This window comes from Aedes aegypti, chromosome 1 (genome assembly GCF_002204515.2).
Source record: "Aedes aegypti strain LVP_AGWG chromosome 1, AaegL5.0 Primary Assembly, whole genome shotgun sequence".
In the NCBI taxonomy this organism is placed as follows: Eukaryota; Metazoa; Arthropoda; class Insecta; order Diptera; family Culicidae; genus Aedes; species Aedes aegypti.
Genome location: NC_035107.1, coordinates 86253996 through 86326084, shown reverse-complemented (window position 1 = coordinate 86326084; position 72089 = coordinate 86253996). Strand labels below are relative to the sequence as shown.

Below are 72089 nucleotides of genomic sequence, written 5' to 3'. Positions count from 1 at the left end.
TTCGATCAAAAAAAAACAAGTGTGTGGAAGCAGATGTAATCATTAGTACAATCATCTTTTTATGCGATTTTATTCTAGAACGATAATTATGAAATTATTGAGTATTATTAGTCCTCTCATTGTATAACTTGCTCTTGCGGAGGCGATCGATGGAAATGAGTTCGAGCTTGTTCGGTGTGCAATTAGGTGGTCGACTTATATCGTGAATCCAATTAGGCCAGAATGTATCTTGGATTGCATCCCCAACAGCAGATGACTTATTTATCCTTACCCTATCCGGCTAACCCAATATACATCCAATGACTACTGCGGAGATGCAGAGGTTTACTCGGTCGCGAGTAGCAATGATTGTCTAACTAACATTCCTTCCGTAACCCGATGACCGTGGCCTTCAAGCTATCTATTTGAGTACAGCTCTTACAGGAAGCCATTTCGACTTAGAGTTCTGATAATTAACCTGAAGTGTGCGATTTGACAGATAAGTTTTGATGATTCTTACAAGGTATGATGGAAAATTAGAGTTTTTTTTTTATTTTAAATCAACCCTTAATGCCAAACACTTTTGAATGCTTTTTCTATGTCTAGAAGAGCAATACCAGTAAAATAGCCTACAGATTTGCTAGAAAACAGCTTGCTCTAATTTTTAAAACTCAACTGCTCTACAACACTTATTCGTATCGCAAATTACAACATCCCAAAACGCTGCTGCTTCCTATTTCAAACTCTCATCGTTTACCGATTGCCTCCGGCCCATAGCCTTTTAAATAGATAATGACCCACCCAATCGCCGTTCAACAGGTATAACTGCAATCCACGCTGTTCTCGTTCTTGTGTATGTAACGACACTGCAAAAGAGCTATCATCCTTCCTTGAGAAACGGGATCCTTCCTCTACTAGCAACCTGTCCATCGAGGAAAGGAAAGATACAGTGTTGGCCAATACGTATGCTTTCATTTTACATATAAAATGACATAATTTAAGTTTAAACATAGATTTTTTTCCAATCACTAGTTCAAAAGTAATAACAATTTGACTAAAGTTATAATTATTTATTTGGTTCAACATTAAATAACATGATAAAACCTCGCCAACAATATCCTCGACTGCGACCGACGCTCTCCATGGTCTAGTACACCTGGTCAATCCACCTAGCTCACTGTGCCACACGTCTTCTTGTTCCGATAGAATTCGAAGCGAACACAATCTTTACAGGGCTGTTGTCCAGCATTCTTGCAACATGTCCCGCCCAACGTATCCTTCCATCGTGGAGTTGGCCGAGCACGTAATTCATTCTTCGCCACCACACATCGTTTGCCTACACGTCTCCGAAGATCGTGCTTTATCGGATCTCGTGAAAAGCGTGCCTTGATTGTTAAGTCCGGCTCTCCGATTGAAACCTTCAAGCGCAATATCGAACAGCAGTCATGAAAGTCGATCACCAAGTCATAGTATATAGGGGGTCTGTAGCCTTGAGGTTACGCTTTCGCTTCATAAGCGGAAGGTCATGGGTTCGATTCCCAGCCCCTCCACAAAAAACCCGTCCAACCACCAGAAGACGCTTCACGGAGGACCGTGCTTTGGGGAGCACACCCCGTCAGTATCAGATGGTGACTGAGACAAACTGACCCTGGCACTGAGTCCGGCACAGCAGTGGCCACGAGCACGGAGTGCCTTAAAAAAAAAAAGTCATAGTATTCGGCGAAATTCAAACGAACTGGAGTGTTCGTCCTAGAATTTCTAGCAGCTTTAAAACACCATCCATCGTTGCTCAAATCAATCTGGTGAGCTTCCCGGGAATGCTTCTACGGTCAACACTGTCGTATGTCGTCTTGAAATCCGCGAACAGGTGTTATTGTTTTTGAACTCCGAATTGATTAAAAAAATCACTCTAAACTGTATGATAAAAATTGATCAAATCGGCCCGTAAATAACTCAGATGTAATCCTTTTAAGCTGACCATTTCGTATGATAAATTAAAAAAAGTTGCAAATATACTGTAATACACTGTAGGCACCTACCGGTGCAGTGACGCCCAAGAGCGTGCTTCTGTTCAAAGCGGGTGGCGATGTCCTTTGCCCCGTTCAGCTTCTTCCCTTTTTCGTTCGCGCGCCAAGGACTTTCCAGAACCGTGTGAAAGGACAACCTCTTGTGATGAAAGACAGGATAATAAGATTGTTATCATTTAGCCTAGATTTTTGAAGGGTTTATTTTTCATTATTGCTTCGCTTTGTTTTCTGTCGTCGTCGTCGTCGTCGTCATCTTCGTTCGTTGGGCTGAGGGGATATTGATTTTCCACTGCTCAACGACGTTGCAGCATCATTCTAGCTACGTAATGGGATACCGGAGTTGCTTCTTTGTATATCATCTGCTCGACAGCAAGAAACGTCTTATCTGATAACGAATCTTGTGTTCTCGTTGAAGGGAGCTTGTTTTTAATCTCGAGTGTTGTGTTTTTTGAAGGATGGATGAACCTTGCATTGATTTCGAGTAAATAGGGGACCAAACTGGGTCAAACGCTCTTCAGAGTTTGGTAGGTCAGAACAGTGTTCAAGCGGCCACTTCAAATTGTGTAGCATTTTTTCTGACGACGTGTAAACAAATTTGAAGCTAATCTTTAAAGTCGTTTTAAGCCTTCGGGAAATTCTTGACTGCTTGCCAGCGGGAAAAAGAATCAGACCAGTAAGAATGGAGCTCTCTACTTCTACTAACTAATTAACGGCCATTTCGCCCCAAATGTTCTTAAGATTCTATACCCAGGCGAGAGGTCTGGTTCTATGAATGAATTAATTTATCTCTTTCACTGGGGCACATGTTCCCACTTCTTCAAACTGGATGGCGGCGAACATCATCGGAAGACAAAGAATCGCACCGCCCAAGCACTTTCCGTTAATAGGGCGAGACTTCGTTAAACTGTAGATGTGGCTTCCCGTCTTCAACGAACGCATGCCCTAAAGACAGAAGACGAAACAGCAACTCCTAAATGTCATGAGATCAAATTGAGTGATGCGCTAAAGCTTTTAATTCGGGAAATTTTTCACCGAGCCGTAAATTTGTAGCACCAGTGTTGGACATTAATTTTCCAATTTTCGCGTCTTACAGCGACAGCGCTTCGCTGGTTCGGCATACAGTTGCCAGTTCAGTTTTCTCAATGGGTGTTTGAGAAGGGCGAATGAATTTATAAATATGTCACCATGAGTCGCACTCACTGTGATTCATGCTTTCCGTGTGGGAATGCAGAACATGGTCGGAACACGTTTCTATTAATATGCAATGTGATTTCAGGGGACTTCAGTTGGGCATTCTTATGTACGTTTAATTAACTATAAATCAGATTTTTGCAATTATATGTTGCCACATATATCCTACTCACCATTTTTACTGAGCTGATGTTCAGTCATCAGCCTTCAGTCTTCAGCTTTCAGTATTCAGTTTTTTGTCTTCAGTTTTCAATCATCATTGTTCAGTCTCTTCAGTCTTCAGTCTCTAGCCTTCAGTCTGCAGTCTTCAGTCTGCAGCCTATATTCTTCAGCTTTCAGTCTTCGGCCATAAATCCTCAGTCTTCAGTCAACAGTATTCTGTCTTCAGTTTTCAGTCATTACTCTTCAGTCTGCATTCTTCAGCCTCTTCTGTCTGACGACTTAAGTCTTCAGTCTTCAGATTTCACTAGATGTGACTTCTTTGGTGGGGAACTGTGCATCTGCATTTCTACTATGTTCATGACGTTTTCCCGTTCTGTGCTCTTGTACGCTGCGCAATCTGCCAGTGGTTTGCTCTTGCATGTTGAGCAGAGTGCCTTCTCATCTTCCTCCGCTTCTCTGTCTTCTCTGTCCCTCCAGCGTTGGAGGTTGTCACCAGTACCGGTCGGGGGCATGTCCGCACTGCTTTCTGTTTATCGGTTCGCTGCACTCCTCGCCAGTTTCTCTGCAAGATAGACGTTATCTCCACCACCATATTGTTCGCCAGATTCCAAAGGTTAAGATCGCTTACCGTTTTGCTCACCATTCTGACTGCATTGAAGTCCAGTCCTAAAGCAGTCGCCACCGCGCTTCGTTCCATGCTGAATCTCGGGCAATCGAAGACAACATGTTCCGACGTTTCCTTATCTCATTACACGTGGGACAGAACGGTGACAGCACGTGGCCGAACCAATGCAAATACTGTTTGAAGCAATCGTGACCTGACAGAAACTGTGTCAGGTGGAAATTCTCTTCGCCATGCATGCTAATTTTCTCAGAGGCATCCCACTCTTGCTGCCACTTGACCATTTCCTCGCCAATTTCCTCACCTGCCCAGTGCATCTTCGCTGATAGCACTCGATGTCGTCTCCCAGAGTGATGCAAATTGGAATCATCCCGGTGATCACACATACTTCCTCCGAAGATATTGTTCTGTATGCACTTGCTACTGTCATGGCCATGAGCCGGAACGTTCTGATAAGCTTGTCCCGATTGCGCTTGGTTTGCAGTGTTGCACCCTAGGCTGGAACTCCGTATCTCAGTATCGATGATGATACGCTGGCCAGAAGACGCCTCCTACTGTTTCTCGAGCCATAAGTGTTCGACATGATCCTTGTAAGTGCGTTGGTCGCCTTTGCCGTCTTCTCACATGCATAGTCGACGTGGTTGGTAAAATGTAGCCGATCTTCTATCATCACGCCCAGGTGGCTGAGTGCCCGCTGTGATGCTATGACATATTCCCCGACGGTAATCTCAGCGTATTGAACCGCTTTGCGATTGCTGACTACTAGCACCTCCGTTTTGTGGTGGACTATCTTCAGCATGACTCCAGTTCTCGACCGTGCCCATTGCCTCCGAGGCAAGCACTTTCATTTCCTCCTGCCTTTCGCCTATTACTGTTAGGACGATGTCATCAGTAAAGCATTCCATAGCGTCGGACCCAGTATGGATCCATGCGGAACTCCCGCTGTTACTCTTAACTCTTTTCGGATGGCGTGGTTTGCATACATCAACACCCGAGCTCTGCAAAATCCTGCACAGATAGTCAGGAACCCACATTCTATGCAACGCTTTGGCGAAGGCCTCTCTATTAGTGCTATTGAACGCGTTTTCAACGTCTGTCGTAATTACGGCGCAGTAACGATTTCCTCTCCGTTTTTGCTTTGATGCCTTCTCGTTGACTTTCCCTTCCGCAATCCGTACTGCCTGTTTGATAATCCGTTCTCGCTCTGTTTAGGATAACCCGTTGCAAGAGTTTGCCCAGTGTATCCGGTAAGCATATAGGTCTGTAGAATAATGGATGACCGAGTGGTTTTCCTGCCTTCGATAGCAAGACCAGCTTCTGGATCTTCCATATATCTGGGAAGTGACCAGGCATTTCTGCATCACCTTTCAGAACATATCCGGGTACGCTAGGATTGCCGCTTTAAGGTTCACATTCGGTATTTCATCCGGTCCGGGGGCCTTTTTCACCTTCAATGCTTTCGCCGCTGCTACAAGCTCATCATTGGAGACCTGGCGATCTTCGGCATTTGATTATTCCTCGTCGAAATACGAGATCATGCGTTGGGAAAAGGCCCTCGACAATAACCCTCAGCTTTTCAGCACACGTTTCAACCGGTATTGATGGACCCTTGACTTTCGCCATGACCACTCGATAAGCATCCCCCAGGGGTTGGCGTCAGCTGCTCGGCACAGCTTCTTGCAGCACTCAGACTTGTTCAGCGTTATCTCGCGTTTGAAAGCCGAAATCTCCAATTAGCATCATCAAAGTCCAGTCAATCCTCTTTAACGAAAGCAGCTCGGGCTGCCTGGAATACGAACTTTTGCACCTCTTTGATTGCTACATTCCTTGCTCTCTGGTAACGCCTCCTGGCTTTAAGGCAGGCAGCGCGGAGGGCGTTGAGTGCCTCGTTCCACCAGCACTGGTCCTCTAACATCCGACTGAATTCTTCGAGCGTCCATCTTGGAGGTGCGTAGCAGCTGCAAAAGTAAATTCCGTTGATTTTGGCGATCACGAACCCCCCGTTCGAGCTGGCAACCACTTCCTGGATAGGGAACCTATCCGTCATTCGTATCGCTGCTGCGCTATTTGACGTTATTGAGTGGTACTCGATGCGGTTCAACAATTACCGTAACGTCGCACTTAGTTTCTGTTTTCGACTGCCACAATAGTTGCTGTGCGGTGTCGCAGTGATTCAGGTTGATTTGCGTTACCTCCGTTACTGTTGGGCTGCGATTGCCTTTTGGTACGTTCGGCAATTGAAGCTACCCGTCGAATGGGTATTTCCGTCCTCCGGTGATCAGAGAAAGCACCTAGGTCGATTCTTGCAGTCTTTCCAAAAGTGACATCTTTGTCCACATTTCCTGCAAAGTTCGATTCTGTCCGGACCTTTACAGCTCGCCGCCGGGTGTCCGAAGTACATGCACTTTAAGCATCGCATCGGTGGTCTATCTGCTCGTGTAGCGAGTCTCAGTGGGCATATCAACCAGTCAATTCTCATTTTGCCTTTCTCCATCAGTTTGTTCGCCGTGTCAACTGGTAGCCGAATCGCCGCTGACAGTGTGCTGTCGTACAACTTCCTCAGACGAATTGATATGGCCTGCATTGCTAACTCATCTCGTTCACGGTTGTTATTTCGTCTGCACTCAACAACTGCTTCCTCAGTAAGTGCTCTTACATCCACCTCGTTCGCCAAAGATTTCGCGACTAGTTTTTTGATCGCTGGGTGCGCCGTGTTCTAACCACGTTTTCTCCGAGGTCCGTCAGGTTCGGATCGTCCTTAACTTTCCGAAGGATATCTGCGTACGTTGCTTGATTGTTTGCCTTAACAAGTATGGCATCCCCTTTCGACCACTCACGCTGCAGGCGTCTCTTCGCTTCCTTCGTCCCGGCGTTTTTCTTCACCACCTACTCTTTCTGATTCTTTTTTATCAAATCAAATGCCTTCGACGACGGTTTTTAATCCGTTATTGTTCCCGTCCTTTTCCGACACACCTTTTCGTTGTTCGTTACGCTGCTTTTTTGGGACTTCCTCTTCTCCTGGTGTCTCTCTGTCTCGCTTCTTAGTAAGTTTGTCACTTCGCACCTTCGGGGTTCTAAGCTTATCAGCCGCTGCTCGCTCCGTAACCTTTTTCAGTGCTTGTTCGGCAAGCTCTGCTCTCATCCTCAGCGCATTCTGCTCGTTCATGGCAGCGTTGGCAGAGGATTTGATGCTAGTCAGCTTGCTCTTGATCGCAGTATGCACATTATGCCGGTCCTTGACGAACTGGATGAGTTCATCGACCTAATTCTTCACCTACGTCAACCTCAAGTTGGTTCGAGTGGTCTCTGAATCCCCAATCCTCCTTGTAGTCCTTGTATCTCACATTGCTTCGAGCTACTGCTATGTGTCTGTAGATTCTCCGTAATATGCAACGGCGATCATGACACCTTACCGCTTGTACGGAGATGTGCTTGCAGACCAGTGGGTTTTTGTGAAAATTCAACAGAGCCCTGCATTGAACCCTTGCCATTTTCTAAGCAACCTCCCTTTGGGCTGACTGTAAACCTGGGGAGCAAGCCCCTAGCTCCCACCCTGATGCACAGTCTTCAGTCTTCAGGTCTTCAGTCTTCAGTCTTCAGTCTGCAGTCTTCAGTCTTCAGTCTTCAGTCTACGGTCTTCAGTCTTAAATCTTCAGTCTCCAGTCTTCAGTCTTCAGTCTTCAAACTTCAGTCTCCAGTCCCCAATCTTCAGTCTATAGTCTTCAGTCTTCAGTCTACAGTCTTCAATCTTCAACCTTCAGTGTTCGGTCTCCAGTCTTCAGTCTTTAGTCTTCAGTATTCAATCTTCAGTCTTCAACCTTCAGTCTGCAGTCTTCAGGCTGTATTCTGCATTCTTCAGCCTTTAGTATTCAGTTTTCAGTCTTCATTCATCATTCTTCAGACTTTGGTCTTCAGTTTTCAGTCTTCAGTTTTCAGTCTTCAGTATTCAGTTTTCTGTATTCAGTCTTCAGTCTCCAGTCTTCAATCTTCAGTTCCCAGTCTTCAGTCTGCATTCTTCAGCCTTCAGTCTTCAGCTTTCAGTCTTCAGTATTCAGTCTTCAATCTTCAGTCTCCAGTCTTCAGTCTTCAGTCTTCAGTCTGCATTCTTCAGCCTTCAGTCTTCAGCTTTCAGTCTTCAGTATTCAGTGTTCAATCTTCAGTCTCTAGTCTTCAGTCTTCAGTCTTCAATCTTCAGTTCCCAGTCTTCAGTCTTCAGTCTGCATTTTTCAGTCTTCAGCCTTCAGGTCTTTAGTCTTCAGTCTGCATTCTTCAGCCTTCAGTCTTCAGCTTTCAGTCTTCAGTCTTCAGTGTTCAATTTTCAGTCTCCAGTCTTCAGTCTTCAGTCTGCATTCTTCAGTGTTCAATCTTCAGTATTCAACCTTCAGTCTGCAGTCTTCAGCCATTTTTCTTCAATCTGTAGTCTGCATTCTTCAACCTTAAGTATTCACTCTTCAATTTTCAGTCTTCAACCTTCAGTCTTCAGTCTTCAGTCTGCATTCTTCAGCCTTCAGTCTTCAGCATTCAGTCTTCAGTCTTCAGTCTTCAGCTTTCAGTTTTCAGTCTTCAGTGTTCAATCTTCATTAATCAGTTTTCAGTATTCAGTCTTTAGTCTTCAGTGTTCAATCTTCAGTATTCAACCTTCAGTCTGCAGTCTACAGCCATCAGTCTTCAGTCTGTAGTCTGCATTCGTCAACCTTAAGTATTCAGTCTTTAATTTTCAGTCTTCAACCTTCAGTCTTCAGCCTTCAGTCTTCAGCCTCCAGTTTTCAGCCTTCTGGCTTCTGTCTTAATACTGTGAACATCAGAATACGACCAAATCATCATATATTATTTGTCCCAGCACATTTTTCTTAACCCACTCCGTGTCCAAAGTAAGTGCTCCTCTGCACATGATTGCAGAGGAAAAATGTGCGAAAGATGAAACTCAGACCGAAGTTGATTGGAAATTTATTAGCGGCATATTCGCCGCCACTTTTTCTATTATCTGCCACAGCAGTGTCCACCACCAGAAATGTCATGAAGGAAGCCAAAGACGGCACACCGATATCGTTTTGATTGTCATCATGATCATCATTTCGTTCTCTGCAACCATTGTGCCTGTGAGATGAAGAACGGAACAAGTGGTTTGCCTCTCATTGGTCATTTTCGGTATATCTTCCCATGAGGCGTCGATTCATTATGTGCTTTCGCTGCCTCACGATGAAGACCACAAACGGCAAAGACGGTGATGATGAAGAATCATCTCTGTCTGACCTCTCGCCACGAGTTGGAACCAGCAGGAATGGCCCGGAAACAGAGAATGGGTAAGGAGTGTATCGAAAAGAAGTGCCAAACTTTCAAAATAGTATATTTCAGAGCATAGTTGATATTCTGGAAACCTTTTTTCAAACAAATCTCGCACAACTAAGCGCTCTTCATAATGATTACGACTCCTTTTTGATACACTCCTTATCACGCTTTCCGCAGTGACAGCGAACAAGTGTGTGCAGAAAAGAGTCACGCAAATTTATGGTTTCCCTTGGTAGAGGTCGCACTCTTCCTTACATTACCATTCGGTGTCTTGTAGAACGAAATGCCAAAGGAAGTCGTGCGGAGAACTTTTTTCCGAAAATTAGTTCCGAAATTTGTCACTCCTTTCGGGACGCAGTCTATTATATGAGAAACGATGCCGGAGCACTAAAAGAATGTACAAATGGTTAGGTTTGGACGTAAAACAAAATAAAATGCTGCAGCATACAAGCATGTGCCTGTAGAGTGTATTTTGGGTGCGTGTGATCGGAATTAATTACCGTCAGCAATGTGGCAATGTTTTCTGCTATGAAAGACCTAGGCAAAGTCAGCTTGAAATAAGTAAATGTACGAAATAGGACCGAAACAATGGTTACCTTAAATTTTAACATAACATGTAAGTCATCAAAGAATGTTATATCAAATGGTAGATTTATATTCCAACCACAATTTTCATTGGTAATTGAATTCCAACTAGAACGTATCGAACAATGGTTTCAACACCGCCTACCGTTATGCACACTTCGTAAATTTCCGTGAACAGCTTGAAGCATACTCACCAGGCGCAACTAAGCTCGTTCTAGGGTATTTGTACGTACAATGCTGCTTTGCAGCAACCAATCTTTTGTCCTATCCAAATGCTAACAAGAAACATAAGTAAAATCAAAAGAACAGAACCGAAACGTGCTCTGCCATACATAATACGGAAACTCGACATTAAATGTGTACAGAATGCACACACAAATGAAACTTCTCGCTTGAGTATGCATGAAACGGGATCAATGACAATAATACCTCTCAAGAAACGATGTTTGCACACAACTCTTCGCTCTCAAGTGGATATCAGCATTGTCTGTCATCCATCAAAACGTGCAGCAGAAAACAAAGCCTGTGTGCAAAATGAGCACCGAATGTTTGCAGCGATTTCTTGCGAAAGGGATTATTGAAATTTCCAAAACGTTAGGGTATTAAAATCAACAACCATTTCAATGGAACATCACTTCTATGTTTCTGTAATTCAAATGAAATGGCTAATGAAAACTGCAAGGCACAATCTTTGTGATTTTTTGTAATTTTATCACTGATATGTGTTTTACGGTTAGGGTAAGTGTTCTCTTAGTTGAAGGTGTTCCTATAGTTGCGGTATAGTGCCGTTTTCACTGATTTTATAACGTTAGCCACAGAGCCGACACTGACATCCGACGTATTAGCTTGTTGATACACGGAATAGTTGAAAAGAGCGTTCAAATTGCTTTAAAACTGATGAAATATCACTAAAATTGCGAAAACTTTTCTTATTTGTACCGATAGTTGCGGTAAAGTGTTCCTATAGTGGAGGATTCCATAAGAAAACAACATATACCGCAACTATAGGAACACAAATTAAAAATATATCGCAACTAAAGGAACAGTGTACCAGTAGAAGAGGTAGGGGAAGGGGTGGTAAAATGAACACCTTTAGGAAATCATCTTGTTTCTGATAGAAAAACGAGGAATTTGTAAAGTTCAACCGCACAACATAAAAAATAGGGATGTAATCTATAGCAGCTACATGGATTCAGACCAAAATAGCTAAATTTTCACATATTTTCATCGCTATCAAAAAGCGATCCAAATGTTAATTTTACCTGCACTATGTGGGTAAAATGAACAGCGGATGGTGGTAAAATGAACACCATTCAAAATACGTGAGCAAAACAAATATTTCTGAAAATTTTCATTGCGCCACCCAAAATACATCCAATAATGATTGTAATCCATTCAAAAAGAATTCTAAAGGTATCAGATTTGACATCATATCATAACAATATTCACCTCACTGAAAAAGCTCAAGTCTTCCGAGCTAAAAGTTACGTCAGTTCTAATTTTCAAACGTGGTTTTCTAAAATCTTAGTTTTTGTTGATATTTTCACTTCATTTGACCTCCGTATCATCTCAAACACTCAGATTTATGCTCTAAATCGTTCGTGCGTGATAAAAATTCATCGAAATTTGTTATTTTCTCGGTAAAGGCACGGTGTTCATTTTACCACCCCTGTTCATTTTACCACCACTTCCCCTAATATTTTTCTCTGACATGCCGTGGATTACTGCGATGAAATCTTTTTTCTCATTAAGTCAATGGTCGTTACTTCCCGTTACAACATTAACATGTACATTAATTGCGCTTCTTGAATTAAGGCGGTTAAATGAAGTTCATTCGTGCTTAGTACCTCCACTATTGGCACATCTACCCTATCGAACTATTTTTGAAATTAAAAATAGAAAACGGATCTTTGTAATTTATCCAAAATGCATTTCGTAAAATAATATATCGTACATATAACGCTATTTTCATTCATCGTACAAATCATTTGTACTTGCCAAATTTCGTGATTCAGTAACTTTATGAAATATTCGTGAGATGCTCGATTCACAATTCGTAGATTAGGGTCGAACTTCTTAGGGCGATCAAGGAACGTATTATATAAGGTCTTATTCTTACTATCACCTTTTCAGCACTAAAGATGGTGTATCTCCGTGTAAAAAAACGTTAAAAGTACGAATTATCGATTATCAAATACAAATGATGGTGAATATTAAGTTTTCTGGACAACTGGGTTTCAGGATATTGAAGCATTTAAAGGTGCTTCAATTATGGTACAAAAATTGATATAAATTGTTCGGACTAATTCTTGAATTACGAGTCTCTCAAGTTAAAAGCGAAATATTTATTAACACTTCACGATGCATGGACGAAACTTTGAGCAACTTCCGGATAGGCCCAGAAAACTGTTGTCTGAAAATTTTGTTACAGAAATACGCACACGAATGGCAGTTAAACATTGAACTTGGAACAAGCTATGCATTTTTAAATCAAACTTTTTGAATGAAAGGCACAGTGATAACATGAAAATCGTCTATAAACCATTGATTATGCACGATTTTTCGACCCACATAAAATATTACACATGACATCCGCAAATTTTTCGAATATCCTATAAAACGAACAACTGTGGATGGTTAAAGGATAGATTTGAATGAATGTGGTCCACCATACCAGACAAAACTTGTAATTAAACTCATATATTAGTTTATTTCATGAGTTAGAACGGTCTACTCGTTACTATATTAGGACCATTTTATGTCAGTGTTTTAATGTACCTACAAAAAAGAATAATAAGAGCTTCAACAAACTTGTATTAATTGACGACCTAGAAAAAAATGTGATTTATTGTCTTATACTGTATGCTTTATATTTATTGCAAAGAAAATCTTCCAGTACCGGTATTTTAGCGGTACTACCGGTACTGAGAGTTAGAGTACCGTAAAACCGGTACTGGTCAAAAGGGGTCGGTACTAGCAACCCTATCGTAGATGGGAGATTTCGTTTTTTTTTTACTCGATTTTCACTTTTATAGCGTTTAAGTTTTGGAATCATAACTTAGCCACGAATCAAAACAAAATAATACTTGAGTCAGTATCACTGCATTGTGGTCCAGAAAGTAGATTTACGCTGAGAGATGCATTTGAAACTTTGGAATGAAAACTGACCTCTACAAAGTTTTTGGTTGGCCTTAGTTTGGTGTTATTCAAAATAAGGATGATCCACATACCAATAAAATTAATAATAGCCAACTATCTTATTTGTAGGATTTATGGTAGCCTGCTTCTCAGCTCAATGTTCTATGAACACTTTCACAGTTACTAACTGAACGCTTTTTGGCCAAAGTTGCGATTTTTGCATTCGTTTTTGTATTGCAAGTAAGATGATATGCTCAGGGAAGTCAAGAAAATTAACATTACGGGAAGGTTCTGGGCCGATCGGGAATCAAGCCCGGAACTAAAAGTGTATCAATCACCAGTATGCAAAATTGCCATTTTCTAATCCAACATGTTCTAGGCAGAGCGTTAATGAATAATCATGGTTAATGATCAATGATTATGATTGAACAAAAATGTCAATCATTAATCACAATAATTAAAGTTAATCATTAATCACTAGTCATAATCATTGCAATATTATATTTTGATCAATAATCATTAATCATAAAGATCGCTAATTTAATTGAGTAATCATAATCTTAATCACATTCAAACTCTCAATCAATTATTGAACAAAAAATCAACAATTCATTCAAATTAACTAATTATTAATGCATAACTAAAGGTGCCGTTTAGAGCCACATAGGAAACTTTTAACCATTTGTCTGTTTTCTGGAGTCAATATGACTCAAGAGCATTTTGAAGATGTAACTTTTCTGTTGATAAATCGATTTGTGATGTCGTTCACACATTGGTGCGTTTCCGCGAGGATTTGTTTTGTTTCGCACAAGGATTTTTTTTTTCAAATACCATGACCCCACAGTTATGGATTAAATTGGAACTTCGGTTAGTAAACAGTTTTGAGTGCAATACTTACATAGGATTGCATAAAAATAAAAAATTGTATCGGTTTCTGAAAACCATATTATGGATCAATTTTCATATTATGGATCAAATTGTGACATATTACGGATCAGTGCGCAAAATCAAGAGATTTTCAACTCAATGCATCTGTATTGCATGATCTGGCGAAAGTTAACAATGTGTCACATATAACTGCAAAAAAAGCAGTGTTAGAGCTAGAAACAATGGTAAAATGCAATTTTTTGGTGATACTGCATTATACTAACTGAGACATGTACTGTTTTCGCTGCACACCAAGTTTTCCACCAATATTTGTCTGATAAAAATAAAATTTACAAACCTTGATGTTTTATTAGTTTTATCCTTAGTGCTATTGTTTGAAAAAGTCGATTCCAATGCTTAAAATAGCAGAAATCTACATTCTATGGAAGTGATCCATAACCGTGGTAAACAATCATTTCCTGGACCATATTATGGATCACTAGTTAGAAGTGCTAATATTCGGTATTTAGAATCAACAACCAAGAAAAATGTTTTCCAAAGATGAATTCATACTAAATCGAAGCAAACGAGTATGTTTTATGCTATAACATTTGAATTTTACCACCTGTGGGAGCTTATGAATGCTGACGGCACTTCTTACAGAAAACGACCATATAATGATAGCTGTGTGGTACCAACTAAATATTTGTCAAATATATCGTTATTTAGCGGTTGAATGTTGTGCTTAACATTGCAAATGGTAGAAGACAAATAATATAACATGGGAAAAATATGTTTTACGTCAACGTTTATGTTTTGAGCGAGTTATCCGATGTTGAACGCCAAAGTGATCCGTTACTGTGGGTGATCCGTAACTGTGTGGGCATGGTATCTCCAAGAAGATTCTACTAGAATTATAGAATTCAGGGGATCATAAAATAATTTTTTCAGAGATAGTGCCATCATGCGGTGAATTTCCCAAATCTCTAATGTGCAACATAATAGCCCTTCCCCTGTTGCAAATCTTTACCGAAGACAGTATAGCTTCCTGTAACCCCTGTTTGAAACGTTAATTTAATCATAATTAAGAAGAAATATGTAAACGATAAATCATGCTGAAAGCTTTTCATTTTGATTTTTTTTTTTTTCTCCAAAACTGAGTAGGTAAATCCAATCATTTTCAAGTTTATGGTACATTCATTGCATACTTCAATCCGTTTAGGGAATCTAAAGCAATGTTATCATCGTTGTTATGATTACTCATAGATTGAAGATAAATCATTAATTGGCTAATGATTGAAAGCCCAGAAGTATGTGCTAAACGCCATGAAGTATGCAACAAATGGGTTAAAGACTTGATAATGAAGAATGAATAATGGGCATGGCGTACCATTGGTACCTCGCGTACCTGAAGGAATAAAATAGACCCCTCTGTGCGGTCCTTAGCCTCTTGCCCTGCAACTCCTATCCCTACCTCCTCGTGGTACTGGCCGGGGTACGAGTAACCTTAGGGAAGATCAGGTAACCAACCCACGGTGGGAACTTTGGTCGTATGCTGACAGGGAAGGGGGGGTTTGCTTTTGCTCTTGCTTCGGCAAACCTGGAGCGTCTGTACTCCATGTTAGGAGCGGCTCACAACAGCGTCTGTTCCCCATATCAGAGGCGGATGATCATCGTCCGAATGCCAGAGAAGGACTCTAAGCTAAACTGCGCACTATGGTCCTCCGAACATTTAGGGGGAATGGTCCTCCGGAAATCTAGGTTGTTGGTGTTAGGCCCTGCAAGCCAGCCGTTAAAACATCAAGCAAAGAATAATCAACGAGAGAATACTAACCGGGACAATCGGCGAAGACCACAGCGACGTAAAGGGACTAGCGATTGGAAGCTCGGTACGTGGAACTGTAAATCTCACAACTTCATCGGGAGCACACGCATACTCTCCGATGTACTGAAGATCCGCGGTTTCGACATCGTAGCGCTGCAGGAGGTGTGCTGGACAGGTTCGATGGTGCGAACGTTTAGAGGTAATCATACCATGTACAAGAGCTGCGGCAACACACGTGAGCTGGGATCAGCTTTTATAGTGATGGGTATTATGCAAATGCGCGTGATCGGGTGGTTGTCGATCAACGAAAGAATGTGCAAGTTGAGGCTCAAAGCCCGGTTCTTCAACTTCAGCATCATAAACGTGCATTGCCCTCACCCGGAAGCACTGATAATGACAAGGCCGCATTTTACGCGCAGCTCGAACGCGAGTACGACCGCTGCCCAAGCCACGACGTCAAGATCATCATAGGAGATTTGAACGCTCAGGTTGGCCAGGAGGAGGAGTTCAGATCGACGATTGAAAAGTTCAGCGCCCACCGGCTGACGAACGAGAACGGCTTACGACTGATAGAATTTGCCGCCTCCAAGAACATGGCCATTCGCAGCACCTACTTCCAGCACAGCCTCCCGTATCGATACTGTAACAGAATGACTTGATCATCGCAAGTAGGATGGACCGCACGATCATTGGCTCAACAACGATGGAGTGTGGGTCTGAACCGTCGCTTGTCCGGTCAGCTTTTTATAAGCACTGTTAGATAAAAATCAAATATAATTTGTACTCTTTTTCTAAATAAACAAATATTAAGTAACTCAGTTTGTTACAACGTAGGGGCTCAACCGGGATTAGCCGATCCTTTTATATTCGGAATGGACTATTCAACCATAGAACGTCGTTTACTTGACATCGAAAGTAGCATCAAGAGATTTGAACGCATTTTCACCGCTATCTTCAACAGCAACCTAATGGAGGAAACAAAAGAGCAAAAAACAATACCGACTGCAGCTAATATTGCTCAGACTAGCAACGAGCAGAAAAAAACAATTGGAGGCAAAAGCATGCAATGAAAACAACCAAGCAACAGAGATGAACGTTGTGCTACCTATCACACAGCCCATGGTGGTCGAGATTAATCCAACTGGTCCTCAAACAAATAACGTCACAAAACCACGGTTCGATGGTCGTTGTGTGTATTTCACTGCTGCTGAATTTTTGAAACGCTTCGATCAATACCTGCACAGCGAGAAACGAGAGCTGAAATATGATGAACGAATTGAAGCAGTATATGAATGCTTACAAGGAGAGCCAAAGCTATGGTTTCGGGCCTTCAAATATCGCTTTAGCAGTTGGAAGGAATTTAAACGTTTATTCCTAATGAGATTTTGGGAATGCATTGAGCAGAGAAGTTTCATGGCAAAGATGGTACCGTAATCCGGGGTATCATTGATCAGCGGGGTAACATTGATCGGAATGACTCATCTCGTAAAAAGTTCGTATCATCCTATATTGATGGAGCATTTCCAAATTACGAATGGCGCTTCTCTTTCTTATATGCATAAGCTAATGTAAGTGAGGATTTTTGCGAAAATTCCATTTACATTATCCGTAAATTTGTCAAGTTTTCGAAACAATGATTTCAATGGGTAAGGATGACACTACCGAAGATTCATATCTCACATAAGTTCTGCAAACGATATGAGCAAGGAAAATGCGGTTCTTACTAAAAATGGCATCGCTGAAAACGATTCCGCTGTCAAAACTTTCATAAATATGCTCAATTGAGCAATATTAACGAATTACTGTAAAGAATATAGAATTCCCTTAGGAAATTGCCTACCTTTAGGCGTATTCGTTCGAGTTGTTTTTAATTTTAAAATAACTCAAAAAGTAAATGACTTGTAAGCGTTTGGCTTTCATATTCGGCTGCGGGGGCCATGATTTAAGTAAGTAACTATATTTTCAATATTACCGAACGTTATTTACATAGGTGATCAATGTTACCCCATATCAGCTAAATCAAAAAGTCACTTAATACATTTTTTTAAACATACTTAAATCTTTCAAAAAACAAAATGCAGTATATAGTCACGAGCTATGGGTGCCAGTACTTATTTTAAAAATATAAAACTTGCAACATTTTCATTTTCAAACAAAATATTTAAGAAATATTCAAAAAAAATGATCAATGTTACCCCGGATTACGGTACACGCTAAATATGTGCAGCAAGGAAGAAAATCATGCATGGCTTCGTATTTCACCCGATTTTTGATCAATGTTCAGTTTTTGGAAGTACCCCCCACGGAACTCAAAGTTATACGAATGCTGGCAAATCACTTTCCAGTGCATGTTCAGGAGCTGATGGAACACAACCAGGACATTGCTTCGGCTTACAACACACTGGTAATAATGGATCAAGCATATAACGAATAATCAGTGTCTTCACGCAATGATCGTTCTGGAGGGGGGAGCTGTAACAGAATGACTTGATCATCGCAAGTAGGATGGACCGCACGATCATTGGCTCAACAACGATGGAGTGTGGGTCTGAACCGTCGCTTGTCCGGTCACCTTTTTATAAGCACTGTTAGATAAAAATCAAATATAATTTGTACTCTTTTGCTAAATAAACAAATATTAAGTAACTCAGTTTGTTACAATACACCTGGAGATCACCACAGCAGACGGAATCACAAATCGACCACGTTTCGATCGATGGACGGCACTTCTCCGATATAATCGACGTCAGAACCTATCGTGGCGCTAACATTGACTCTGCCCAGACAACTAAAATGTACGTATAACGAAATCACTTGGAGGCTCTATATGTACAAAATTTCACTTATAAGATGTTGCGAAACAGCCTTCTACATATAAAAGTGGAGGCGATATGCGTGCATATATTATGTGATGAATAATAACATACAATGCGAGAGTATAAATATTCTACCGAACTAACCTGCAATATTATGCGACTTAACTTATGATAACAAATGATGATTTGACAGCTGCTACGAATTGATCCGACTTACTTTATACGTGTGTACGGGACGAAACAAAATGTACAAATGAACTCAGAAAAGAAGTGTTTTATGCGAGGAAACTCATCAATCTGACGAGTTTATCCACGGTGTTTAGCGAGTTTGATGTAATTAGTATGAATAAACGAGTTGTAACGTGAACTTTCATGCGATTTCTGGTTGTCTGGGTGATCACTATCTAGTGATGGTAAAACTGCACCCAAAATTATCCGTCATCAACAATGTACGGTATCGACGCCCGCCTCGGTATAACCTAGCGCGACTAGCGTTGCCAGATGAGGGCGAGCTTGACGACTGCTGGAGCAACATAAAAGCAGTCATCAACAACGCAGCCGAGAGCATCGTTAGGTACATGGAAAGGAGGACATGTAACGATTGGTTCGACGAAGAATGCAGGCAGGTTTTGGAGGAGAAGGATGCAGCGCGCAACGCGACAAAACGTGAAGCGATATAAAAGAAAACAACAGCAGCAATCCCGCTTATTCCGGGACAAAAAGCGCCGCCTGGAAGAAGCGGAATGTGAAGAAATGGAACAACTACAACGTTCACAAGAAACGCGAGTTCTACGAGAAGCTTAACGCATCCCCCGAAAAGGCTTTGTGCCGCGAGCCCAAATGTGTAGCGATAAGGACGGAAGCATCTTGACGGACGGACGTGAGGTGATTGAAAGGTGGAAGCAGCACTACGATGAACACCTGAATGGCACGGAGAACACAGCTGCAGAGGAGGAAGTGACTACATCAGCACGGCGGATGAAGGAAACCAACCTGCCCCCACATTGAGGGAAGTTAAGGATGCCATCAACCAGCTCAAGAATAACAAAGCCGCTGGTAAGGATGGTATTGGAGCTAAGTAAACTCATCAAAATGGGCCCAAAGAGGTTGGCCGCCTGTCTGCACCGACTGATTGTCAGAATCTGGGAAACGGAACAGCTGCCGGAGGAGTGGAAGCAAGGGGTCATATGCCCCATCTACAAGAAGGGTGACAAACTGGAATGTGAAAACTATCGTGCGATCACTATCCTGAATGCCACTTACAAAGTGCTATCCCAGATTATCTACCGCCGTCTAGCACCAATACTAAATGAGTTTGTGGGAAGTTTTGAAGCTGGTTTCATCAACGGCCGCTCGACGACGGACCGAATCTTCACTGTACGGCAAATCCTCCAGAAATGCCGTGAATAACAAGTCCCAACGCATCACCTGTTCATCGATTTTAAAGCGGCTTATGATAGCATCGACCGCGAAGAGCTATGGAAATCATGGACGAGTACAACTTTCCCGGGAAGCTCACAAGACTAATAAGAGCAACGATGGACGGTGTGCAGAATACGTGAAGATTTCGGGCGAACATTCCAGTTCGTTCGAATCCCGCCGGGGACTTCGACAGGGTGATGGACTTTCGTGCCTGCTGTTCAACATCGCGCTAGAAGAAGTCATCCGGAGAGCCGGGTTTAATAACCGAGGTACGATTTTCACAAGATCCAATTTGTTTGCTTCGCGGATGACATGGATATTGTCAGCAGAACATTTGGAACGGCGGCAGACCTGTACACCCGCCTGAAACGTGAAGCGACAAAGTCGGCCTGGTGGTGAATGCTTCAAAAACAAAGTACATGCTGATAGGCGGAACCGAGTGCGACAGATCCCGCCTAGGAAGCAGTGTTACCTAGGGGACGGACCTGGTGTAGTGGTTAGAACACACGCCTCTCACGCCAAGGACCTGGGATCGAATCCCATCCCCGAGATAGTCACAAAAAATTTCAGTGACGACTTCCTTCGGAAGGGAAGTAAAGCCGTTGGTCCCGAGATGAGCTAGCCCAGGGCTAAAAATCTCGTTAATAAAAAGAAAAAAAAGGCAACGATAGGAGGGGATACCTTTGAGGTGGTTGATGAGTTCGTCTACCTCGGATCCTTGTTAACGGCTGATAACAACGTTAGTCGTGAAATACGGAGACGCATCATCAGTGGAAGTCGCGCCTACTATGGGCTCCAGAAGAAGCTGCGGTCGAGAAAGATTCTTGGAGTGTTCGAGCGAAGAGTGCTTAGGACGATCTTTGGCGGAGTGCAGGAGAACGGTGTGTGGCGGCGGAGAATGAACCACGAGCTCGCTAGGCGCTACGGCGAACCCAGTATCCAGAAGGTTTCGAAATCCGGAAGGGTGCGTTGGGTAGGGCATGTTGCAAGACTTCCGGACAACAACCCTGCAAATATTTGTTATATTTGAGCAAAGAGGGGCAAGAAAAACTATTGCACATTAGAAAGTATGGATGATTTGCTGCTTCATATAAATGTTTCAAAACATTGACGAAAGATTACAAAAAACATTTTTTGCTACAAATACCAACTTAAGGTGTTATGTTATTATGTTATTATAGCTCAAATCAAAAGCTCAAATGAAGCCTATTGAGCTTAAATCGATTATGATTTCGATGAGATACAGCTGTTTGAATTTTGCTAGGTGAACCATAGTTGATGAATTTTAATCAGTCCAATTTTGCTACCTTTTCCGCACTTATGATGCTGAGTGATTCCAAGCAACAGCACCAAAATTTGGTAAATTTTTTAATTCATTTTTTTCTATTGAGCTGAAACTTTGCACAGTTTTCCAGTTCCATCTAAATCGTCATTTTCCGATATCAAATCTTCAAGTTGAGTCACGACTAACTTTTCAAAAGGGTGTATGTGAACATGGTTCAAAAATATTCAAAAAGCTGGACAGCAAAAACGGTTCGTTCGATTGTTAGACAACTAAACAAAGAAAGTTAGACAACTAAATAAAGATTCCAAAAAAAAATACACACAGTAAAAAAAATTTTTTTTTTTGCATTAAAAAACATAATTTTTGACACAAAAACTCAAATATCTCAAAACCCTATCGGAATACCAACGTAATTTTTTGAGGAAAAACGGTCCATTATATTAGCTATCTACCATAAAAATTTGGTGATGGTAAACCAATAAACAAAAAAGTTATGACATTTCAAACATGTCACAATTTTCACATTTAGTAGAAAAAAAAAAAATTTTCGGTGTAAATTATTACGGGAACCGCAGTTTGTTGCTGATTGTATTGTTAAGGGCCTTGCGTGAATTAAACAAGTCGTTTTCATGTATTCATTAGTATTATGTATATTATATGTATAAATATTATGTATATGTATAAATATTATATGTATATGTATATATGTATAAATTAAAATGAATTAACAGATTACACGAAAATAAAAAATTTTTTAACCAGGATATTTTTTTTTAGAGTATGATTGATGAGTTTCTAAATGTTATATATAAACTTTAAAAGTTTTGGATTTGGGTATGCGTTGTGAGATCATGAAAACCTTTTATTAATACTTATTTATTTATTTATTGTTATTCAATTTTTTTACAATATCGAACACTTTTGCATCATTATCAGTACAGTTCGAGTATAGTTTTTCTTTAATTTTATTTTCTGACAATGGAATGAAACAGTGAAATTTTTGGGTTCCTTGGATCGTTTTCGCGTTATTATATTGCTCGCTGAGCTCTGATGCCGTTAATTCGTACTCTTCAGTAGTAGTAAAACAAAATGATAATTTTGTTAAATCTTCTTCTTTTCTGCGATTCGCCCAATCAAATAGTTCTTTTGCAGTTTTAATTGGATGCTCACGTTCTTTGGCTAAACTTGCTCTTGTGGCCATGCGCTTTATGGTTCCTCCAATAGCATCACAAGGACCTTTGCCATGTGACGTAGCAAAGAAATGCTATTCTGCATCAATTCCGTACTTTGATTTAAATTGACATGAGCTCGAAAAATTCTTACGGTTTTTGTACTGCGATGCTGCTCCATCAGACATGAAATATATCTTTCTGATTTCTTTATCCTTATCAACGCGTAAAAAGTTAATCATTTTGGCAATGAACAAATTTACAGATACTGAGTCGTGTCTTAAATCTTCGGAAATTACAATAAAACTAAAATGTTCAATTTGCGTACTTCCATTGAAATAAATAACGAATGGATGAATTGTAGCTTGTTGTACGTTCCAGTGATGGGACTGCACTTCATCTTGCAATACAAAGCTATAGTTTTCAGAAAAATCACAAATGACTAAAAATTCACCATCTTGTAATGTATTTTTCGTATTTTTTAAAAAGCGGGATTGCTCTGTTTTAATAAAGTCGTGAGGAATTAAACTTTCTAATTTCAAGCAAAAAACTGACACAAACTCATCTACAGGTTTTACAATAGTTTCTAGGTCACACCTATCCGTGGTCACCCATTGCTCAAATGATAACTGATCAATATAATTTTCTTCAAACTCAGCGAATAAAGTATTTTCCAATGATGAAGAATCTGGACAATCCGAACAAGATCGTAGATAGCAATTTGATGTTGTATTTTCACACAAAAGACTACCAGTTAACATTTTAATATCCTTTGATAAATTGATTCTTTTCAAACTATGTAAGATTAGGTTGATATTTTCGTGTGTTGTGCACACACAAACATTATGTGTTCCTGAATTGGATAGAAGCTTGCATTGCCTTGGACGAAGGCTTGCAAATGAGGAAAAACCTACCTTAATATTTTCGTTAATTTCCTTGAAGCGTGTATACGCTTCTTTCAAAGTAGTCATCATTTATCGTTTTTGAATTGCTTGACGCTTTCCATCTTTTTTTACAGATACATAATCTTTTTGGCCAGGCATAGCTCTACTTACTGCATCGTCTTCAAAATATTGAATTATTTTTTCTTTTGTCTCATCTGTTAATGAAGTACTCGACCTAGCATTTTTGGTTGCAAGACAGTTATTTTTGAATTGTTTTGCCTCTTTTGCTGTATTTCTATTGGTTTTGAACTCATCAATGGCGTCTTGAATAGACCACGAGCTTGGCAGCATCGACAAAATCAATAATTTTTCTTTCCTTGTCGTGGCTAGATTCGAGAACCTTTCCTTCATATTCATAATTACCTCATCGTAGTCTGTATTTTCCACACTGATAAAAATCCACACGCTCGATCTGTGTGTTTAAAATTATGGATTGATTCATGAACGTCCATATCGATTTGCTATGATTTTCTTGCAAACTTCGTGTGTGTTACACATTAAATTCCTGTGTTTTGCTTCATGGATTGATTCATCAACCGACAACAGGGATTCCATATATTTTCCACATAAGTTCCCGAAGCTTTCTCTTCAGATTCGTATGTGTCAACCTATGGACGCATAGATCATCATTCCAACACGGATTCAGTGTGTTTTGCTTATGGTTATCTTGTGTCATAATCATCATGTTCAAGTTGGTCGATTCATTGATTTGCGCAATGAGATTGTTATGATGAAATCCATGAGCTATGCTATCGATTTCCATGTTCAAAGCTTCTAAATTGTTTGTGATCAACCCATGGGATGCATAGTGAACTGAATTGCGGTTGGACCTCGTGTCGAACGACAGTCATCATCATGCTTCCAAAGAGAAGAAGCAAATTTTGAAGCTGAAAGTGTTAGATGAAAATTTGTGAATCCGATTTTTCTTTTATTAGTGAAGTTGACCGATATACGAGAATTCTACCTTTCTATAAGAAAACATTGATTATAATGTATAGTTTAGTAAAAAAATCGGATTCCACTAACAGATTTTCCTGGCTTTCAGTTTCGAAAAAAATGGAATATGCTTATCCCTGGCTTCCCAAATTATGGATTTGCGGCGCCCCGCTTGTTGCTGGCTCACGGGTTTGAAAAAAAAATCAAGAGAGCTTGCGAAAAGCAGAGGAGCCTCGGATCCATATTTTGGTGAGCAAAAGTTTTTCTACCAAATTTCTTCTTTCAGTCCCATGACATTTATGTTCTATCACACATGACTATCTAAAGGTACTACATTTCGAAGTCAATAAGCAAATCAGTTGGTTTTCATGATTTAATATTTGGAAATTCATGTTTGATTCACATGACAACCTAATGTTGATACACATGTTATTATACCGTGAAATCAATGATGAAATCCATATGGCTACCACACTCAAATCATGTGGGTTTCCTCATTGCGCAAATCTATAAGTAAAACACACGACCTTGACGTGTAGATTTTTCTCAGTGCACATCCTCAGGTCCTAATTTGAAGAGGTTTCTTCGTACAGCTTCGTTGATTTCACGGTATTTTTTCTTGGGATAATTGACGTAACCCATCTTCGTCCATTTAATCGGAGTCACTTTTATTCCAGCTATCCCTTCGTTGAAGCGTTCGATGTTGACCTTCTGGATGCACTCATCTTCTGATTGATTTGTTGAAACAGATGTCGCTGATGGTACCGTGGCAAGACTATCTGCACTTGGTACTTCTGGTAACTCCTCAGTTGTTGTCGGTGCATCTAGTAATTCCTCAGTTGTTGTTGTTTTCGAACTTCCTGCAACCTGATCCACCGATGATGTACAGATTGCCCGTTTGTCAACGTTTAAACGGCAGGACGTACAAATGCGTAAATTTGTATTCAATGTAGACATTGGAGCATAACCAGCCGCTTTCAGTTTATCTATGGTACTTTCGGTGAGATTTCGTAGCTCTTTCGAACACTTTTTTTCTGCAAACGGCCTGCAACAGTTGAGAAAGCGACTACTCATGTTGCTCGTTAGATTTTAATAAACAAAATCACTTTTAAGTTTTTACTGACTAGTTTGGTGTCGTTTGCTTGACTGAAGAAAAATTTTACAATTAAATCTTTTATAACCATAGTGGTAGTATATTTTTAGCTTTTTCGTGAGTATGTTCATGGTATGTACCTATCATGTTTTTGATGTTGTTGAAGTTACTCGCTTTCTCCCAAATATGATTAACAAAGTCTATTCTCTACCAAGGCGGGTCTATACCCAGGTGTAATCAGATTTTAACTTTGTGGAGAAAACCAGCGCCGAGAAAACCGACCTGCTTTACGTATACTAGATCACCTGGGTATAGACCCGCCTTGTTCTCTACGAGGTAAACTTTTTGCAGGTAAACTAGTCGTATACCTGTATAGAAAACTTTTTTTGTAGCTTTTGTCTTCAATATTAGATTTATTATAGGTTTCTTTTATCAAAAGGTTTCAACACTATTGAGAGAATTTTTCTTCAGTTACGTACAATAAAAAATATGACACTATCAAAACTTTAGATCACAACACTGGATCGCGTCTAACTTTCTAATAGATGCTATAATAGTTATGAATAATTAAATAAAATATCATGAAAACAACTTGTTAACCTTAACTTGGTACCCTTAACAAAAAATTCAGCAACAAACTGCAGTCCTAAAAAAAATTAACAATGAAAAAAAAAAAAATTTCACTAGGTGTCAATTTTGTGAAATATTTGAAATGTCATAACTTTTTTGTTTATTGGCTTACCATCACCAAATTTTTATGGTAGATAGCTAATATAATGGACCGTTTTCCCTCAAAAAATTACGTTGGTATTCCGATAGGGTTTTGAGATATTTGAGTTTTTGTGACAAAAATGATGTTTTTTAATGCAAAAAAAAATTTTTTTTACTGTGTGTATTGTTTTTGGAATCTTTGTTTAGTTGTCTAACTTTGTTTCTTTAGTTGTCTAACAATCAAACGAACCGTTTTTGCTGTGCAGCTTTTTGAATATTTTTGAACCATTTTCACATACACCCTTTTGAAAAGTTAGTCGTGACTCAACTTGAAGATTTGATATCGGAAAATGACGATTTAGATGGAACTGAAAAACTGTACAAAAATTCAGATATTTTTGAAATGGTCGATCAGAATCGACTTGCATGCCTCCGTGGAATCCCTCTGCTGCCAAAATTCAAAAACAAATCAATCAATCTCAAATTATGAGAAATCGTCACTCAATGGTATAGAAGTGTATAAAAAATATCAACAAGTAATTTTGATAGCACGAATTTTTGAGGTTTCGTCCAGCCATGTGCCACTGTGCGTTGCATTACAATGGGGATACTCAATTGATCTTCGCTACTGGCAAACCCAATTGGTGTGTTTGAGGTTGTCATATATGTAGATGGTATCAATATATATATTATTAGCTAGCAGGGTCGAAGCTCGATGATCCATCGATTTTGACATCGAGATAGAGAGTGTCCATCAATTACGTATGGTTATTTAATTACGTGGGAGTTATGGGGGGAGGGGGGTCTGAGATTTCTTACGCGCCATATAATTTATTTTTTTGTTTTTATACAATAATTTGTTATCATGGGGAGAGGGGGGTTTTGAAAATCACAAAAATTGTCTTACAAAAGACCATCTTATAGAAAGTTTGCAATAATTTGAGTTTTTATTTATTAATTTTAATAAATTTGGACTTGCGCACAGACTGATCCGAATTCAACTATCAAAGCATCTATCTTCTTCTTCTTCTTCTTGGCATTAACGTCCTCACTGGGACAGAGCCTGCTTCTCAGCTTAGTGTTCTTATGAGCACTTCCACAGTTATTAACTGAGAGCTTTCATTGCCAAAGTTGCCATTTTTGCATTCGTATATCGTGTGGCAGGTACGATGATACTCTATGCCCAGGGAAGTCAAGGAAATTTCCATTACGAAAAGATCCTGGACCGACCGGGATTCGAACCCAGACACCTTCAGCATGGCTTTGCTTTGTAGCCGCGGACTTTAACCACTCGGCTAAGGAAGGCCCAGCATCTATCTAAGCAGATTGGTTGTATAATAATTTAAAATCTAATGATAACCCACAGCTTCAGAATTTTTCGTTTTCCAGCATAATTCCATAAGCACATTAATCCTTTCGGAAAACAATTACACCAGCATCAACAGGAAACTTTTTGCTTCAGCTTCAACACCACCAGCACCTTGTCTAGCAGTTGGGAGTTGGTTGTGCCACAATCAGATGAAATCTTCACTGCTGCTTTCTTTTCTCTCAATACATCAGGAAGCTTTTAATGCCATCACAGACAAAGAGATAAAACACTAACTAATTTATCGTCGACTACTCAATTAACGATCATTTCAAATTTGCTACGTTTCATACCTCACAACCAGAGACGCTTGCATTCTTTTTCTTTATGTGTGGCATTTTACATTACCGCCATCTGCAGGTCTTGTTTAACGGAACAGTATCACCAGATGAAGATGGGATGAACTGAGTGATGGATTTTAAAGATTTGTTTCCAATTGTTACGTCTATTTGTCTGTGCTTCCACGTTCCCACCCCCTAGCATCCAGGCATTAAGTAAGAGCAGAAGAATGCTATCGGTTGGGAAAGTTTTCGTTCAGGTTGCGCCGGGGAAAACTTATAAATAACAGAACTTTTTCTCCGTAACTGAGAAAAGTAGACGTACAAAGACGGCAAGCAACATAGCGGTCAAAGCTCAATGACAGTTAAAGTTGAACACAGCAGCAGTGTTTTACGGCGGTGGCTCTGACGCCTTCATCGTTATTTATACCGTGCATACATAAATAAAATTCTTCAAGTGAACATTTTTTTTATTTCATTTCTTCCCTGAATGCAATTTTTACGCAAATTGTTTAGTATTCGTCATCAAACGTCAACATCCTACCGCAAAATCGCTAGTGTTTGGAAGGGATTTTAATCTCCAAATTGACAAACAACCTCCAAATCATCACCTCCAAGTTAGTTCTAATACCCTCCGTTATATGAAATATGGTGGCGCGTCGTTCGTCGCAAGTTTATCGTTAAACAGTCAATAGAAGTGACGAACATACATACATATGTGCATACCAGAAGCATCGTTATTGAAGAAAAATCACAGTTCGTCGTTTCTACTTTAGTTGAATTGAATTCTTTCTAATTTGGTTTTAAAGCACGATCAAAGCAAGCGAAGAAAACCATCCTCCATTCTCAAAACGGCTTCAGCATTGTACAATAAGATTTTGATGAATCTTGATCTCTTTTTGGAAATAATGCAAATAAAATGCAACTCGCCGTATTCTCAATCTGTCGTATCGTTTTCATTTCTGTATCAATCAGTTTCCGGATTCGTCTCACAACTTACGGCTCACTGTGATATATTGAGTGGTCAAAACTCAAAACACAACATATCAACGCTATAATAAAATGTTTTACTGAAATTTATAGACCTAAGGGCATCTCCCTCCATTCCTTCAGCATGATGGAATATACAAATTTCCTTAAAAATTCATTGTTCGTCATCAAAATCCAGCCCAAACATATGAACACAATTCCTTTTGACCGTACAATTATGGCATTTCCCCACAGTGCAGCGAAAACAACACAATCAAAGGAACCGTATTTTTACGTCAAGCGTCGCTCACACATTGATGCGCACAAGCTTTTTTTCTCAGTACGACGGATTGAACTTTGTTTACCTTCTCAATTAAACGCGGCGGTTGGGGAAATTTCGTAAAATTTGGTGATTTATTGAAGTTTTACGGCGTGTGATTGGAATGAAATCCTTCAGTGAAGAAGTATGAAAGTTGTCCATAGTGAAAATAAGTGCCTGACGAAGTAAGCCACACAGGGGGGCGGGAAGAAACTTGTGTCATAAAGTGGTGGGACTGGTGTAGAACGTTAAGCATTTCTCTCAAATCGTGTTCGTCCATGCGATTTCGGTGCAAAAGTGCAAAGTGGATAATTGAACTAAAGTTATTTAACGAGATACAGTAGTTTTATTGCATTTTTGGTGTTCAAGTGTACAAACCATGACAGCTTTCGCAAAATACACTTAGAAAATGAATCTATGTTGCAGGTAAGTTGGAATATCCGCCGTAGTGGAACATTTTAAATTTAATACGACGAATAATAGCGCTTATGATGAAGTAGAACGAAACCCTAGCCAAATTATACTAGATTCAAATTCGGTTATTCACAATCCTTTGTTCCTTGGGTTGTTTTTTATCCAATCACAAATTATTGAAATATTAGTTGATTATATTTTGACATTGCGGTTGTCCTTTGCAAATATGGAAACTCACCCCACATATCCAGCACAACGGTTCAAATTACATCCTTCAAGTACCAATTATAACGATCGTTTGTCCAACCCCTTTCTCGATGGTTTGAAGTCCAATATATTGCTATAGGGGGACAGATCAAAGCAAAAATGCCGCACCAAACAATGACGACCAGAGTCTTTTTCCTGCATTCCGTAAAGGTGAAACGATCCAAATTTCAAACTTTGGAAGAATTTACCTTTGCTGCCGTAGACATATGACTTTGGCTCGTAAGATGCTTCCCTTTTCACAAACAAGATGCTCTTGAACTCTTGCGAGCAGAATATATGCACTATGGAGAGGGCGTTCCTTCAAAGTTGAAACGCTTTCGACACGATGCAGTAGCAAAAACGACACAGGGCAGTCAAATGGCTGCAGCTGTGAGTTATGTGTAAGTTTACTGAAATAACACAAACTCAAGTATCTGCACTAGAGTGTCCATTTCCCGGCCATTTTGCTCGTCCCGGGATTCGGGACAAAAATCTTAGCTTGTCCCGGGAAATCCCGGGATCCCGGGATTTATAAAATTTTCAATAAAACTAGTATTTTGGTAGAAATGGAAGTACAAATCCAACAATACAATGTTTTTAAATGAAATAAAATGAAGATAATGTAGCTTTCCAATTATTATAACAAATCATATTCCATATGCTCATAATTCAGTTCGAAATTTCATTTGTAGCATTTCAAGACTGATTTCAAATCATTATAATTGTAACAGTCATTTATATCGCATCGTCATAAAAGATTCAAATTCATGTGATTGTGGACCATTCTATGAAGACATTGATCATATAATTTTTCATTGTTCAAGATACGTTGTACCAAGGAATAAATTTTTAAAACAAATTCAAAATTTAAATCATACTACTCCAACATCTGTTAGAGATATTTTGGGAAATGTAAATCTATTATGTATGATACTTGTCTTTTTTTTTTCGTACGTTTCTTTTCAGCTTTGAAGAACAGTTTTCTATATGTGATACCTTAACTATATAGGTCCTCTCCTAGGACCTTTCACTTCTTCAAGGATTTGGCTCTGCTATGGATCAATGCCGTTTGAGCCTCTTATTGTTAAGATTGTTTATTTTGTAATGTTTTTAGAAAAGATGAAGAGGTTTTGTGCCTTTTGGAGAAAGATTTCGGTAAGAAAGCACTCATAGGAGTTTTTCCCTCTTCCAAAATTTCAAGTTAAAAATAAATAAATAAATAAATAAATATTCCATATATGGTTTCGTATTCTGTTGAAGTAACTTAACGAAAATCAAAACTTTGCTAGGTTTGCTAGGGATTTATTCAAATTCTTTATAATACTTTGGAATGGAAATATGGTAACAAATTAAGTCATAATAATAAAGCTATTTGCTTCAGACATTTGAAAACTCATCAATACTTTAGACAAAAGACACAATTGAAGATAATTAAAGGATTTTTTTTAGAATATCATTTTAGAAGTTGATAACTGAAAATTATTGACTGAAGTTTAGATGTACTTTGAAATTCGCTTTCTCAGAATTGGCTTATAAAAATGGCTTATGTTGATTAGAAAAGCAATTAGGCTACGTAGCTCGTCATTCGTTTTGGCAGCCATCAACATGGCTGCATCAAATTGCAGCTCGCAATTTCAAAGTGATAAAACTCAATCAACATAAGTAATATTGATCATAATCACTACTTGCGCTCACATGCAGAAAGTATGCTGATACTTTTTCAGCAATGTCAGTGCAAAACCAAGTGATTTTCTTCAATTTGCAATCGTGAGATTAATTAGCCATAATCATCGATGCCCAGTACAAATTTCAATGAAGCCCTACTTCGCCTTAAAACTTTGCAACTAGATAAATAAAAATATGTGGTTCTTACTTAGTTCATTGGTATGGAAAATAATTACTCTTTTCAATGATACTTTTCTATTTTATCAAATAAGAAAAATGTCAATGTATTGCATTGGACTTAAGTGGTTTTCATCCAATTCTACGTACATGTCAGGAATCCCGGGATTCCCGGGATGTCAGAACTAAAATCCCGGGAAACGGGAAATCCCTAAATTTGTCAAATCCCGGGATTTCTTGTCCCGGGATGTCCCGGGATGGACACTCTAATCTGCACAACCAGTACCTAGCGCGCAAAAAGCCGTTAGATGCTCGTGATGAATCAGGGAAGTTAGAGGAAGTTTGTTGTAGACTCTTGTCGTCATGAGTGGAGTACACACCTATGTATATGCAGAAGTTCGTCAACGCCACCGACGACGTCGGAAAGTTGTTTCGAAAAATCTTTGCATGTTCGTTAATGCTTGCAAACCACCTAGGCAAAGATACGGGCGAGTAAGTAAATTTTCTTGGTGGTCTTTTTCTGCAAATGTCGAATACTCCTATATGAGCTTTGCAGCCAGACTTTTGAAGAAAACAAGCGCCACCAAGAGCTGTTTACTTGCTTCGCGTATAATCATCGGCAGGCGAGAGCTGTAGGTAAAGTACTTCTTGAGCACTTCTTTGAGCTGCCACCGGCGCGTAATGCGTGCAAATATTCTATAAGTTCCAAAGGAATGCCGCCGCCGCCGCCACTGCTTTTGTGGCTTTTGATAAAGTTGATTGAATGGGGAAAGATCGGCATTTCAAAAGAAACCAGTTGTTCGCAAGTGTTGAACAATTCAAAGTAGTGCAAAGCGGCTTTTTTGTCTAATGATATTCAATTTGTAACATCTCGGACATGATAGTAGAACATAATAATAGCGTCAGCAACATTTTTTGATGTTTTTTAATTATGGATATATGTGTTGGATCATAAAACTCAACAGCTCATTAAAAATCAGGACATTTCTTAAGAAACTTAAAGAACTGGACGAATATTAAAATTGCAAACCGAACTTTGAGAACGAAATGTTATAAAATATTGAATTAGTTTTACAGGCCTCTAGATATCCTGGTATTCAAATTTCGGATTTTTTTTTCACATTTTCGATAGAATCACAAACTTGAATACAATTTCGCACTTTCTCTATGATTTGGTTATTACATTTTAGCTCACTCATTTGGTATTTTTTTCTGTCCGGGTGCCCCACTGCGATCATTATTTAGATCTTTTGTGGCATTACATTCCTTAGTGGGTAGTACATGTCGCATTACTCCATTTCTATTGATTGGTAATGAAACAGATTCCTGTACATTTCTAGTTTTGCTTCCTCAAACACTGATAAAATTCGAATATGATGAAAAGGTCCCGCTATTTACACCCTTCATAGAGACTTATATCCCAGCGAAGGCGCATATTTGAAAATTTGTTTAATAATCAGCATTCACGTGAGTCCTTGAATTATCAGTACTTAACAGTCCTTGTTGAGTTAATACTCATGATTGTTATTCTGGCTTCGAGTGTAGTTTCGGGACAGATGAACTCCACTCAGAAATAAAATTTGTTACAGAATTACTAAATTTTATGCATTAATGACTATTTTCTATCTGCCTCTTTTTCATTCTGCTGTGAATTTCTACACTAAATGTCATTTCGCCTGGGTTGTGGCGTAGCGATGCTTCAACCCAGGCGAATTGACAAATAGGTATATTCCCTGCAGAATGAAAGAGAGGCAGATAGAAAATAGTCATAAATTACTAAAATTTAGTAATTCTGAGCTTACCCGTGTTTCTGAGTGTCCGTGTATTCAACCATCTGCTATGTAAAATAGATTCAATATAAGAAACTGTTGCCAGTAACAAGGATTTTGTAGGCCCTACAATATTGAATATCATTTTCGAAGGAAATCCTCTGAAGTCTGTATTTTAACAAAAAAAAAAGCTCTTTAAGGCACATTTTTCTTATTCTGATTGCACTGTCCATATTTGCATAGTCGACGTAGCGCCATTATGACCAAAATTCAATTTTTCGTTGATATGCATTCTGTATCTAATTATACACTGGTTTGACATGCGAACAGCCCGTTCTGAAATATTCGAACCATTCATGCATGTAATTATTCATGGAACTCATTGATTGGTCAGATAAAATGACGTATGCGTTTGCAGATGACAAAAGTAAAATAATGAATCAGAAAATATTCCCCAGTCAACTTTTGAAATTCAATCATAAGCATATGCACAGATTTTTTGACCGAATTTGTTGAAAGATTCAAGAATGCAGCTGGGAACACGAAAACGCATTTTCTCAGCAAAGATAGTGCCAGTGGTTACGTCGACCATGCAAATATGGGCAGTGCAGTGAATCATGCTGCCAAAATTGAAAGGTTCTAGAGAAAACTTCAAGGACTATTATGCGTATATTACACAGGTTCTTTAGACATTTCTTCTCAGATTCCTCGAGAAAGAGCTTCAGCAATTCTTTTAGTATTTTCTTTAGAGATTTCTTCCAGCATATTTACAAATATCTAGAGATGCTCTTAGAACTCTCTTGGGGACGAAATTAAAAGAAGAACAATGTCGAAATACCGTCGCAGTGACAATAAAAATCACCAAATATTTCGCACAGTCGACTCGAAGGGACCATCGAGATAGGGGGAGATCGAGACAAAGAACATATTTTTAATGAATAGTAGATTGAAAACCGCTCCGTTGTCAGGAAAATAGGAAAAATAATAAACAATTTTTAAATTTCTAGATGATTTCACTTCTAAAAAGTAGAATTCATAAATATAGGTGTGAGTTGACAAACTGCTATTGATTTTTTTTGTATTCACATAGTGAACAATATGAAGTAAATATGATTTTGACCAAAATAAACTTATCTAACCGTTCTGCACTACCCAAAAATTGAAAAAAGAAGTCAAAGAAGGCTAAAACCAACATGTTTTTCAGTCTCCTCTCTCTCAGTCCCAAACTTTTATTATTCACAAAAATTTGGTCTAGTAGCCTTTGATAAGGGATATATCGACATACGGAGAGATAATCGGGAACAAAACATCAACAAGAACACATCGAGATATAGAAATATCGAGATATGGAGGATATCGGGATATGGAGAGGAAAATTATATGCAGAATGAAGGGACCGAAGGAACCATCGACATAAGGAGAGATATCGAGATATAGAACATCGAGATGTGGAGAGTCGACTGTATTTAGCAAATTTGGAACATTCGTGTGTTTGAAGACCGAAAAATTCCAAGCCTACTTGTGTTTAGAAGTTGCGGTTGTATTGCGCGTTTATTATTTGCTCGTTACCGCCTCCGCTAGATGTGGATTTAAAATGAACGCCACAAAACATCTCTGAAACCAGAACACCACCTCTACCACCCAAAGAAGAATGATCTGGCACCGTTAATCCAGCGTATTCCATTTCCACGTAAATCTTCCAACAGCTCCACCCATCAGGCAAATACTTCAGTCTCTGAACAATGTATTTACAACTTCGCTCAGGTATGTGGTGATACATGACGCAGAATGTCAAGCTTTCAAAAAGAACCCACACCAAAGCACAAACGATAGAGATTTGCTATGGAGATCCCTTCTCGTGAATCATGGCACAAATTCAAGAATCCTGGTTGGGTGCCTGCTAAAAACAATGCGAACACAAACTAATGCCCAGGATGCACAGGACTCCCTGCTCCAGCTTCTCCTAACCACCACACCATAGCTCATCAACTGCAACGAACAACAGCTAGAATTCATGTAAATGCACTTTAGCTTCCTTTCACACCGGGTTTCTTTCGCACACATGAATTCCACGCTTTTTTGAGTGCGTAGAAGGAAGAAAAAACCACCGGCATAGGCGACAAGAGCTCATAGAGTAAGGTGGAGTAAAAGTTTGAGAAGGGACTAAAATTCCTAACTCAATTTAAATCAAATGTTGTTAATGATATGGTGGTTCCAATGCTATATAAGTAACAGACTTTCATGCCAAATATTGTAGAAACCTATCAAGATTCGGAAAAGTTGTGACTATATTTGTTGTTTTTGGAAAATTTAAATTTTCGGTCGAACTTTCATTGCATGGTACAAAACTAAAATGAATTGTAATTTTTTTTTTCACATATGGGCTGATTGATTATTCCGCGAAGGTCTAACTTTTGCCCCACCTTACTCTACGGCGTTTCGGGGTGGTATTTTCCTGTGACTTTTCCGAGGGCTGAAAAAGAATGTGCAATGCGCAGGGTAAAGTCTATAGCTCCGCCATGATGGTGAATGGTGATGATGATGATGCTGTTCGTCTCTTGGTTGGAGAGATGCACGTTTTCAAGAATACTGTTAAGCACGGACTTTTTATGCTTCCTCAATGGATGCAGAGCATGCAAATGTAAGCCCATTCTTCGAATGCACTTCAGGATCATCCTTATATGCACCAACCAGCATGGAGGAAAAGTGCAGTGCCCCGTTGGCGTTGAGGATTATACTTACTATGTGGCTGTGGTATAAAATGGGCTGTCGGAAAGTATGCCTAACGGTGTGCCTCACTCGACTGTCAATGGCTGCCGTTTGCAACTCGAATACCTAGCATGACAATTCGTAATGGAGGAATTTTACGGTGAACTGGATGCATTGTATTTAACGCGTTCATTTGAGCTTTTAGTCAAAGGGCAAAGAGTTTCTTTCAAAAGAGTAAAATATGATGTTATGATATGATGTTTCTAACTTACAGATACAATAATACAAAATGATAATGCCTATTAAAAATAAGGACTGTGACGAACTTCAAAGTTCTGTATCTTTTACTCTGTTTCTAGCCTTCAAATATTTTTGAAGTTCGAGAATATACTTCGAAATTCACAAAAAACTGTAGAAGTTCCCATAAGAACACCAAGCTGGGAAGCGGGCTCTGTCCCAGTTGGGACGTAACGCCAGAAAGAAAAAGAAGTTATATATATTCTTCAACACATAAAGTTTGAATTCTATGGTAAATTAAGCTAACAATCGCACAATATAATCTGGATAACTTGCATGCAAGTTGACTAAAACCGTTAACTAATTCCTTTTCAACAACCTATGTCCTAATGTCTAAAAAGCATTTCAAATATCCCATGAAGCGATTCTCAATCCTATCAGCTCCACTTTCAATTATTTTCGAGGGACTGGAATATATATGAAACGTATATTGACTTTAATCTTGATGTTAACATTTCTTTACAAACAAAACTTGATATTGACAATGCTCTTGAAACTTTAACAAATTCTATTGTTGAAGCCAGGAGCATTGCAATTCCAAAATGTAAAGTAAAATTTGAATCCGTGATTATAGACGATGATCTTAAACTCTTGATCCACCTTAAAAACGTGAGAAGAAAGCAATTTCAACGCACTCTCGATCCTGCTATAAAAATTATATGGCAGGGTTTGCAGAAAGAAATCAAGAAACGTTTTGCACAATTAAGAAACAGAAATTTGTAAAATAAGATTTCTCAATTAGACCCTTGAAATAATCTAAAATTTTGAAAAAAAAAAACCTCAGAAGCCAATACCGGCATTGAAAGAGGAAAACAAATTATTACTAACCAATTGCGAAAAAGCTCAAAAACTTGCTATGCAGTATGAAAGCGCGAGTTACGAACTACCGTTGGGGGGTTCTCAAAAATGAAAATCGAAACGTTCCAAACCGATGCTAAAACTAGACTGCTTTATTAATTATATCCTAATTAACTTTACACCTACTGATCCCTAACTACTTGATGACAGTCCCTCGGTCGTGGCGTCGGCGTCACAGCATTACGGGATCCTACGGTGCGATATTTACGTCCAAGTCACGTTGCCATCTTCCCACGGAAGACGAGTGTTAACTCGCGCACAATTTTAATTTAGGGCTTACTAGTCCAATAGGGCGATATTCAAAACTGAAAAGGCAATTCGTCATCAAACGTCAACATCCCACCGCAAAATCGCTAGTGTTTGGAGGTGATTTTAACCTCCAAATTGCCAAATAACCTCCAAATCATCACCTCCAAGTTAGTTCTAATACCCTCCGTTATATGAAATATAGTGGCGCGTCGACCGTCGCAAATTTATCGTTAAACAGTCAGTAGATGGCTCTTTTTCAATGGTAGTAAAAACGAAATCCTGAAGCAAAAAAAAGCACCACGGAAGATGAACTAAACACAAAAAGTTATGTATTCACTTTACACTTGATTTCTAATCACTACTTTTTTGATCCATTTTGCTAATTGCAAACAATTCACGATTTTAATTATTTTCCATACGTTTTAACAGTTCTCCGACTACCATTCTTCCATGCGTTTGTGTTGAAAGTTTGGGAAATTTGAGAATCCAGCGATCAGTGAGTGGAATACAAACATCAGTGTAAGCTGCTTAAACCACAGAGAACAGACGTTCATCTTTACTCGTCAGTGTGTGTAAAGCACTGTACTGGTCATTTCAAAGTTTGTCGTTATGCTCCTGTTACGCGGCGCTATCGTCAGATTGAGTAGGCTACAAATTTGCCGCTTTTTACACTTTGGCGCTGGTGTCGATAACAAAAATTGCCACATGTCGCTAGCGTTGCTTTGTGTGCTAATGCATTTTGACGTTCACTAGCGACATCGTGCTGTCGAAACTAGTTTGTATGTCGGGCTGTCTGCGTTGGCGGCGCTGATGGCTGATGTGAACCTTTACACAAAGTTTTGATGAAATTTTTTTTTTGAGCCTTCATGTCTGTTCTCTGTGGTTTAAGTCCTCTTTTGCATGCTTGGTGGATAAGATCACAAAAAAGTTTGATAAAATATACTTCAAATTTTAGGTAAACATCAATAAAACCAATGTTTTATACAACTTTGGCGACCTGTAGCTAAAAATTGTGACGTGCTGGGAAATTTCTGTGAACGGCATCAGATTCAGCAACCCCAAATCTACTAGAGACACATAATTTGATCCTTGAGACACGCAAAAATGTCATTTTTGTTGCGCTGTGTTTGCTATCGTTAAATCAGCTAAAAATGTGCCAAAACGTTGAAGCACATCCATTATTTTGATGGTTTTGGAAGGAGAGCAAACATTTAAAGGCATCCTGCAAGCCTTCAAGCAAGCAATCAGTTATTTTATAGCGACGCAAAAAGCTCTTTATTTGATACCTTCAAGTAGACATGTTGTCACGATGAGAGGGGTTCCAATAAATTGGTCAGATTAAGTAAAGTATCTAGGGCTCATGCTAGATAAGAATTTAACTTTCAAAAATCACACTGAGAGTATTCAAGCCGTATGAAATAAATAGGTAAAATGTCTATATCCGCTTATTAATAGAAACTCAAAACTTTGTCTTAAGAACAAGCTTTTGATATTCAAACCAATTTTCAGGCCAGCCATGTTGAATGCTGTACCAATATGGGCTAGCTGTTGTAATACCTGAAAGAAAGCTCTGCATAGGATTCAAAATTAAATGTTGAAAATGATTCTGAAGCTTCCTCCCTGGTGTAGTACCAATGAGTTACATAGAATATCCAATATTGAAACATTGGAACAAATGTCAAATAAAATAATTAATAATTTCAGACAAAAATCGTTACAATCTTTTATTGCCACGATTAATGCGTTATATATTTAGGTTAAGTTAGGTTAAGTAAATTGAAAACGTGTTTTTTTTCTCTTATAAGCAGGTGAAATCAACTCAGCATTCGTCTTCCGGTAAAATATTTTGTGATAAGTACAATAGTAAAGAATGGGCTTCACCCACCCTGGGGCTTGCTTGTCAGAAGCTAAATTTTGAACCAAAAACCTGATTTTCGATATTTTTAGAATTTCTGTTGATTTTTTATACTTCTCCAAGAACATATATTGTAACTTTATAACTTCGCAACCCTTTTTTAATAAAGAACACTTAAATGTTTAAAAACTCAAACGTATTTTATAAACAGCGCCTAAGTACAACTTGAAGAAATGTGAACATGCACTATTCTCCATACTTTTCACCAGAAGTTGGAGCGTGAGGCAGGTGCCATTAAATTTGGCTCTCCCAATATCAAATTCTTTAGCATATAAAACAGAAAAGACTCCTTTTCGTTGTAAGTACTTGGTGCTCCAACTTTTCGAGTATTTACACCGGCTGTGTAGGACTCCTTCTGTTCGCTCACACAGACGAAATTAATTGCTTCCCCACTGCCTCCCAATTTACCCCGCAAAAGTGTAGTACTGCAATCGTCAATGGTGTCTTTGCTTTTGAATCCGGGATCAAGACCCCCATCGCTTCCAAGACCCCTCCCCAGGTGAGGACCATTTCTTCTCTACCTGCTGCAATTTCGCTAATGAAACGGATGCCACCCCGGTTGGAAGTATAGGAGACCATAATAGGGGTTGGCACAAACAAAAGCCATCAGAAGGAGGACTTTTGTGCCACACGTGATTACTAGTGCTATAAACGGAACGACCTTTTCCGGGGATACAAATGGATGTACTTTGTATGAATAATTATGTTCGATTGTTTGATTGGGGACCTTTCTACTCAAGGAGGTTGTTGATGAGTAGAATTTCTTATCATTCAGCAGAAAGCTTTAGATGATGATGAAAGCATTTATTTTTCTCGTTATATTGATTATATTGAGTAGAATTTCTTATCATTCATCAGAAAGCTTTAGATTATGATGAAAGCATATATTTTTTATCGTTATATTGGTATCATTGCAAACATTGTTTAAGTGTATTGTCCATATCAACTAACTAATTAACATTTTGTTTGTAACAAATTGCAATTCTTCAGCAGTTCAGGTTTTTTTACTGGCGTATTGAAATCAGTTTCAAAACTTAATCTAAAATAAACCTAGTTATACGATCATGGCAAGTTTTTCGGCTGAAATTCTTGATATTTTTTTGAATTTGCTACAATATTTAACATACCAGGGAGGCAGTTTCGTAATAATCATTTTATTTCGAGTCTTCTACAGAATTTTCCTGGTAGATCAAGTGGTGGTAAAAGTGGTGTATACATGAGATGGATGGATATGAGCTATGAAAAGGGTCTGAGTGATCTGTTGGGATTTGGATTCGATACTTATATCCTTCTGAGTTAGTTGGTCACAAACTGACTCGGTAGTTTAGTTGGCAAATCACTCGCCTAGCATACAAGAGTCGTGAGTCCGAATTCCACCTGAGCACGTGGATTTTTTTTCATAATTTCACTCATAATTTATCCATCTTTTTCACGCGTAATGAGTTAATAAACTTAAAACCCATGCGAATTTTTGTATATGTAAATAAGTATACGCTAATAAATTCAGTGGTTATTTTTAAATCATTTCCAGATTTACACATGTTACGAGCGTTACACTAATGTATGTTTAGTCGCACACATACATACTTCTTCCACGTCTACCCCAAATCATCAATTGACAAAATTTACATTCAAAATCAACCATTGATGTTTAACGAAGTGTGGCAAAGCAAACTTGTTTCTCGCAAATATCCAACTTCGAATAAAGCAAACATCAATTTAAGTACATACACATATTTTACTTTCCGTGTCGCTCGCCTGATGATGGCGATGAAAATAGGGTAATCATCACCCACCGCAACGATGTTTACCCATCTCCAGAATTTCGGTTCAGCGCAGAACCTCGTTTAACCATCAATGGAAAAAAAAACTCCGCAAAACTTTTTGCTTCTCTAATAATAATCATCTGGCCAGTGGGACGCCTGCAATCGTTAGTGCTCTGCATATGAAATTAATCTACCGACTCTGCTTCCGGATTGCATCAGCATCGCTTTTCCATATCTAAACCAGAAAAGTTTCACTTATGCTCCCGCCCGAACCGAATTCTCACTCTCCAACCTCTTTGAGGTCGCGTCGTCGTTGGCTGTTTTGCAGTGGATTTTGGAAAAGTTCGACGTGTAGCTCTCGGGTTGGGTTGGAGAGTGGTACAATTGTCTGATCCCAAAGCCCAACTCGACAAACTTTTGCACCAACAACGAAAACGGAAATTTAAAATTTTAATACCTACCAGAACAACCACCGCTCATAGCCACTGAAAGCTTATCTTTCACGAACGATTTTCCTCCTCATTTAGAACTCGTTCAATATTGATGTTGAGCTAGCTTTTCCAGATCCAGTAATCAACTACCTGTCGCCACTGTTTCCCTGATGAGTATCGTGTGTGCCACGGAAATATGTTTGTCTTCTTTTCTTCGAGTTTTGGAGTCTTTGAGTTTTTTAATCTTCCAGTTTTCTATTTATTGAGTATTTGAGCTTTGAGTCTTCGAGTCTTTGACTCTTTGAGTTTTCTTGTCTTCTGGTCTTCTTGTCTTCTGGTGTTCTGGTCTTCTTGTCTTCCAATCTTCTTGTTTTTTGGTCTTCTGGTCTTCTTGTCTTTTGGTCTTCTAATCTTCTTGTCTTCTGGTATTTTTGCCTTCTGGTCTTCTTGTCTTCTAGTCTTCAAGTCTAATAGCTTTATTGTCTTCTTGTCTTCTGGTCCTCTGATCTTCTAGTCTTCTGGTCTCATGGTCTTCTGATCTCTGGTCTTCTAGTTTCCTGATCTTCTGGTCTCTGGTCTTCTGGTTTTTGGTCATCTGGTCCTCTGATCATCTGATCTTCTGGTATTTTGATTTTCTGGTCTCCGCTCTTCTATTTTTCTGGTTTTATGGTATTTTGATCTACTGATCTACTGGAATTCTAGTCTACTTAATTTCTTGTCTTCTAGTCTCCTAGTCTTCTAGTGTTCTAGTCTTCTAGTCTTCAATCGTTATAGCTTTTTTTCCTTTCTTGTCTTCTGGTACTCTGGTCTTGTGTTCTTCTAGTCTTATGATCTTCTGGTTTCTGATCTTCTACTCTTCTGGTCTTCCGATCTTCTGGTCTTCCGATCTTCTGGTCTTCCGATCTTCTGGTCTTCTGGTTTCTGGTCTTCAGATCTTCTGGTCTTCTGATCTTTTGATATTCTGATCTGCTGTTCTCTGGTATTCTTGTTTTCTTGTCATCTTGTCTTTTTGTATTCTAGTCTCCTAGTCTTCTAGTCTTCCAGTCTTATAGCTTTCTTGTCTTCTAGTCTTCTGGTCCTCTGATCTTCTGGTCTTCTGGTCTTCTAGTCTTGTGATCTTCTGGTCTTCTGGTCTCTGATCCTCTACTTTTCTGATCTTCAGATCCTCTGGTCTCTGATCTTATGGTCTTCTGATCTGCTGGCCTCTGGTCTTCTGGTCTATGGTGTTCTAGTCTTTGGTCTTCTGATTTCTGGTCATCTGGTCGTCTTCTGGTGGTCTTCTGTTTTTCTGATCTGCTGGTCTTCTTGTTTTCGTGTCTTCTTGTCTTCTTGTCTTCTTGTCTTCTAGTCTCCTAGTCTTCAAGTCTTATAGCTTTCTTGTCTTCTGATCCTCTGGTCTTCTAGTCTTGTGGTCTTCTGGTCTCTGGTTCTGGTATTCCGGTCTTTGATCTTCTACTCTTCTGGTCTTCTGGCCAACTGGTCTTCTGAACATCTGATCTTCTGGTCTTCTGATCTTCTGGTCTCTGGTCTTCTGTTCTTCTGACCTTCTGGTCGTTTGATTTTTTGTTCTTCCGATCTTCTGATTTTCTTGTCGTCTTGTCTTCTACTCTTCTAGTTCTCTAGTCTTCTAGTATTCTAGTCTTCTCTTTTTGTCTTTTTGTCTTTGTGTCGACACTTTTTGTCTTCTTGTCTTCTTGTCTTCTTGTCCTCTTCAAATAAATCATGGATTATTTCGGACGACAAAAGCGTACTCGCTGACTGCATAGTTTAAATATTTTATACCACCGCACAAAAACTCCGGACAGCACCATCTCAGCCGAGCTTCCGGGTCATCTCATCAATTTACAAATGATTTTCCCCCTCATTTAGAACTTGTCTAATATTGATGTTGATTCGACTATTACTAATGTAATCAGCGAAGCCATTGCCGGTGCTTTGCCAGCCCCGGTTGCGATGACTATCGTCCCAAACAGCGGCAGCGTAAGCAGCCGGAACAACCTCTTTCGTCGCCAGCGTTGCCGATTCCTCTTCAGCTTCCGGTTCCGCCCATCGTTCCCGGCTAGATTCGAGGCAAGGAAAAACTTTTGGCACCGCATGATAGCACAGCCGACTGGCCCGGGTCATAACGATAACGTCCCCACTCCGCAGCAACAGGGCATCCGGTTTCTCGTCTCGAGTTGGACCGCCAATCAGGAAAACTGCCGGTTGACCGAAGCTAATGAGAAGAGAGTTAATGTAAGGGAAAGTTGTGAAAACAAGATCGTTTTGTGCTCCTACCTAAACGAGAACAAAGGTGCCTCTAGGTTTTTCTCCGAGTGGTCAGTGTGACCGGCAAGGGTGCTTCCCGTGGGATAATAATTGACGATGGCCGCTTCCGGTTTGAAACCGCGAAATCCTAACGATTCCGCAAAATGCCTACAAAGTTCTTCCAAATCCGCAGGAAACTCGTTCCTTGCTGCTTCTTCGTAAATTTTGTTGGTCCAGTCGTAATGGTAACCCAGCGTGGTCCATCGGAGGGCTTTCCACAACTTGGCACGTTCTTGTGGATCTTCGATCGTTTTTGCTATGGACCACCAATCAAAATGCTCCCGTTGATTACCGACACCGGAATATGTTCCAAATTTGTCCATGATTGTGTCTGGAAGATTGGTACGATTCGGATGTTTCGGATAGTCTTGAAGACATCGTGCCATCCAGTAGCGTTGCGCAGGTTTGGTGAAGGGGTTTGCTATGAGGATAAGACCCGGCCTGTCCAGTACTTCGTAAATCTTCCATTGTTTTGCGGGGATTAAGCCGGGAAGATGGGTATCTTTCATGGCAATACAAGCTATCGGCTGGAAAAAATTAATTACTATCAGAAATTAATACGGAAAGATTTCATCCGTCTCTGGTTTTATCATAAGTATGCTCACGATTTAAACGTGGACATGATAGAATAAAATGGATCATAAATTTCTTCACGCGTTTTCGAATTCAAATACAAAACATGTATTGTGCTGTTCTGTTACAATATGTTAAATTGTTTTTGAATTGTATATTCAAACAAGGGGCATTCCTTAGCCGAGTGGTTAGAGTCCGCGGCTACAAAGCAAAGCCATGTTGAAGGTGTCTGGGTTCGATTCCCAGTCGGTCCAGGATCTTTTCGTAATGGAAATTTCCTTGACTTTCCTGGGCATAGAGTATCATCGCACCTGCCACACGATATAAGAATGCAAAGAAAGCTCTCAGTTAATAACTGTGGAAGTGCTCATAAGAACACTAAGCTGAGAAGCAGACTCTGTTTCAGTGAGGACGTAATGCAAGAAGAAGAAGAAGAAGATTCAAACAAGAATGATATTTCTTCGACATTCCATCTAATTACGCTGTATTGCAGCGTGTAGATATATTGTAATGGTTTGTTCCATTTATTGAATGGTATGTTTTTAATCGGGTAGCTTATTAAATTTCCAAATTTGCCGAAACATAACCCAACTTTTATTCGTCAATTGAGCAGGAAAACGAGGAAACTGTCCAGATTGGAACATGTCACTCTTGTTTATAGGCACTCTAGTGGAAAGCTTCTAAAAGCGTGTTCCGCTTAAATTTCAACATTCTTGGAGGAGTGAATATAGATTACCGGTGGATAAGACAATAGGATAACAATGAAATTCCCCCCTCTAATATTTTCTACTTTTCGAGGGAGAGGGGGATAAATTTATCTAAAATCTAATTATTATATTATTATATTATACACTCTCATTATAACATCTTCATTTTTCATTGGATTGTATTTGCATGCATACACAGTATACTAGACTATACTCTGTAGAACACATGATACGAGAGATCAGTTGAATATACTCTGCCGTCGTGATCAGACGAATTCAGACGAATCAGACGAATCTCGATCCGATAGTTGTTCCCCTCCACACGGTTGGTCTGTGAATCCGATGTACCACAGTGCGCAGTCTTCTTAGTGGCATTTTGACCACTTTGGGGTTGTCCATTAATTACGTTAGGGTTTTTGGGGTAAGGGGGCTTTTGAGATTTCTTACGCGCCATACAATTATTTTAATTTTCATACAAAAAATGTTATCATGGGAAGGTGGTTGAAAAATGGCCAGAGTGTGGTACGTTTAATGCTGCACTTCAGCTATCAGTCAACGATAGAAAAAAATCGTCTCTAGCGATCAACAACATAGAATTGGAATAATCTAAGAGGATCATTACTCTCGCAGCAGCAAGATTTCAACACCTCATTACGCGCGCGTAGAGCCGATATATGAAGCATCAGATGCACTGTTTGTCGTAGGACAAAAGGTTTATCGGATCAGTACAAACTTTGCAAGTCTGGACAAACATTCCAATAGGGCACATCAACATTGGTAAACAATGGCTTTGCAAGACGCTGTTGAGCCCAATTCAACTGGATCACGCTCACCAATACCACTATCAGGAAAAGCTACACTGAGGCAAAAAAAACTTAATAATTTCTTAAGGAATAATTATGATTTGGCGCCACAACGATTATTGTTGAAATTTGTAAGTTTTACTTATGATTTTGGTGAAGAATTTCAGTAATGAATTTCATAAGTCAATCAATGAAATTCGGTAATAAACGCAATGGTATTTACTCAAATCGTTTTATCAATCGATAATGTTATTCGCCTTTTATTCCAGGCGTGCACAAAAATTGACATGTTTTGATAACATGTGATCTGTTTTCGAATAACTTGTAGCCAACATCGAAAGCGGAGTAGTTCTTCTAGCGATTGCTATGATAATTATTTCAAGTAATTGTTGTTAAAGAATTCAAAGCTCTCACTTATGAAACTTATGATCCCATTTTCGAAATGTTTAAGCGTGGAATGAAACCATAATTTGGCTGGTTCATAAGTCTTGATTTATGGAAAACCTAAGTATTTTTGCCTCAGTGTAATACCAATCTTTCTTATAGTGGTGTTAGTTTGCGTGGACGGGCTGAAAAGAGCTCAACAGCAACGCTTCTGAAAAAAGTCTCAAGACTTCTTGGGCCCTTTTCAAATGTTCATGTGTTCAAATGTCAAATGGCTATTTGGCGTTTCAAAAATTTGCCTAATATTTGTCGTTTGGCTATCATTTGCAATATGCAATAAGCGTGAAGCTGGCTTACTTTTCAAATAACTAAAACAAAAGACACAATGATGTTTAATTTTAATGGTATTAAAAAATGTTGGCCAAAAATGTATCAACTTTGTTGACAAAAATAAAGCATGTATATACTATATATGTGCAAGACCGTCAAACTACCCCCATTTGGTAGATGCAGCTCTATCTATGTTTGATAACATTCGTGAGGAAGACAGAATACCGAGAAATGGGGGACTGTTTGCACTGGCTTAAAACCGATGGCGCAGCATTCCTTTGCAGTGAATTTTAGAATTTTATTGGAATAATAAAGTAAATACTGTTGATTTAATGTTGCAATAGTAATCTCGCGATAGAAAAAGTGATTGCCTCTCATGGAAACTTTTGGTTCTTAGGAACTGGGTCGGTGATCAACACATAAACAAACCAACGTCAAACAAATTGTAGTTCGGTCGAACCTGAATCAGATTCAGAACGGGTTTCGCCAGTTCCAACCTACGAACGAATTCGACATTCGACACTGCAATGAGTACTAGAAAGTAGGCCGTTTTATAACAGATTGACGTAAAAAAATAGCCTATAACGATGATAAATTGTAAAAAATATATTTTTAACACTATCAACGCACTGGCGATCCTGCTATGAAAATTATATATCAGGATCTGAAGAAAGAAATCAAGAAACGTTTTGCACATTTAAGGCTGATTTGCTACTGACAAGAAAAGGAATCGCCTATCACGATGCATGGAAAACTTCTTCCCAGAAATGGTCCAGAAAATCACTTTTTTCTGATCGCAGTACGCAGTTGAAAAGAAATGTCATTTCGAAGAGGGCGCGTACAAATTTCAATGACGGCCTACTTCGCCTTAAGCTAAGTATGCTGTTCCGCTCAAGAAAAGTAAAAATTTCTGCCCAAGAAATGGTCAAGAAATTTCCTACAGTGAGCTCCATTTGAATTGACATTTCTTTTCATCTGCGTACTGCGATCAGAGAAAAATGCTTTTCTTGAGCATTTCTTGCAAGAAATTTCCTACGCATCGAGATAGGCGATTACTTTTCTGTTGAAGTGCATACTTCGCTTTAAGAAACAAAAATGCTGAAAATAAAATTTCTCAATTGGACCCTGGCTCTGAGCCTTTTTGGAAATTATCTAAAATTTCGAAAAAAAAAAACCTCAGAAGCCAATACCAGCATTAAAAAAGAAAACAAATTATTACTAACCAATTGCGAAAAAGCTCAAAAACTTGCAATGGGGGATTTTTTTTATTATCGTACAAATTGGGCCGAAGGGTCTCAGATTTTCATGAAACTTTTTCCACAGGCAGGGCTCATGCATATATGAATAAAAAAAAAATGAGAAAAATTCAGGGTCGCCTATTTTTCCGGAAAACTCAGGTGGAAATTTTTTGTTTTCCCTTGACACTACTTACTTTGAAAAATCATAACTCAAGAACGAAGCATCGTAGAAACAAAGTTTTTAATTTAAGCAAATTTTCTCAAAAATCCAAAAAAAAATATGAACTGGAAAAAGTTTTCCCCACTGGGAAAATTCGTAAAGAAAAGCCGGAAAAACTATGCCCGAACTCGTGGAAAATTTTCAAAAAAATATTTTCGAGAAGGTAATTTTATAAGCTTTAATCACTGAAATTTTTGGAATGCACTTTTTTTCGTTTTTGAGTTATGGAAAATTTTGTGAAAAATGACCATATTAGCCTTTTCTTTGAAAACCCATATTTCAATCGAAGCATCAGGAAAACAAGGTTTTTTTATCAAAGCAACTGCAAATTTTCTAAAAGATCTGAAAGAAACGATATGGGATTGGTTTTAATGAAGTATAAGTCGGATTGGATTATATTTTTCATGAAACATTACACCATTAAGCAAAGCTGAAAAAACTGTTTCTTTTCCATTCCAAGGGATTCTTTCTTTTCTGTGGAACAAGTAAGATTCTTTTTATATTTTTCTTTTATTTTATTTGTTCAATTATTCAGTACATAACTTACATTTTATCTTAAAACTATCTATTTTTTCAACCGGGAAGATTGCCTTTGGTTGCTACCACCAGAAGATTTTCGTTTCTTTGTAGTATTAACCCCTCTACCGACAGCTTAATTTTTTACCGCAAAATTCAAATTCAAATCGTTATAACTTTTTTGTTTTTCAATATTTTTGCACCATTTTTTTCACAAGTTCTCAAACAACTCTTCTAGTTTAGGAATCCGTGTCGATATTCATTATTGGTGATCTGGTTTTAAAGTTATTCCGATGTTCCTTGGGGGACCAACATTCTCCATATAAAATGTCTTTGGCGGCCATTTTGTTTTTGATCAATTTATCAAAAAAATAAAATATGGGCTATATAATGCCAGGTAATAAGGAGCATCTCTGAAAAAATCATACAAATCGGTTCAATATTCTTGGAGATATCTGAAAATTACGATATGATGTTTTTTGAAGTTTTTAAGATCTTTATTTGGCCAGCGTGGTTCCAGAAACTTAAATGGTCATTTCTTAAAGACGGCTGCACGAAATTGCTTCATTTTTTCACAACATACTCTCATTAATGTATTGTTTCGAAGAGTGAATATCCGAATACGATTAAAATTCTGTGGCCTGAGAAATTAACGGGGGGTTCTAGTTACGGGTCGGTCCCCCAAGGAATTTTGGAATATCTTCAAAACCAGATGACCAATGATCAATATCGACACCGATCCTAAAACTCGAAGAGTTTTTTGAGAGCTTGTGAAAAAATGGTGCAAAAATATTGAAAAACAAAAAAGTTATAACGATTTGAATTTGAATTTTGCGGGAAAAAATGAAGCTGCCGGTAGAGGGGTTAAGAACAAAGCATGCTGTATTTTCTTGGTTTTCATGTGCATCTGAGAATTCACTCGCAAAAATGCTTCGTTCGTCTTTTGGAATAAATGAATGATATTCTTTTGTTCCAGGAATTGGAACAAGGTTAAAAAAATCTCTCCTGAAGTAATTTTTCAGCATCTGAATAGTCATTTTCAGTTGCATAGATGAGTTCCCAATCTTTTTTAAATTGGTCTTTCACCTTTTGCGACACAGCCCAGTCAAAAAATTGTTTGGCGTTATTAATTTCCGCTGACTTTCTAATACTAGCATCTCTAGCCATGCGCTTAATATTGCCACCGATACCATCACATGGACCTTTTCCATGTGAGGTTGGGAAAAAGTGCCATTCTGCTCTAATTTTAAAATCAGTTTTCATGGTTGCATACATTTTTGAAATTTGATTTATTTTTGTACTGCTCTCCGCAACCATCAGAAAGATAAATGATTTTTTCAAGCTCAGGAAATTTATTTTTCAATCTTGAAATTAGTTTTGTTTGAAAAGCATAAACTGATGTCGTGTTATGCTTTTTTATGTCAGCAATTACAACAAAATTTAAGACTTTGATCGAAGATTTGTCTTTGTAATAAATTACAAATGGATGTATTGTTACTTGAGGTCGTACAAAGTAATGGCTTTGAATGGAATCTTGTATCACGCACGAATAATTTTCCGCGAAATCCATCTGGCACATTATTTCTTTGTTTTCAACTAGTGATTCCTTTTTAGCTCTTATAAATTTATTTTGTTTATCTACTTTGAATTGATGCACAAGAAACTTCTCTGTGAGATTTTTCAAGTTTTCTATAAAATCATTTACATTTTCCTCTTTGTTGATAATTTCACAACGAGGAGAAATAATCCAAAAACAATACTTAACTTCTTCAACGTTGTTTTCATCTAAGCGATTGGCAACAAAATCTAATTTCTTTAATTTACAATCCTCACAGGACCTCAAGTAACAATCATAGGTACTATCTGGACATATCATTTGACTAGTCAAAAAGGTGTTAAGTTTTTTTTTCTGTATTATGAACTTCAAAGCAATTAGTTTTTTTCAATGCATCAACCATGAATTTCATATTCTCATGTATCATGCAAACACAAACATTCATGGCCGATGAATCCTTTGTATAAACACATTGTTTTGGTTTAAGTTTCCAGAACGATGTGAATGAGACAGATTCCTGTTCACTCTTACAGGTTTCCAAATATTGTTTATATAAAGTATCCAAAGGGTCAAGCAAAAGGCGTTTTTGAACATTTTGGCGCACTCCATTGGGTAACTTAATAGATATGGTATCTTTCAAGCCAGGAAATGGCCGACTGATATCATCCCATAGGTAAAAATTTGAAACTATGTCTTGGACATCTGATCCATACGAGGGTCGTCCTACTTTTGAAAGTGGATGAATCCCTAAATTGTATTTTTTTGATTCAGTTATAACGTGTTGAGACACGTCAAAATGAGCTTTAACTTTGGCATATGACCAATTCCTAGGAAGTAATTTTATAAGTTTAATTTGCTTGTCAGGTTCGGCTTTTGTAACAGCTGAGTTCAAATTTAATAAAACGGAATTAAAATCCTCTGTAACATCGACAATATTAGGCGGAAACCGTCTTTATTTTACTCAAAATTTGATTGAACATTTCGTCCATAGAAGCATTGCGATAGTTACTACTAGAAGCATCCAAACGTGAAGATTTTACTTGAAAAGAAATTTCCAAGAATTTAGCTCTTGTATTTTTTGTACATTATTTATAGAACCTGACTCACCCGAGGAAGGAGTTTCCTTTGGCGACGCCAACGAAGATTGTGGTGAAACTTGTTCCTCAAACGCCATTGCTTCTGGAAGATCCGTTACGAGAGCCTTCTGGTCACCGGTAATGGAGCACTTCACGCAAATTTTCATCTTTTCCGTAATCCACCGAACTTCATTCGAATGAAGCTTACTGATGAGGCCTTGGCTGATCGATCGTAGATTTGTCCTTACTTATTTGTGGCCGTTCAGTCCGAAGGGGTTACAGCATAAAGAATTGTATTCGTAATATTGAACTTTGTCCATTTCAACAGCTTCGGGAAAACTTTTTTCACTTTCCAAAAATTAATAACGTGGAATATACAGCTGATAAACAACACTTGCACTTTCTCACTGCTCTTTGTTAGTTTTTGGTAAACTTATGATTCTCAAGCCATTTCAACGCTTTAAACTTGAATTGGTAAATACCTATTTGTCATATTGTCTACCCATTTATTTAACTGTCAACCTAACTGTTACCTAACAGGAAAAAATTGCCTACATTCTGATTGAAGGAAACTTTGTTTCTATGTAGTTTCGTTCTTAAGAAATTTTGTTTATGAACTTATAAGTTTGTAAATATATGGTTAAAACAGCTCATCCTAGCAATATTTGATCATGTTTTAGGAACGAAAAATGAGCGTATTGAAAAATATTGTAGGATTGGATCTTATTGATCGCTCTTTTCATATATACTTTGTTTGAAAGCTGGAATAGCTAATCGGGTTTTCATTATTTGTTTTCATAAACAGTGAAAAATGTCCTGGGAAACTGATTCCATTTCAAAAATTTCATATTTTTGAGATAATTTTAATTCGGTTCGACAAGTCATGATGAGTCTTGAGTCATGATTTTTAAATGAAAAGGCATGTATGGCAAATCTTTGCATTTTTTACAAAATTGATCATAGATCAGGAACTAAAGAAAAGTACATCCTAAAAGTTACCAGAATTGAAGTTTATAAAGTTTCTTTCTTAAAAATATTTTATTAAAAAATTTCCGCGAGTTCGGGCATAGATTTTCCAGCTTTTCTTTATGAATTTCCCCAACGGTGGAAAATTTTGTGGAAAACTTTTTCCAGTTCATTTTTTTTTATTTCTGAGAAAATTTGCTTAAATTTTCATATAAAAACTTTGTTTCTACAATGTTTCGTTCTTGAGTTATGATTTTTCAAAGAAAAGTCTTATATGGCACATCTGGACATTTTTCACAAAATTGGCCATAACTCAAAAACGAAAAAAAGTGCATTCCAAAAATTTCAGTGATTAAAGCTTATAAAATTACCTTCTCGAAAATATTTTTTTGAAAATTTTCCACGAGTTCGGGCATAGTTTTTCCGGCTTTTCTTTACGAATTTTTCCAGTGGGGGAAAATTTTGTGGAAAACTTTTTCCAGTTCATATTTTTTTTTTGGATTTTTGAGAAAATTTGCTTAAATTTTCATATAAAAACTTTGTTTCTACGATGCTTCGTTCTTGAGTTATGATTTTTCAAAGTAAGTAGTGTCAAGGGAAAACAAAAAATTTCCACCTGAGTTTTCCGGAAAAATAGGCGACCCTGAATTTTTCTCAATTTTTTTTTATTCATATATCCATGAGCCCTGCCTGTGGAAAAAGTTTCATGAAAATCTGAGACCCTTCGGCCCAAACCCGTACGGTAATAAAAAAAATCCCCAGAATATAAAAGTATTTTATTTATTGTCTCTCGTGCTCACAAGTGTGAGATCGATCTTCAATGATCGAGAAGTTGACACAGAGGCGGCGGGTGAAAATATCGCCCCCACCAACAAAAAATCCTTGTTTGCGGATGACACAAGCCTCTCCGCCAAAGGACCGAAGTCTGCGTGTCATCTGTAGTGGATTGCAAAAAAGTTTGGATATTTTTTCTTCACACAAAAATGCAAAAATGGAAGATTTCTCCTAATGGTTCCAAAACTCAATGAATAATATTCCCACATAAACCAAAAGCTCTTTATTTGAAACATGTTGTCACGAAACATGTAAAAATGTTGTGTCACGATGAGACGGGTTCCAATAAATTGGTCAGACGAAGTTAAGTATCTAGGGCTCATGCTAGATAAGAATTTAACTTTCAAAAATCACATTAAGGGCTTTTTTTTCAGGCTAGCCATGTTGTATGCTATACCAATATGGACTAGCTGTTGTAATACCAGGAAGAAAGCTCTGCAGAGAATTCAAAATAAAATTTTAAAAATGATTCTGAGGCTTCCTCCCTGGTATAGTACCCAATGAGTTAAATAGAATATGTTGAAATATTAGAACAAATGTCAAATGAAATTATTACTAATTTCAGGCGAAAATCGTTACAATCTTCTATTGCCACGATTAATGCGTTATATATTTAGGTTAAGTAAATTGAAAACGTGTTTTTTCTCTTATAAGCAGGTGAAATCAACTCTCCTGTAAAAAATCTGAACTGCTACGGCAAATGAAATGTAATATGTTGTTAACAAATGTTAAGTAAATCTTAAATTTGTTTTACCAAATAGTGTTGTCTAACACAGAACACCTAGATATAAGAAATGAATGTAATGTTTGGAATGATACTAATAGAGAAATTTTTAAAAAAATATGTTTAACACACTTCTTCTTCTTGGCATTAACGTCCTCACTGGGACAGAGCCTGCTTCTCAGCTTAGTGTTCTCATGAGCACTTCCACAGTTGTTAACTGAGGGCTTTTTTTGCCAAAGTTGCCATTTTCGCATTAATATATCGTGTGGCAGGTACGATTATACTCTATGCCCAGGGAAGTCAAGGAAATTTCCATTACGAAAAGTAAGAGGTTGTTTCCGAGATACAACCGCCAAGTTGACGTTGGATAACGTTAGCTTCATCTATTTCCTGGCATGAGACCGGCAAAAACTTATGAAAGATTTCTACTGATAAAAATCCAATCAATTTTCATATTATTTGTTGCATGTCAATTCTGACCTATTGTGGACATTGTGTGTTAGCACAGAAAATCTGTGGTGTAAGTTTGGTTCGGTTAACACTTCAACACCGATAGACTCGGTCGATGGAAGAATAAGCATGAGCGGTAACTCTTGCTTCCCAAACAAATATTCCGGTCGAACGCATGATCCACTAAGATTGGTTGCTTTAGTAGTTTACGAATCCAGTTTGAGGTTTAGGTACTTCTCCATGAAGTCCGCGAGCTCCATGTTATCCTCTTTGCTCAAATCGATGTTAAAGTTCCTTTTGATACTCGAAGAAGTTCCGCACCATGAAGAACTTTTTCTGCTTCGTAGTGGTATCCGGGGAAATGTAGAGACAAATCTGCGATTCCAGAGCTCGGCCGTCGTGGTCCTGCAGGAAGCGAATGGCCTATCTGATCGATTTGTTTAAGATTACCAACCTGTGCGCGATCCACGCCAAGCGTGTCAGCATCATACCAAAGGACATACAACTGACTCGTCGTATCCGTGGAGAACGCGCTTAAATTGAATTGCAGCACAATTTCAAACAAAACGGGTCATTCGATGTAAAAGAGTTACAACCAGAGACACTTCATCTATAACTATTAATTGATTAATTAATTTATTAATTTATCAATTATAATTTTGGTTGATTAGTTTTCTAGTTAGCTGTTGCTGATTAGTTTTAGCTCTATGTTTGACAAATTGATACTCTGATCGCTCTAGCATGCATTTGCATGTAGGTAGCGACGACGACAACGGAATTATTCAAAGTAAGTAAAGTTTGAAAGGATGCTTAAAATATATCCCCGAGCCCGATTTCATCTTCTAGACTGGTACCAATTAGCTCATACGGTTGAAATAATTAAATTTCTGTTAGATATCAGGTTTTTCCTTAAAAAATTGCCTACATCTAGGCGTTTTTATCACAATTATTCTTGAAATTAACTATTCATTATTTCTTTACATATGGCATTATTAAACATTTTGCAAGCATATTCGAACTCAGGGAGCTTATATTCATTATGTAGAGTCGTTTCAAAACATAATAATCGCATTGACAAGTCATCAATTTCACCCCGAAATGGGATTCCCCGATTTTCTATTTAAGGGATGATTTTTAGCACTAAAACCACATTTGTTTTAAAATTTTGGCACATGAGCCAAAGAGACTGACCGTCGTACTTGTATTCAGTTGTTTGGCATTTTCAACATGATTGAAAACAGACAAGAAAAACCATGAAAAATGACCAATTTCACCCGAAATTACGGCACATGTAAACTTCAAAACCTTATAACAGCAAGAAAATTGTGTTTTTCTTTGAAAAATAAAACATGTCTCGATATTTACCAATTTTTCAATAGTTTAGTCATGAAAATCAATAGTTTTCATTATCTGAGTAGATTCTTAGAAAGATTTGCAATCGATTGGTGCAAGAATCTTGAAAATTTATGCGGGCGTTAGTAAGTCATTAACAGTCAAAATCTAACCACTTTTCGTGACGCGAGCGATTTTTCGTTTTTCGAAATTGTACCCCAGTATGTTGCCGTAAGATGTTATCCAACGTCAAAAGATCCTGGACCGACCGGGAATCGAACCCAGACACCTTCAGCATGGCTTTGCTTTGTAGCCGCGGACTCTAACCACTCGGCTAAGGACGGCCCCAACACACTACACTGTAAGCTCAAAGTACCCTTTAAAGGGTAAAAAAGTACCCACTTTGAGAGAAACTAGCTTAACTCATAAAAAGAGTAAAGGGCCTTTCACGGTGGTTCGCGAATACCCTTTAATGGGTGAAAATTTACCCATTTTTAAATAGCACACACTTCTGTCAAAAAACGGGTAAATTCAAAAATGAAAAACGGGTAAATAAACACCCATTATGTTTTGGCCATTGCAGTTTAAAAATGGGTATTTAAAAACTCATTTATGGGTGAAAAAATAGTTAAAGCAAACATTCCATAAATGCAGCTGTGTTGTGTGAAGTTGCGAAGATTAAGTATAATTATAAATCTTTAAGTTCGTCTTTCTTTTATTTTGTAAATACAGCCTTCAAAGAAGAGGTAAGTTTTTGACTTATATAGTAATGTAAAATGTATATTGATCTCAAACTACACAGACATTTCAGATTTCCCTGTTATTCCTGCCTCGGTTCCAGCCGGCTGCAGCAACATTCCAACAATTGACAGATTAATTCAGCTCATGTGTGAACAATGTTGAATGTTCTTATTAATTATACATATAAAATAATGATTATTGTTTGTAATAAAGAAGTATTTATATTGCAATTTCATTTCAAAATCCATTATTAAAGTTGAGGTTATGTTAATTTGCATTCCCCTTCTAAAAATGGGTAAATTTTTACCCTTTTTATGCCGCAAGCGAAATTTACAAAAAGGGTAAAAATTTACCCATCATGTGACAGAAACCGCTTTTACCCGTTAAAGAGTAAACCGTGTTTACTCTTTAAATGTGGAGAGGCACTTCTAGCGGAAATGGGTAAATTTTTACCCATTAAAGGGTATTCTCAAACGACCGTGTTACTCATTAAAGAGCAAACGGCTTGTACGTCAGATTGACGAGTAAATTTTACCCACTATGGCAAATCAATTAATTAAGAAACAGAGTAAAATTTACTCTCTTTCATATATGAAAATTCAAATTATTTTAATATTTATTTTCGTAGAATAATGAACATTAGACTCTCATTATTTTAAACACATTTTATTCAATAATATATTAACATTGGTGAGGTGCGGAAAAACGTTGATTTGTTGGTCTGGAAAACAAGGCTGATGCGACTGGAGGGACATGGAAAAATAAATTACCCGTTATTTTGACGTTTCCATGTATCAGCAAATAATGGGCATTTTTCCCACAGTAATGAGTAAAGTTTTTTTTTTTTAAAGACACTACACGTTAACACACCGAGGACGAAGCCTCAAAATCAGTTGGAACGCTAAATTCAACCCACTATATCTCAGCTGTCCTAAGTCCGATTTGTAAAATTTTGGCACCTACAGAAATGTATGGGCTTCTAGATTCATGTCAGATTTTTGAAATATTTTTGGAAACTACTGTTTGATTTGTAGTACTTAAAACACCGGAGCAAGTCCTAAAAAAATTTCTAACCGGCAGTAATTTGTAAATAATTTGGAATTTATCGCGATAACCTATTGATTTTTTTAATGTTTGATGATCGTATTAATGTAACCAAACAATTGGCTTTGAATTTTTGATTGTTAGCCGTTCAAAGAACTACAATATATTCACAAAACTACGTAGAATACAGAAAAAATACATTTTCAACTATAACTTGAAATTTATTGCGATGACCCAAACATTTTATGATCTTAAAATATACTCATATTTAAGGCCATCAAATTTGCAGAACACTGATAATAAATTTCTGTTGGAAAAACTACAATATTTTCACAAAATATTGAAAAATACAGGAAAATACAGGTTTTCTACAGTAATTTCTTATTTATCGCAAAGACTCATCAATTTTATAATTTTAAACTCTTTGTATGTTCATGAGAAACAAATTTCCTGAACATCGTTGATCGCTGTTTGTTTAAATAACTACAATATATTCACAAAACTGCGTAGAATACAGAAAAAATACATTTTCAATTATAACTTGAAATTTATCGCGATGACCCAAACATTTTATGATCTTAAAATAGACTCATATTTAAGGCCATCAGATTTTCAGAACACTGTGATAATGAATTTCTGTTGGAAAAACTACAATATTTTCACAAAATAGTGAAAAATTCAGGAAAATACAGATTTTCTACAGTAATTTTATATTTATCGCAATGACTCATCAGTTTTATAATTTTAAACTCTTTGTATGTTCATGAGAAACAAATTTCCTGAACATCGTGAATCGCTGTTTGTTTAAAGAACTACAATATATTCACAAAACTGCGTAGAATACAGAAAAAATACATTTTCAATTATAACTTGAAATTTATCGCGATGACCCAAACATTTTATGATCTTAAAATAGACTCATATTTAAGGCCATCAGATTTTCAGAACACTGTGATAATGAATTTCTGTTGGAAAAACTACAATATTTTCACAAAATAGTGAAAAATTCAGGAAAATACAGATTTTCTACAGTAATTTCATATTTATCGCAATGACTCATCAGTTTTATAATTTTAAACTCTTCTTTATATGTTCATGAGAAAAAAAATTTCCTGAACATCCTTGATCGCTGTTAGTTCAAAGAACTACAATACTTTCACAAAATCTTGTATAATACAGAAAATTCTGAAATTTCTTCTGCAATTTATTGATTGTCTCTAGACCTTATCAATTTAAAGTTATTGTTAGATATTAAAATTAACATATTTTGAAACATTTTTTATGTTTTTCAAAGAACTACAACATTTTCACAAAACTGTGAATAATACAGAAGAAATACGATCCTAAAAACAGTTTGATTTTTTTTTGCAATGATCCATGGGTTTTGTGATTTTAAAATATTCTCATATTTAGGGTTGTCAAGTTTGCACAACATAATCGATGAAATTTTATTGAAAGAACTACAATATTTTCACAAACTACCGTATAATACAAAAATATTCTGTTGTTACCAAAGTTTGAACCATTTTACCATCTGTATAATTTTCTAAATTGTTGTAAATTTTCAAGAAAAATAAGTGTGCTCGAAAATCATGTATAATACAGTAACGATTAAAATTTATCCTGTAATTTTAAAATTGCCGCATTGGCTTATAATCTCCACAGTTTAAAGTTTTTCAGATTCACATATAAATTGACAGAACGTATCAAAACACAACAAACGTTGAATGACAAAACGTCGAAAGGAATAACACATCGAAAAGAAAAAATATAGATATATTTATTCTTTCGGAAGAGAATAATTCTTCTAAGATCATTTCGTTCTTTTCCAATTCCCACATTTCAACGTTTTGTCAGCCAACTGCAAATCACTGATTGCCTCCAGACCATATCATTTTGAGGGTTTGGAGCATACTCATTAGGGCGGTTCAAAATTTAAAAATGTTTGAAAATCCAATTTCCCATATGCTCCTTACCATCCTTACCATTAAAATAGTGTTCTGTGAAATTTTCAGCTTTCTAGGTGGTGATTTGAAGGTGGCCCAAAGACAATATAGGTTTGTATGGAAATTACTATGGAGAAATTTTGAGATATGTTTCAAACACGGTAGTTCTGTAATATTAATTCAAACTCATTATTCCATATTGAAAACTCGTTCTTCAAACCATAATGAAGAAATTTGCTGAAGAGAGAAATTCAATCCGAAGGATAGCAGAAGAGGTATCCACGAGTTTGTTTGCTATTATTTAGCTTAATATGGGATTATAGCCCTGCAAACATGTACAAAAATCTCAAACAAAATTAGCTCAAAAGGGATTTGTTTCTTCAGCAACATCCTTCATTAAGGTTTGAAGAATGAGTTTTCAATATGGGATGATAAGTTTTTACTTACATTACATTACTAGAGTGTTTGGAACATTTCTCTAAATTTCTCCATAGTAATTTCCATATAAACCTATATTGTCTTTGGGCCACCTTTAAATCACCACCTAGAAAGCTGAAAATTTCACATAACACTATTTTAATGGTAAGGATGGTAAGGAGCATATGGGAGATTGGATTTTCGAACATTTTTAAAATTTGAATTGCCCTAATACTCATATATAAAAGTAAATATATCTACATAACATTTTTGGAGATTTTTAAAGAACTAAAACATCTACACAAAACTGTGGAAAATACCAGAAAAGTTAGATCGTAATAACAGCCTGCAATTGACCACAATGTTCCATGGATTTTATAATTTGAAAATGTTAAATAAAATGTTATCATTTAGAGTTGGCAAGCTTGTGTAAATTAACCGATGAAGTTTCGTTAAAAAACTTCAATATTTTCATAAAATACCATGTAATACAAGAATATACTATTTCTGCTCTTGTTTCATATTTATCAAGATGACTAATTGATTTTATTTTTCAAAACCGTTATTAAGTTTTGAAAAAAAAAAGAACTTTCTCAACAGTTATAATGGCTATTTGCTCTAAGAACTACAATATTTTCACAAAATCACGAATTTTACAGAACAGTCTCTGACTATGGTTGCGTTTTCATAGTAGTTGTGTTTACGATTTGAAATTTTCTCAACGTAATATATATAAAAAATTGAGCAGTTATAAATTCTGTTTCAAAACACGACAAGCAGTTTACAAAATTGGTAATATAACAATTTCTATGTATTGATAATATTTGCACAAATCATATCTAATTATTATTATTTATTATAATAGAAATATATCAGATTTCCGTTGCAGTATAATAATTGTGACAAAGAGTTATCATTTTCATGATTTTATTATATATTTTCATATCATAAACCATAAATCAACAATCTTACTTCATATTTACCGCAACGACCCATAGATTTTGTGGTTTTAAACTATTCTCATATTTGAGACTTACAACTACAAGTTGTTGCTAATCCATTATTGTTGCAATGACATCATTTTTCAATTTACTAATAATAACGCAATTATTGATATTTACTTACATGGATGACGGTGTTAAAAAAAGTGGATCGCTTCAACCCTAGTTTGTCCTTATTTGTAGATTCATGTGCGGTTATAGAAATGTGCTTGGAATCTATGGTTTGATTTGTAGTACTACAAACACTGAAGCTAATCTAAAAAAATTAAGCGTTTGTTTGTACATAACTTGAAACTTATCGAACAATGAAGTTCGAATTTATATTACCAAACATTTTTCATTGTAATTTGTACATTTAACGAATCACAACATGTATTATAAACTGCGTAGCATATGGCAGAAAAAAAATAGTTTGAGCTATAGTTAAAAATAATCGCTATTACCCATGAATTTTACAATTTATAAATTTTGTCGTGTCTAGTGTAGTTTGATATTCATTGCGATGACGCATTATGACAAAATTTTAAAAATCACAAAAGTTTAAAACTATAAAACTGATGAGTCATTGCGATAAATATGAAATTACTGTAGAAAATCTGTATTTTCCTGAATTTTTCACTATTTTGTGAAAATATTGTAGTTTTTCCAACTGAAATTCATTATCAGTGTTCTGAAAATTTGAAGGCCTTAAATATGAGTCTATTTTAAGATCATAAAATGTTTGGGTCATCGCGATAAATTTCAAGTTATAATTGAAAATGTATTTTTTCTGTATTCTACGCAGTTTTGTGAATATATTGTAGTTCTTTGAACAAACAGCGATCAACGATGTTCAGGAAATTTGTTTCTCATGAACATACGAAGAATTTAAAATTATAAAACTGATGAGTCATTGCGATAAATATAAAATTACTGTAGAAAATCTGTATTTTCCTGAATTTTTCACTATTTTGTGAAAATATTGTAGTTTTTCCAACAGAAATTCATTATCAGTGTTCTGAAAATTTGATGGCCTTAAATATGAGTCTATTTTAAGATCATAAAATGTTTGAGTCATCGCGATAAATTTCAAGTTATAATTGAAAATGTATTTATTCTGTATTCTACGCAGTTTTGTGAATATATTGTAGTTCTTTAAACAAACAGCGATCAACGATGTTCAGGAAATTTGTTTCTCATGAACATACAAAGAGTTTAAAATTATAAAACTGATGAGTCAATGCGATAAATATAAAATTACTGTAGAAAACCTGTATTTTCCTGTATTTTTCAATATTTTGTGAAAATATTGTAGTTTTTCCAACTGAAATTTATTATCAGTGTTCTGCAAATTTGATGGCCTTAAATATGAGTATATTTTAAGATCATAAAATGTTTGGGTCATCGCGATACACTTCAAGTTATAGTTGAAAATGTTTTTTTTTCTGTATTCTACGCAGTTTTGTGAATATATTGTAGTTCTTTAAACAAACAGCGATCAACGATGTTCAGGAAATTTGTTTCTCATGAACAAACGAAAAATTTAAAATTACAAATCTGATGAGTCATTGCGATAAATATAAAATTACTGTAGAAAACCTGTATTTTCCTGAATTTTTCACTATTTTGTGAAAATATTGTAGTTTTTCCAACAGAAATTCATTATCAGTGTTCTGAAAATTTGATGGCCTTAAATATGAGTCTATTTTAAGATCATAAAATGTTTGAGTCATCGCGATAAATTTCAAGTTATAATTGAAAATGTATGTTTTCTGTATTCTACGCAGTTTTGTGAATATATTGTAGTTCTTTAAACAAACAGCGATCAACGATGTTCAGAAAATTGTTTCTCATGAACATACAAAGAGTTTAAAATTATAAAACTGATGAATCATTTCGATAAATAAGAAATTACTGTTGAAAACCTGTATTTTCCTGTATTTTTCAATATTTTGTGAAAATATTGTAGTTTTTCCAACAGAAATTTATTATCAGTGTTCTGCAAATTTGATGGCCTTAAATATGAGTATATTTTAAGATCATAAAATGTTTGGGTCATCGCGATACACTTCAAGTTATAATTGAAAATGTTTTTTTTTTCTGTATTCTACGCAGTTTTGTGAATATATTGTAGTTCTTTAAACAAACAGTGATCAACGATGTTCAGGAAATTTGTTTCTCATGAACAAACGAAGAATTTAAAATTATAAATCTGATGAGTCATTGCGATAAATATAAAATTACTGTAGAAAACCTGTATTTTCCTGAATTTTTCACTATTTTGTGAAAATATTGTAGTTTTTCCAACAGAAATTCATTATCAGTGTTCTGAAAATTTGATGGCCTTGAATATGAGTCTATTTTAAGATCATGAAATGTTTGGGTCATCGCGATAAATTTCAAGTTATAATTGAAAATGTATGTTTTCTGTATTCTACGCAGTTTTGTGAATATATTGTAGTTCTTTAAACAAACAACGATCAACGATGTTCAGTAAATTTGTATCTCATGAACAAACAAAGAGTTTAAAATTATAAAACTGATGAGTCATTGCGATAAATAAGAAATTACTGTAGAAAACCTGTATTTTCCTGTATTTTTCAATATTTTGTGAAAATATTGTAGTTTTTCCAACAGAAATTTATTATCAGTGTTCTGCAAATTTGATGGCCCAAAATATGAGTATATTTTAAGATCATAAAATGTTTGGGTCATCGCGATAAACTTCAAGTTATAATTGAAAATGTATGTTTTCTGTATTCTACGCAGTTTTGTGAATATATTGTAGTTCTTTGAACAAACAGCGATCAACGATGTTCAGGAAATTTGTTTCTCATGAACAAACGAAGAATTGAAAATTATAAATCTGATGGGTCATTGCGAAAAATAAAAAATTACTGTAGAAAACCTGTATTTTCCTGAATTTTTCACTATTTTGTGAAAATATTGTAGTTTTTGCAACAGAAATTCATTATCAGTGTTCTGAAAATTTGATGGCCTTAAATATGAGTCTATTTTAAGATCATAAAATGTTTGGGTCATCGCGAAAAATTTCAAGTTATAATTGAAAATGTATGTTTTCTGTATTCTACGCAGTTTTGTGAATATATTGTAGTTCTTTAAACAAACAGCGATCAACGATGTTCAGGAAATTTGTTTCTCATGAACATACAAAGAGTTTAAAATTATAAAACTGATGAGTCATTTCGATAAATGAGAAATTACTGTAGAAAACCTGTATTTTACTGTATTTTTCAATGTTTTGTGAAAATATTGTAGTTTTTCCAACAGAAATTTTTTATCAGTGTTCTGCAAATTTGATGGCCTTAAATATGAGTATATTTTAAGATCATAAAATGTTTGGGTCATCGCGATAAATTCCAAGTTATAGTTGAAAATGCATTTTTTCTGTATTCTACGTAGTTTTGTGAATATATTGTAGTTCTTTGAACAGCTAACAATCAAAAATTCAATGCCAATTGTTTGGTTACATTAATACGATCATCAAGCAATAAAAAAATCTATAGGTTATCGCGATAAATTCTAAGTTATCTACAAATTACTGGCGGTTAGAAATTTTTTTTAGGACTTGCTCCGGTGTTTTAAGTACTACAAATCAAACAGTAGTTTCCAAAAATATTTCAAAAACCTGACATGAATCTAGAAGCCCATACATTTCTGTAGGTGCCAAAATTTTGTAAATCGGACTTAGGACAGCCGAGATATAGTGGGTTGAATTTAGCGTTCCAACTGATTTTGAGGCTTAGTCGTCCGTGTAAGTGACGAATATCTTAGGCGGACAAGTGTTAATGCTTCCAGTGGGCTATTAAGCCCTTTGAAGGAAGCACCACACTAGACAACGGACTAGCATGCAACGCCCAGTGGTACAGTCGGAAAACATTCCTCACGAAAAGTTATTCGGCCTGCGGCGGGAATCGAACCCACACTTTTTTTAGCACGATGCGGCTAAATGCCTTGGTAACACTAACCGCACGGCTACGAAGCCCACTAGTAGTTTTCAGTAATGAGGAGTTTACAGTGATGTGCAACGTAAATTATGCATGACCCTATCATACGTTAGCGTTTGCCAGGCGTTTGTTATTCTATTACCTTCAGTCGATGATCTAGTCCGTCTGCGCCGTGGCTCTTGCACAAATCTATTACGTTCTCAAAACTAGGCGGCGGATTCCGCGCTTTGTAATATTTGAACGCTTCTTGAAACATATTTTCTTCAAACTAGTTATGATACATAACATCAATCACTTCACCGTTAAGCTTATGATTTATGTAAATTGTTGAATAATATGAAACAAACTAATATTCAAAACAACACATTTCACAACACCAGTTTTTGTTATTGTCTAGTACTTCACTCACCGTCCCATGAGGTAAATTCATACGTTGTCATGTCCGCACCGCATCAACCCGAAAGATGTACTAGATTGGCGATAGTTTGACAGAGGCTCGACCAAAACAAAAAAAAATCCTGTCAAACTTTTGTTGTGATTTTGCGAAAATTTTCGGGTGAGTAATGTGCTTTTATAAGTTTTTATCGAAAATTAATCGTTCCTTCCTTCATTTTAATGTGTGAATATCAGTGTTCGCTATTTCACACAAAAATGGACGCCTTGGAGGTGGAGGACTTCGATTACGGCGAGTTGAAGAACGACACGGCCTTCATCAACAAGAACGAAACCCTGTCCCAGTGCATCGAGCGGATCCGTCAAAATCTGGCCATTGCACGGGAGGATTACAAGAACTACGAAGGTTTCTCGCTGGAGGAAAAGGTCAAGTATGATCTGCACCTGTCGTACAGCATCAATTCGCTGTACTGGATGTACTATAAAATCATCGGATTAGATCCGAATAAGGTGAGTGATTCTTCCTGAAGGGAAGGTTCCCGACTAAAAATTTTCGATTTGATTATTAGTTGAATCTTCATATAATCTATGATGTACAATAGAGTCTATAATACACAGTGACTCAAAGATGCCGTAGAGCGCATTTGGACAATTTATAAACGGACATATTTGAAACTTAAGTAAAAATGTGAGAAATATTTAGTTTTGATATAAAATTCAAGAAGTCTAACACAGTCACATTATTTATTTTTAATGAATCCATTGCAAAAATGATGTTTGAATGTGGTTGAGATATAATCAGTTTTTAGAAATTATAAAGCATTTATGATCTGTTTTTTATCATTTTTTAATTCAGAAAATCATTTTATTATAACTCAAACTCTTCAAGAATGTTATTTTCAATCAAGGTAAACCAAATTTTTGTTCAAATCATTCCCCAGAAAGCTTTATAACTACTTCAAAGTTAAAAAAAAATCTAGTTAGACATATTTATTTGAATCTAGGTTTTTCAAAAGTCGTTTGCAAGTACCTACTTGAAAAGGTTAACATTTGTGTTAGTTATGAACTTTTAACGCATATTTCGCATTTCATTTGCATATACTGCTTCGCGTTAGAAAATGGGTTAACCAACGTGCGAAGTTTGATTTTTGACCAACTTCGCCGCGTCGCAACTCGATTCTCAATAGTGCGCATAATGCACACGGTGACGGGCATAGATGCGCACTATAGCGAAGTGACTCGCGACGCGGCGAAGTTGGTCAAAAATCGAACTTCGCACGTTGGCTCATGCATTTTTAGTCGCGAAGCAGTATACACAGTAGTTTATTGTATTTTATGAAGACCGATTGATCAGTCGAGGGAAAAACAATATTTCATTGTTCAGCGTATGATTGCAAAAACTATAATTTGATATCAATAGGGTGTTTGTTAAAACCCTCATCTACAACCAAAGAGGTTACCAGAAACACAGCTGTAGCGTGACTAAAAGTTTAAATTAAAGATGAACCCCAATGATTTGCATGAAATATCGTGCAAAATAGCGGGGGTGCACGGTTCCACAATCTCTATTGCTGTGGCTTTTTTAAATTCTATCGTAAATATACATAACGTTCTCTGTTCATATTGTAAAAAATCTATTGTATTTCAATAATATTTTTCATAAGGATTGTAACAAGTTCTCAACTTTTTCTTCTAGCACGGAATCAAAGACGAACTGACGCGCATTAAAGCGGCCATGATGCGGGAGAAGGAAATCTACGACCACCGGTTCAATCGCCCCACGCTGGACCAGGGAGCCGCCAAGCGGTTCGTCCGGGCTGGATTGTTCGACCACAAGAACCGGAATAAACCGCTGGATAAGGCGGACACTCCGCCGAACAAGAAGATCCGCTTCGAAGACTAGAGGGACGCACCGTATAGAATGTTAAAAACACGCTTCCTGGGGGGTACAAATATTCTACTTTTTTTGTAAATGTAATTTCCTGTAATGTCTATTTATAAATAGGCTGTTAGCTGTAATTTGTCATGTTTTGCGCCAAAAACGGTATCCTTTCCGCGTTTTACGCGACATTTGCTAAGAATTGACTTATGAAGAGATCTTTATGGTAAATATATATAATCTTAAAACATGGACGTTGAGTTTTACTACGGCATAATCATGGGTGTAAAGTATGGGACAAAGGGCGTATTTTTCACTAATAGCATGTCAGGCAACTTTGGTATGAAAAGCTCTCAGTTAGTAATAGAGAAAGAGCTTTTGAAAAACTAAGCTGATGAGCAGGATCTGCCCAGTGAGGTAGTAAAGCCAAGCAAAAGAAGAATCCCTACAAAGATTTGTTTCCTAAGTTTTGATGAAACACATCTTTCGACTTGCCAAAAAACTGTTCAGAGATATCTCTGAGGCATCCCCTGTTTTGGTGATTCCATTAAAAATTTAACCTGTTTCGCTTCTGGGAGATGTTTTGCAAGAATGCCAAAAATAATTGCGCTTAAAGCAGAAAACCACAAAAAATGATAAAGTCTTTCGTTATTTTAGTAGCTCATCTTAGAATAGCTCGTGAATCTGTCAAAACAGTTTGCAAAAAAAGTACAATAATCGTTTTGGGTGGAACTCTGCAGATTTTCAAAGAACATAGGAATCATTCACAGGAATTGATCAAGTCAAGAATTTTACTACGAACACATCTAAGCCTTTCTCTAAACAGGTATTCCAGAAGAAATACCTTCGAAAAATATTACAAGTGTTTGTTTTTTTGTCTTTTTTACAAAAATTAAGTATTCTTCCAGGAATTTATCTAGATTATCTTTAGATTCACCTCCAGGAATTTTCCCGAATTTTTCTTTGAAGAACTTTTGAAAAGTCCCTCTACGGAATTCATGTCATGCGTAGATTTTCACCAGTTCCAGTCAATTTGTTTGCTTTGCTGATGACATGGATATAATCGGAAAAACATTTGAAACAGTGGCAGAAACGTAGGCCCGCCTGAAACGTGAAACACCAAGAGTCGGTAATGAATGTACATGCCGGTGCGCGGAGCCGAACGTGACAGGGCTCGCCTAGAAACCAGCGTTACTATTGACGGGGTAAGGGACGAATGACCTTCGGGTTAAAGTCCCTCTCAAACAACAACAACAACAACATTGACGGGGAACCTTCGAAGTGATAGATGAATTCTTTTACCTCGGATCCCTGCTGTCGGCGGACAACAATGTTAGCCGTGAATACGGAGACGCATCATCTGTGGAAGTCGTGCCTACTATAGGCTCCATTAGAACCTCAAAAAAGATTCCTCCCCGCACCAAACCTACCATGTACAAAACGCTGATTGAACCGGTGCAGTGGTCATCTACGGGCATGAAACATGGCGATGCTCGAGGAGGACCGGCAAGCACTTGAAGTCTTTGAATGTCGGGTGCTTAGGACGATCTTTGGTGGTGTTCAGGAGAAAGGTGTGTTGCGGTGAAGGATGAACCACAAGCTCGCTTTACTCTATGGCGAGCCTATCCTGATGATCAAAGGCTGGAAGAATGCGTTGGGCGGAGCATGTTGTAAGAATGCCGGACAAAAACCCTGCAAAAATAGTGTTCGCTTTCGATCCGACGTGTTCAAGAAGGCGAGGTGCACAGCGTGCACGGTGGGCTGACCAGATGCTGCTAGAGTGTAGGTCGAAGCCGAAGATGGAGGGAGGCAGCTGTGCATCGAGTCGTATGGCGTGGAATTGTTGACGCGATTTTATTATAATAGTAATAAATGATTAAGATGGATATTGATATTTTATTGTTTTCAATGAGCGAAAAATCTTACGGACAAACTGTGATTGACAAAATAAAGAAACGCGCGTTTCAATTTTTCTAGATTTATTGTCCATTTGGAAGAAAACTATCTTTTCTATCTTCTAGAATCTATAATGAAATTCCAAGGAAAGCAGTTTTACAGAATACCTTCTTCCCGGATCCAATAAAACTATTTCTTCAGAATTTACTGTAAAGAGTTCTCTAGTAAAAGTAGTAAATGAAATTTCTGAAGAAACTTCTGGGAAATTTTCCAAGAAGATCTTGAGAATTCATGGATATATGTTTGAACCTATTCCAAGAAGAAGAAATTACTGATAGTTTTTTGTAGGGTTTCAATATTCAGTTTCAAGGAAATTTAGTATTTTTAAAAATCTATGCTTCGTCTAGCACCTCTACTAATGACATGTACAGGAACTTCTCAACCGATACCTTCAGGTGTTTTCTATTAAATTACGTCCAGATTACGCATTCTTCTATGGGTAAATTAAAAAAAAATACTATTAATTTTTTTTTTTTTTCAGGAAAAGTTTTTCGTTTTTCGTATTCCAAATAGTCATCCTTCTCTTGTTTTGAGATATCCTCAGGAATTTCTCCACACAATTTTCCGATAATGCATCAGAGATTCTGCCATGAATCACTCCATGATATCCACAATAAATTTCTCCTATCATTTTTCTTATGAGTTTCTTATGATGGATCTTTATCTTGAAAACGAAATGCATTCAAGTACCTATATGTATTCGAAAGTTCATCGAGTAATACCTCTGATCTCTTTAATTATTTATCGAGGGCCTGCTTTACCTAGGGCATTCTTTGAAAAGTAATAACTAGGATTTTTAGATGGTCTTATATTCTTGGATGATTACCGTGACATGCCCTATTACCGTGAGGTTAAAAAAATCTCAAGTTTCAATCAATCAGAAAAAAATAATGCAAGATATTTCCATGTTTTTTTAAGTTTTATATAGTAGACCGTGTAGGAAAACTAATTACCGCGAATCAACTTTCGGATCTGTTGAAAAAGTTGAATTACACAAATAGACCTAAAATTTAGATTTAATCTCATCCACCCAGCAGTTACGGTACCGCTAGTTCTATTAGAGGCTATTTTTTACTATTCATGCCGACAAATACCTTAATCTAGGGAGCCGGATCCTATTCTTGGCACTTTTGATTCACTTCGGCAGTGGGGTTTTTTGAAAGTTACTGAGTTCATATTTGGCCACAATATGCGTCGCATCAATATGCTTCTTATTGCAAAGTTTCAGACTTTTCGGCCAAGAAAAACCCCCCATGCCAAAGTGAATCATGGAAGTGCCCAAGTAGCTCTGCACCCTATCTGTTGGCTGTTGATCCGGAAGATTTCCGCCTTGAGGCAGCAACAGCCGCGCAATGAATTTTTGGGCGGCTGTTGTTGTCTCTAGGCGGAAATCTTCCGGCTTATTTAATCCCTTCAATCCTCGTCGGCACAAAGCAGAGAGACCAGGCATCTGTCGACTACAACCCTTGCGTTACAGAACCGTGTAGTGTTCGCCGGGTGCGGTCATAACCGGCCGAAGCGGCGAAGGTGGTTTCCGCGGTGATTACGGAGACTTCAGAAGCCGTGAAGGAAGGAGGGAGCGAAACCGCAACGGAGCCCATTATGATGAATGACTATATAAACAAAAATCATCTGGTCATGCCAGCTGATCGTAAATTCACCACAGCGTGGTGGAAAAACCATAGGGGAAAAAGGGGTCTGCATTTTTTCGAGGTGAAACAAATTGTAGGGGACCGAGGGGTGCACTAACGTGCCGCAAGTTTTTCATTGTTTTCTTACAGTTAAAGGCTCCAAAACATATCGGTTCCTTAGGAAAGTTTGTTCAGTAAATTGACAGAAAGCATATAAGCCAATAAATTTTTTTCACGGAAATGGTCTATTGGATTTTGGTGTTACACCAATACTTCCTCGAAGATAAAGGTCATCGGGATGCTGTATTCTGAGCGGTGGAGCTCAATATCTGAGTGGTTCTATTTCTGTAGGCCCTATCTACTACTTCAATAGACCATTTCCGTCAGACCTTGCCCCCATTTTTTATATTTTTCTTCGAAAGGCAATTATTTTTAATGATTATTGACGCTTTCAGATATTTTTTATATGCACTTCTGATTTTCTTACAATTTTTTGAAAATTTAGGAATTTGAGGTGAATTTCGTCATGCGGCACAGTTGTTTCAACCCTGTGGGTATAGAAAGTGGAGACTTTTCCTAAACTTATACAACATCCCTGTATTGAATGTTTGTAGACCCAACAAAATGTCAAATCCAGCCCAAAACAAAATATAGTGGTTTCTGCGCTCGTGTACAGACACGTTACATGTCACCAACACTATTGAAAGAGTGCTGGTGGAAAATATAAACAAAGATCAGCTGTTCCCAGCAAAATCAAACGGCAGTATTTTTAACCAGCAAATTTGCGCATGTGCTCGTGACACCGCTCGGCGAGAGCTCAATTGCCCATTGCAGTGTGACGTCATCAGAAAATCGCTCTATTTCCCTCCTTCGGGAAATCTGAAAACAACGGTACCAGTACCCGTCAAAGTTGACAGGTACTGGCACCGTTGTTTTCAAGTTTTGTTGAAGAGCGAAAGAGAAAGAATTTGTCCATGAAATGCCTAATTGACTCGCTCCACTAAAAATGGCCATCATTGTAGCTGGAAAAAAAAATTAAGGTGCAAGAAAAAATGAGGCAAATGTCGAAAATGAAAAAGCAGTTTTCGCCCTTGCAATCAACAAATCGGAAAAAATAAAAACACACAGCATTTTTATTTTTCAAATAAAACAGCTGTGTGTTATTATTTTTTTCGATTTGTCGATTTTAACGCCGAAAACTGCTTTTCACTTTTGACATTTGCTCCATTTTTACTTGGGCCTTAAGGTGCAACTAAAAATGAATCAAATTTCAAAAATGAAAAAGCAGTTTTCGCCCTTGAAATCAACAAATCGGAAAAAAATTAAAACACACAGCCTTTTTGTTTTGGAAATAAAACAGCTGTGTGTTTTTATTTTTTTCGATTTGTCGGTTTTAACGCCGAAAACTGCTTTTCACTTTTGACATTTGCTCCATTTTTACTTGGGCCTTAAGGTGCAATTAAAAATGAATCAAATATCAAAAATGAAAAAGCAGTTTTCGCCCTTGAAATCAACAAATCGGAAAAAAAATTAAAACCCACAGCCTTTTTATTTTGGAAATAAAACAGCTGTGTGTTTTTATTTTTTTCGATTTGTCGGTTTTAACGGCGAAAACTGCTTTTTCACTTTT

At 37.3% G+C, this 72089-nt stretch overlaps 2 protein-coding genes across 2 annotated transcripts; one reads left to right on the top strand and one right to left on the bottom strand.

Annotated features, from left to right (window-relative positions):
• Nucleotides 1–43248: 43248 nt before the first annotated feature.
• Nucleotides 43249–65013, bottom strand: LOC5576586 (nucleic acid dioxygenase ALKBH1). The gene is made up of 3 exons (XM_021841769.1): nt 64743–65013; nt 43767–44323; nt 43249–43704 (listed from the first exon to the last, which is right to left on the bottom strand). The coding sequence occupies exons 1-3, from the start codon at nt 64854–64856 to the stop codon at nt 43332–43334; spliced, it is 1044 nt and encodes a 347-aa protein (XP_021697461.1). The 5' UTR covers nt 64857–65013; the 3' UTR covers nt 43249–43331.
• Nucleotides 65014–65017: 4 nt separating this feature from the next.
• On the top strand, nt 65018–67124 carry LOC5576587 (nuclear nucleic acid-binding protein C1D). Its single transcript, XM_001656114.2, has 3 exons — nt 65018–65156; nt 65231–65503; nt 66690–67124. Exons 2-3 carry the CDS (start codon nt 65252–65254, stop codon nt 66894–66896), a joined length of 459 nt encoding a protein of 152 aa, XP_001656164.1. The 5' UTR covers nt 65018–65156; nt 65231–65251; the 3' UTR covers nt 66897–67124.
• The last annotated feature ends 4965 nt before the right edge of the window (nt 67125–72089 follow it).

Excerpts from the sequence above, each read along its gene's own strand:
- LOC5576587 (XM_001656114.2), top strand. The coding sequence starts at position 65,252 with ATGGACGCCTTGGAGGTGGAGGACTTCGATTACGGCGAGTTGAAGAAC. Across the intron at positions 65,504-66,689 it reads TCGGATTAGATCCGAATAAG|CACGGAATCAAAGACGAACT; the intron begins GTGAGTGATTCT and ends TTTTTCTTCTAG.
- LOC5576586 (XM_021841769.1), bottom strand. The coding sequence starts at position 64,856 with ATGTTTCAAGAAGCGTTCAAATATTACAAAGCGCGGAATCCGCCGCCT. Across the intron at positions 44,324-64,742 it reads GACTAGATCATCGACTGAAG|CCGATAGCTTGTATTGCCAT; the intron begins GTAATAGAATAA and ends AATTTTTTCCAG. Across the intron at positions 43,705-43,766 it reads GCACCTTTGTTCTCGTTTAG|CTTCGGTCAACCGGCAGTTT; the intron begins GTAGGAGCACAA and ends TCTTCTCATTAG.